The sequence below is a fragment of the Jatropha curcas genome, chromosome 11 (genome assembly GCF_041381405.1).
Source record: "Jatropha curcas cultivar XTBG-Jc1 chromosome 11, XTBG_Jcur_1.0, whole genome shotgun sequence".
Taxonomy (NCBI): domain Eukaryota; kingdom Viridiplantae; phylum Streptophyta; class Magnoliopsida; order Malpighiales; family Euphorbiaceae; genus Jatropha; species Jatropha curcas.
In genome coordinates this window covers 15,029,814-15,101,902 of record NC_143161.1, presented here as the reverse complement: position 1 = coordinate 15,101,902, position 72,089 = coordinate 15,029,814, and the positions used below count along the sequence as shown (strand labels likewise).

Below are 72,089 nucleotides of genomic sequence, written 5' to 3'. Positions count from 1 at the left end.
CTAAAATAAAATCGATTAGAAATTGTAGGTTAAAAGAGGCTAGTTTTCCGGGCGTCGGCTTCCAACGGGCCGACGTACCTAATTCCTTTACCTAGAACCGCACACGGTTCGCCTGACCAGTTTTTCAAATAATTGGCCTTAAATAAAAATTGGGTTAAATGGAGTTATTTTTGTAAACTAAAATCGGAAACGGTCCCATTGCTGAAATAATGGGTGGCGACTCAAATATTTTATAAGACCGATTTATCGGTACCGTGTTTCTCAAAAAGGTTTTAACACTGTTTTCCAATAATTCTAAACAAATAAAAAAAAAGAAGTTTTTCCGAGGTCCTTTTCCGGGGTTTTAAATGATCTCAACTCTCCATCATAAACTCAATCAATCATAAAATGGGAAGGGAGGGCGAAACAGAACCAAAAATATTAGCTTTTTTTTTAGGCATACTTTCCAATATTTATTGTCAAAATTTGGTTTAATAATTTTGCAAAAATTTAGGCTTAAAAAATTTTGAGTCTGAATTTTCAGGTATACCCTTCCTGATGGGTAAGTGACTAAGGCTTTCAACTACATGCATGGGCTTTGGTCCATTGGGCTTACAAAGTCTGGGTTCCGCAAACAGGATTCGGGCTTCCACATGGGCCTACTCCTTTTGACGCACCTTTAAAGGTACTAGGCTTGCGGTCGGTAAAATTGCTAATTCTTGGGTGGATGTGACTAAAACGCAAGGTTTAGGCTGGATCCACCTCCGAAGTTAACAATGATACCGAGGGATAATTTGGGTAGAAAGTGGTGAGAAAAAAGAAATGCAGTATGGATGCAATAACTTAAAAAAAATAAAGGAAAGCAAATAAACAAACAAGGACGATTAAAGAATTTTCCACGGCTTTCTAACCAATTTTATTTCCAACTTTAGAAAATGTAGGTTTAGAGTTAATTCCTAATTGCAACCGACTAGTTATTAAAAATAACCAGGGATTAGTGGATGCATTCCCAGCAAAGTCGACAATCTGTTTTCGCACCGCCCCCGAGCGACCCGAAAAACTGTCACTTCTTTTTTTTGAATGGAAATGGAAAAGTGATCCTACTTTGAACAGTGGTGACAAAACACTTTATTGGACACGATGCCGATAAATCGGTCTTATAAAATATTTTTGAGTCACCACCCATTATTTCGGCAATGGGACTGTTTCCAATTTTATTTTATAAAAATGACTCCATTTTAAACCCAACTTTATTAAAGGCCAAATTATTTAGAAAACTGGTCAGGCCCACCAATGCGATTCTGGGTAAGGGAATTGGGTACGTCGGCCCGTTGGAAGCCGACGCCCGAAAAAATCGGCCTCTTTTAACCTTACGATTTCTAATTTATTTTAGTTAGAAAAAGCCAAATTATTTATTTACTTAAACCCAACCCGAATGAATCGAACCGAGTTCTTACATGGAAAATTAATTAATCGTCTCAATCAAATTCAATCATTGCATCCATAATCATCCAAATCATCCAAACCAAAGCAGTTAAATCAAATAAATAAAAGACCCGCTCTTGCCTTATGGTTCAAGGCGGGCTACAAACCGAACCTAAGAATACATTCTACCTGATTTAAATTCAACCCATAAACCCAAAAACCCAAAATCATGCATAATTACATTTTAATATTAAATTACAATCTGTTCATAATTGGTCATTTTCGGATTTATTGGAAAAATTGAATTTTATTTTGTACAAAAAAAATTATTATTTTTTCGAAAGATTAAAATTGTTTCTGGGACCCTGGAACAGTCGCGTCACGCAGCTGTTCTTTGGAAGAACAGTTGTGTGACGGACCCGATAGCTGCGTGACGCAGCTGGTCTGGGTACAGAAACGAAATTTTGGACATGATCAGTTCCGTCACGCAACTGTCAGCTCCGTTACGAATCTACTGGCTGTGTGACGCAACTGCTCTGGTTCGAATTCTGTTTTAAATTATTTGTTTAGGTCGTTTTTTATTGAAATATATTTTAAGACAACCTCGAATGACTAAAAACGAACAGAATACAGCTTAATTAAGATTAAACTAATAAAACAATGCTAAAATAAATAATTGTGAATACTCAAATTTTGAGGCTCAAAAAGCCTGTTGGTTGACTTTGCTACAGTAAATTTGACTGTGCTACAATGAATTTGCTACAGCAAATTTAATTGTGCTACAGTGCATTTGCTACAGTAAATTTGACTTTTCTACAGTAACTTTGACTCACAAGGCTCAAAGAGCCAATTTTCCCGGACTGCAAACAGTCCGGCCGGACCGGAGGCCATTTCGGAAGTTCACCGGAAATATGCCAATATGGTACTTGAAACGTCCGGAATTTTACGAGGATCGCGGAACAGGTCCCGAAATATTTTTCGGAAGTCTGAAACTCCCAAAAAGGCTCCCGAAGCGAGGCACGGTGGCCACACCAGCCACGGCGGCGCCAGCCCACGCCAAGCGCGGGCGGGGCCTAGCGCCCAGCGCGGGCGGCGCCTGGCGCCCAGCGCGGGCAAGGCCTCTCGCCCCGCGCGGGCGAGGCCTCCCGCGCCGCGCGCGGGCGAGGCCTCTCGCCCCGCGCGGGCGAGGTCTCTCGCGCCGCGCGCGGGCGGGGCTTCTCGCCCCGCGCGGGCGAGGCCTCTCGCCCCGCGCGGGCGAGGCCCCTCGCGCCCCGCGCGGGCGAGGCCTCTCGCCCCGCGCGGGCGAGGCCCCTCGCGCCGCGCGCGGGCGAGGCCTCTCGCCCTGCGCGGGCGAGGCCTGTCGCCCCACCGACAGGGCGGTAGGTACCGCCTGGCCTGGCGGCAGCTACCGCCCAGATTTTTGAGCGGTGGCTACCGCCATGCCAGGCAGCAGCTACCGCCCGGGACCCGAAAATGGCCTATAAATAGGCCATTTTCAGGCTGTTTTTGGCATCTCTTGTCTGTATTGACGGACGAAACCTTCTCCCTCTCACGCTCCTTGCGTCTTCTTTACCGCTTTTTGCATTTAATTTAATTTTATTGCATTCATATTGTGTTATTTGACCACTAAAATAAAATAAAATTAAAAATTAATTAATATACCTAAACGAGGAGCTAAATCTGGAGTTAAGAAGTGGCCGACGATTAAATCAGGTACGTAATTAAAATTCTGCCTATTTAATTTTAGCACTTCATGCATGCTTCTTTTCTACTCTTAATCATTCTATAACTGCATAAAAATGCATACACGTCAACTAAAGTCTTGCTTAATCAAAAATCAAACCTTTTACGGCCAAAAGTCGTAAAATCGAACCATTTTGGCGAAACGCCTTAAAATCAACACTTTCGACTAAAAGTCATAAAATCAAACCATTTTGGCGAAAAGCCTTAAGACCAACACATTTCGGCCGAAGGCCTCAAAATCAACCATTTTGGCGACAATCGCCTAAATCACACATTTTGGCAAAATGCCTTAAAATCAACAATTTTGGCTTAAAGCCTTAAAATCGACATTTTTGGCAAAATGCCTCACAATCAATCATTTTCGGTTTAAAACCGTAAAATCAACCATTTTAGTGACAAATCGCTTAAAATCGACATTTTTGGCAAAATGCCTCACAATCAATCATTTTCGGTTTAAAACCGTAAAATCAACCATTTTAGCGACAAATCGCTTAAAATCGACATTTTTGGCAAAATGCCTCAAAATCAATCATGTTCGGTTTAAAACCGTAAAATCAACCATTTTAGCGACAAATCGCTTAAAATCGACATTTTTGGCAAAATGCCTCACAATCAATCATTTTCGGTTTAAAACCGTAAAATCAACCATTTTAGCGACAAATCGCTTAAAATCGACATTTTTGGCAAAATGCCTCAAAATCAATCATTTTCGGTTTAAAACCGTAAAATCAACCATTTTAGCGACAAATCGCTTAAAATCGACATTTTTGGCAAAATGCCTAAATCAATCAATTTTCGGCAAAATGCCTAAACAACATGCACAAAGCATACACACAAAATGCACAAAGCATACACACACTCATGCACAAAGCATACACACTCATGCACAAAGCATACACACTCATGCATTAAGCATACCCATTCAAAGCCCTTCAAAGAAGGCCTATCGAACTACGTTGACTTTGATCTTCCATTCAAACGGAAGTACGTAGGCACGTTCGGGATTTCACCCCGGGTGGCAAGTCGAAATCATCGAAATCATCGAAATCATCAAAATCATCAAAATCACTCAAACATTTCATTAATCCATCATTCACCTTGCAAAACATTCATTCATCGGTTAGTTTATCAGCATGACATAGTCTCGGGATCCATCTCGGGTTTGCATACCATGCCTTACACATTGGGATAATTAATCTAGTAACTAGGTTAATTAAAATTGAAGTCACTCAGGGTTTTTTCCTAGTTTACCCTAAAATAATTAAACAAGGTGGCGACTCACACACTCACGTGCATTTCTTTCTTTTGTCATATGCATCACATGCCTATGTGCTTTTGGGGAAGGGGTTCACAATAATCAATAAACAAAAACACACAAAAGTGTAAAGGAATTACCTAATCCTCAGATTGAGGGTTGTATTATGGCTTTAACGCCTTAACGAACGATGGTTAAGGCGATCCAGAAGCTTCGGCACCAAGGATTTAAATGTTCGTTCTTTGGTTTCTTAATTTTCTCTCTTGCTTTTTCTTCTTTTATGATTTTCGTTTTTTAATCTAATTGATGTCTAATGGCTATTTTTCTTCAGGGAACTCAGAAGAATCTCTGGAGAAAAACTTAGCCGCAAGCGTATGTTTTTTACGCCCTAAAAACCCAACCCCGAATAAGAGATAAAACGATGAATTTATAGAAGTAGGGCAACAGAGGATAGCTGCGTGACGGAACTAGTCAAACACGTGACACAACTCACTTGTTGTACCACAACTACGTGTCATTTAGCATAAGAATGGCATGTCGTCATTCTTGACGATGACATGCAAATCTGAGTTTCATTGGAGCTGTGTGCGCAGCTATAGTGCCGTCACGCACCTGCATAGCTGCATGACGCAGCTCTGACCCAGTCAGACACTTAAAATCAATTCAATTTAAATCCTTGGATTAAAGACTTCTAGATAACATTAACCCATTCATTCCACATCCTCGTATCGTCATTGGATTAGGTGGGGGCCTAAAGACACGCGTCAACAATCCTTAGCCTCTTTATCATCTTCAATTACCACTTTCTCTTTTCCCTTATCGGATCTGATGAATTTCTCAAGACTAACTGCCATTATTTTCTCAATTATCTTTTTCATTTCAGACAAAGGAACACTAGTTTCAACCATTTTATCAGTAGAAGTGGAAACTAAAACTGGCAAATCTGTTCGAAATGAAGAACACTCAATCTCAAAGCGAGAGCCCAACGAACTAGAAGAAATTGAACTAGGTAAATTAGAGTGGGTTGAAGGTTCTTCAACTCTAATCAACCGGCTGTCTATCCTTAACCAACTGACTGCTTTTAGTGCTTTCTCTCCTTGTGGTGCTATCTTGACTACACAAAATGACTGTTAGAAAACACGACATGATGCATGATTGCATGAAAATGAAATGACATACAACAATGCGATCATACAATCACAACATCGTGAAATGCACCTAATACGATATTCCCTCATGGCTTTATCATGAATGCCCAAATCCAAAATCGGAGAAAGGCTCTTGAGAACTATTAGGAGCAAAACGCGCCCTATTTCATAACCAAATACTTATAATAACCTTATTGCTTATTCTCTTCCTTACTTTTCATATCCCTTACTTTTTGCCTCAAGCATAATATTACTTAAGCAGAGTTCTTTATACATTTGAGACCTTTTTCTCTCTTTTTTTATTATTATTATTTTTATTAGCATAATAATATTTGGCTCAAAAATAGGCTCTTCCATTACTTCTCCAAAAGTGAACTTTTTACATTAATGATTCTTTTTGACGCCCTAACTAAATATTTACAATTTTTGAATCTTAAAGCCTAAGAGGTTTAATACAGCTTTGCATCCTCTAGTGTGAAGTGACCAATTTCCACAAGGCGATTGGCGATATTGCGCATAAGAGTGAATCGTGCCTCCCCACCTTGGAAGAGAGTCATGGCTTCGAGTTGCACTTTCTTTATTTTAAGCAAGAGTTGATGAGCCTCTTCTAATTGGTCCTCCTTCGTCGGAGTTTGAATCAGAGGAGTTTCCCTCTTAGGCATTTGGGCTTCGCCCTTACAGTCACTATTGGAAAGGGCTCTTTTAGCACATTTTGCCTCCAACACTTCTCTTAAGTCTTTCGCGCTTTGGTGCTTTGATCGTCGGGATCGAGCCATGATGGAATATACCTAGATGGCTACAAGAAAACAAGTTAAATGATGCATGAATGAGGCACGATACACAAACAAGGGGAAAAGGGAATAAGGAAATGCATGACCTCCACCCTTCTAACTCCCACACACAATTCAAGGTAGGTCTTTTTCTAAACCCTAGGACATTTAAGTTGGGTCCATAAACCATCATGGAGTTTTGGACCAACGCCTCTCGCATTTATTGAATGAATGTAACAACCATACTTTATTAAGGTGAACCTAGAGGAAGGAACTAGGGTTGATTACGTGAGCTTAGGTTGGGTTTATTAAGTTGATAGCCTCGCAAAGCAGGCAAATCTTGTTATGTTATTTTCATATAATTTGCATGATTGTATGTTGTTTTTATACATTTTACGTTTTCTCGTGTTGTTTTTATTTTAAAGTGATTGTAGGAATACAAATTGAGCAAAGGAATGAAAAGGGCTTGCTTTTATAGAAAAAGAGGACCACAAGTTGACTAAATATGGAAGAAATTGCCTAGCAGACTTCGCGACGCGAAGGAGGTCGCGTTGGAAAGAAGAACTGACAACGTCGCGAGCGCTACCTGCAGTCGCGAGCGCTACCTGCAGTCACGAGCGCAACCTATAAACCAGAAGACTCAGAAGGCTTTAAAACACTAATCGCGAGCGCGATATCAATCTACGCGAGCGCAAGAAGCACTCTTGAGAGTCAGAAAGTTTACAAGCAAAGATCGCGAGCGCGACATTCATCTGTGTGAGCGTGAGAAGCACTCAACAAAGGCAGAGAGTTCTTAAGCACAATTCGTGAGCGCGACCATGAACCTCGCGGGAGTGAGACGTGTTTTCAGGAGACGATTAATTGCCACCTTTTCACCAGAAAATCACGTCTTTCCATGCATAGGTTGGGACTCTTCCCAAGAGAAGTCACCTGAAGCACCTCTTAGCTAGCCAACCACCTTCATAACTGCCATCATCTTCCTCTTCTATAAATTGAAGTCCAAATCAAGAAGAAAATATGCAATATGCAGTATATAATATGCATCATTCAATAGGCAAAATGTAGAATTAGAATACAGTAAAAATAATAAAGTAGTACTTAGAAATAAGATGACGAGAGTCACTTATTATTGTTTGTGCAAAGAACATCCAAGAGTTCCTCGAGGTGTGACGCCCTCCGGAGGCTTGAGTTTGATTAATTCTATCTTTGTCTTGTTTTATTAAAGACTTTTTGCATGTTGTGCTTCATTACTTTTCTATGCAAAGCAACAATATTAATTGGTTTCATTCAATAAAAATTCTTTAAGTTATCTTTTGATCTTTGTTTAATCAAGTTTACCAAATTATATTCTCAGAAAGAAATAGTTTAGTAAAGATCAAAGAGATAAAGTTCATTTAGTTGGATTTGCATGTGAATCTTTAACTTGCTTTATCAAAGTTAAGTCTAACTTATTGAAATAATCAAAGAATAAGAACTAGGTTTAATATTTGATAAAGTAAGGCATTTGTTGTACATAGAGATACATACAATAAAAAGAGTAATTTTGTACCGAGAGGTTGAATTATACTTGACCACATGTGGTTAGAGAATCGTTTATTGCATGTTACACGCTTTGCTATAGAAAAAGAAAATCTAATTCATGATCAATCCTTCTAAGTATTCTACTATATCTTTATTTATAGAATTAAGTAATATATTTAGTTAAAAGTTAAATAGAATTATAGTTTAATCATTTCATATTTTATTGCTGTAAACATAAGTGTTAAGGATAAGTAGTAAAGTGGACATAATCCGTTTCTCATGGGATCGATCTTTTTATTACTACATTGCGATCCGTATACTTGCGGGAACTCAAAAGAGATGCAACATAAGTCTTGGGTTCCATAAATGACAATTGGTTGTTTCCTCCCATTTGCTTTGGGTCTAAGTCTAATGATGATAACGGATTGTGCCAATTCTTTTGATATATCAAATGGTACTTGACTGATGGGTGATGTATATTAGTGGCAGATCCAAACAGTCGAATAGAGTGAGAGGATCACAACCCCTAATACCACTTTAAGGGTTTAGGTAGAAAGGAGATTTGCAAGAGAATAAATGCATGAATGACATTTATAAATACAAAAAGTTAACTCAATTTGAAGTTAATAACATTATTAAAGATTGTGAATAAGTGGACAACTTTCGGAGTCAACTCTTTCATTCGAACCTAAAATCAAAAACCAGAGACTCTGGGTTCGATCCCTAGTGGAGTCGCCAGGCTGAGGACGTTAGATTTTTTCCAAAAGATTGGAAAGAATCGAATCAAATGGGCTTGATTTATTTTATTTAATAAAATGGTTTCTTTTTATTAAGCTCATTTAATCCTCGAAAAAAAGGTTCACTTACTTTGATAAGAGTTTTATTTTGGAGTCACCACCCTCATTAGGGAAGATTCTCGAATCAGCCAATTCTTTGAAATCGACTACTCCGGTTTTAATCCAGAGATAGGGTCCAGGAGTTAGGTATGAAATGGAAAGGTGTTAGGCAACCATTTCGCCTAGCTAAGTCGGCCTCCTAGTTGTCCATGAATTCTCAATAGTTTAACAATGCAATTAACTAAAAATTGAGATGTAAAACCTTTTATGCATTTTAGAAACATGTCAAAAATACATTCAATCTCATCCATACAGCATAAAATAAACCATCCAAAAAAGGGGAGGTGAGGAGAATAAAATACAAACCAATCCTAAAATACAATCTACCCTCAAGCCCTTCAAATTTCTCAAACCCAATCTATCTATTATAAGCAAGCAATAATGGGAATCCCATTAAGGATCCCTTACATTTTGCAATAAAACTTCAATCAAAAATCCAAACCACAAACAACAAACATAAAGAATAACAAATATTCACAGAAGTATATATTAATAATAAGATCACAACATAATCAATCATTCAACAAGCATAAATATGATGAATGTAAATGATACAAGATTAATAAATAATGGGTTAGCACAATAACAATGAACATTAAACTAATAACAAGAATTTAAAGGACAGAAATAATAATGTGCTATGTAAAGTAAAAGATAATAATTAAATGACAGGAATTTAAAAGTTTTAACAAGATTTGAGCTCATGATCTTGATGTTCATCCTAGAAGGATAAATAAATCCACCAATCATTGCTCTCAATCATGTTTTATTTTTTTATTTGATCCATATATGACCTAATATGCATTACGAACCTTTAAGGTCGGAGCTTAGCTATAGGATCATAGAATCGGAATGTTAATTGGATTTTTATTCATTCAGGGCCTCTAAATTGAAAGACCTTGTGCCACAAAAGACTATGTCATGCACCTCATGCTTGTGGCACACGCCACACGTAGTGGCGCATGGCCTTTCCCAGATCAGGAAGGCTTCTGGTGTTTCTTGGGTGAAAACAAGGGATCTGGGCACTAGTGGCATGAGGCATTAGGAAGTGGAGCATGCCACACATTGTGGCACACGCCACTCTTACAGGCCTCACACCACAGAGTTGTAGAACCCCCTATTTTGCTGATCCTAGGTTTTCCTCACAACTAGACCCAGAAAAGGTGTCTTAAACACCAAAAAAGATAGGAAAAAGACGAGAAGATTGATTAAAGGTTCTCAGAAACTACTTTTGGTGGTTTTACTTGAAGGTTGAATGAAAAATAAATGAAGACCCAACTCCTTGGTTTTCAATCCAATGACCCGAGTTTCAAGATTAAAGTTTGTGTTTTTAAGATTTTAGATTGATCACAAGGGGTTTTTGATTGATTAAAAGTTAAATCTCAACTTGAATCCAAGGTTAACACTAGTTGTCTTAGGATTTTTTGAGTTGAGTTTTAAAAATGCAAGAGTTTCCCCTTGTTCTCCAAAAATCCTTCTCTTAATGCCTACCCCCCAATGCGTATTTATAGACATTTGAGGGTGGGATTGCCCCATTTAGGGCTGACGTGGCAAAAATGCCACTGTCGGACTCCCCAACGGGACTGGGCCCACTTTTATAAAATTGAACAAGTGGCACGTAAAAGGAGACGGTGCACCAAGAAGTGTGTCGAGTGGGCCCGATGCACTTCCCAGGCCCGGTTTCACCTCGAAATGCCCAGTAACCTGAAAAAAGTAAAAATGGTTAAACACATTGATAATCTCAGCCACGGACCATCTGTCCAAAAACTAGGGCGATCAGGAACCCTAATCCAATTTTACGGGAAAAACAGTGTGTCATCACTGAACTTTTTTGGGGCAAAATTTGAGCGTCTACAGCGGTGCACCAGGATGCGTGCCGGATGAGACCGAGGTACTTCCCTAGGCCCGGTTTCACTACGAAACCCCTGGAAATTCGAAAAAGTAGAAATAGTCAAATGACTCAATTATCTTAGACTCAGAGCGATCGGGCATCCCAAGTCAATTTTATGCAAAAAGGTTATGATCACTGAGCCCTTTTGTGGCAAAAACTGAGCGTCTACAATGCCCTTGTTTTATCTCTCTAGATCCAACAAAGAAAAGAAAAAATCAATTATTTTAGAGAGAGAATGTTACATTATCTTTTTCATGACATGTCATTTTCATGCATTTTAGCATTTTTAGAGTCTAATTATGCATTAGTATTATTTAATATGGATGATGGATCATTTATGGTCACTTAGGTGAATTATAGTGTCTTAGGGGCATTTTGGTAATTTTCCATGTCATTAGGCTAGGTTTTGGTAACATATTGTATAATATGCTAGACATATATTATGTGGTGCACATGTTTAGTATTAAATTGTAGCCTTTGGATTGTAAAAGACCAATTAAATTTCAGCCATTCTGTAATAAAGACAAAAGAGGGAAAAAGTGAAGATGCGCCTTTTTAGAGATAAGGGAAATGAGCTTTGGATTTATTTTATTTTCAAAATTGATTTTGTTTTATCTAAACCCATTTAACATCTTCAGGTATGCAGCCTTTATTTTAAAAATGGGATTTTCAGAAAACAGCTCTTACATTGGTAAGGACCCTATTTTTTTGGAGTCGCCACCATCTTTAGAGAAAAATCTCGAATTGACCATTTCTTTGGAAATGACCAATCCGATTAACTAGAGTCTAGGTAAGGAAGTTAGATAAGATCACGAGAAGGTGTTAGTCACCTGGATCGCCTGGTTAGAAACTAGCCCCCATCATTTGTCCATTCATTCACACGAATAATATTATAATTAACTTTGATTAAGATGATAAAATGATTTTAATGCAATTTTATAAAACATGGCAATCACAAACATTATCAACCACTTAATGAAAACATAACAAAAAGCCAAAACCATTCAAAGAAGCGAGAGGAGAAAAGAATACAAACCATTGACCTATTTTACAATCTACCCTTAATCCAATAAAATTTCCCATAATGCTAACTATTGTAACAATGCAATTAATAGGACTCATTATGAACACTTTACATAATACTCATTTATAAAAAGCAATGAAAGAATGAAAAAGGCATAATAAAATAAACTGCTAGCATTCACAGAACAGAATTCACAGCACCATCCAATAATAACAAACGATATAAATTGAAATTAGAGGTTAGAATGTTTAAATGCTCAAATCAAAGGTTTGGTTAGAATGTTTAGAACAATAATAAACAAAAAGCGTTAAAGCAAAGTGCTTGAAATGTAAATGACTGGAATTTAAAGTGCATAAATGTAAATGACAGTAAACTAGAAGCACTAATTAAAAGTTATTGCAAGATTTGGATGATGTTCAACATTTATGAACATCACTATCCAATCCTTAATTATTGTAGTTTATTAGGGTCAAAATGAGTCTTAGACACTATAAACAGCATGATTGCTTAGTGCTGAACCCAAATGGACCATGGAATTAAGATTAGATTGCTCTCTTATTGATCTCAAGCTTCTGGATTGAAGTCCTTGGTGCCACACTTAGTGGCGTGCGCCATAAGTATAATGGCATGCGGGACTTTCCTAGACAAGAAGTCTAGAAAATCAAAAGAAAACTATTTGGTTGTTAAAGAAGTGGCATGCGCCACTACATGTGGCTTATGCCACTAAGTAGTGGTGTGTGCCACTGCTTTCACAGGCAGCAAATACTAGTTGATCACTGGTTTCCCTCACAACCAGCAAAGAAAAGGTGATTTTAATCACCAAATAAGTGAAAAAGAAGGAGAAAAGGTGTTGAGACTCTCAGGTATTACCTTGTTTTGAAGAAAATCCAAATACTTAGATGAAAATAGATCAAGATACCCAAGCACTTGATGCTTGTTGAATAATCCAAGATTAAGATTGATGTGAGTGTTTGCTAATGTTTGATCATGAAACTCAGTATAGTTTTATCAAAAACTAGTGATTAACACTCAAGATCTAAGCTAAAATCACAAGATGTAGCTTAAATCAAGAATGGGAAGAAAAAATGCAAAAGTTTCTTAGTAAGATTTTAATGAGGTGTATTCTTTATAATGGATATCCAAGAGGGAGTTATTTATTATTTAATGAGGCATATTATAATTATGTGGATAACCAGTTAGTTTCTCCATGAACTATTTAGCTTACGCACGAAGTTATTTATTATTCTATTCATTATTCTAATGTGACTTTTGAAAAGTATGGTTATGTCCTTTGGAATATATGGTTATGTTTTTTGGAATGTATGGTTACGATCTTCGGGATGAATCTTGTACCTATAAACAGATGCTGAATGCATAAATTGACTCCTGAACTTTGCAACTTTAACCTTGTGGCACCCTAAACTTTGCGAATGACTTATCATGCACTTAAACTTGTAAATTTTGATAATATTACGCACTTTTCAGTATCAGTATCAATAATTTTTAAGGTTTTTAGATTTTTTTCTATAAAATATCAACTTGATATGTAGTTAATATGACTTTTAGAATAATAATTTTCATAAATTTCAACTTTTTATAAGTGTTTAATTGATCTAATTTACAAGTTGAAGTGTTCGATAAAATAATTTTGAAAATTAAAGTATTTAATAGGTGTAGTTTTATTAGTTGAACTGTTTAATTGGTCAAAGTAAAAGTCAAGGGTGCCATAAGGTTAAATTAATAAAGTTCAGGAGGAAATTTATGTATTCAGCCTATAAATAGGTACCTTAACTCTATGTAGATACACTTTTCCTAAAGAATAAGAATTCCTCTCTCTATATTCTCTCTACTATGTTTCTTTATATTCTTTCTATATTTCTTATATTTTATAATAATATCTTAATTCTTAACCATTTATTTCATTTTTAACTTGTGCATACTTAGAAGAATTAGAAGCATAATATGATTTACAGATACAAAACCACAAGGGCTTAAATAACCCAAGCAGATACAGATGAGCGTGTCCACTCAAACAAAGAACACTCGCGTGCCAAACATATGATCATAGCTCAATCCAAATAAATCCAAATAGTGTAAACATGTTTTGCACATAAGAGTTCAAAATCATGTTAATTTATTCTTTCTAGTTTATCTTAATTCTTATAAACTTTACTTTCCATTTAGATACATAATTTCACATGATTTTACTTAACTCTCATTTAAGTAAAGTCACAAAGCACATGGAAGTTCTTATATGTTTTAAGACTAAATAATTAGACCAAAGTCTTCATAATCATGCATTTCCTTCTCTTATAAATAATAACATGTATCCATACCTATTAAATCATATGCCTTGAGTACATTTACAAAAAGATATGAAGAAGCTACAAATCCTATGAAAATTACTCATAGGCTTCATAACTTCAACAAAAAGTTAAAATACTTAGGAAATCTCGTAAAACTACTCATAAGAGTATAAGAGTTTACAAATGGCTATTAGACCTTATAACACTAATTACATAGAAAAGTCATTCTTAAGAACTCGTGGGAACTCACAATTCCCAAATGAGTCTTAAAATTTACATTAACTCCTACATAGACATAAAACTCATACTCATCATACATAATCCAAATAGCATCGTATAATCTCAAAATCATTCACTTATCATCCATGTACATCAAATATTCTTACATATTAAGTCATAGGAAAAGTACATAACCTATATGTTATTTTTACCATACCAATCTTTCTTTTGACATTTAACTCAACCAAAACATGAATTATATACTTAAAAGAATAACTAAAATCTATGCATGCAAAGTCTTACACAATTTCTCAAAGTTCCCAATTTTCAAGTCATAGGAAAATCTCATATAAATGATTTGTAGATGAATTATTTAGCTGCAGAGGAAGAATTGGCAAGTTGTGGTCAGAAAGGATAAGGACCGAATCTTGCTAGAGGAGAAGAAGGCAACTAGTATAACTTTGCAGGCTTTGTTTTCTTTAATTTTTTCCTAGTTGTACACCGGGTCCTGCCTCCTTTTGCAATTAACACTTGTTAATGAAAAATATTGCTTATTTTGCATGTTTATTCATTTATTATTGGAACAACATTGCATTAACCATTGAGAATATAAGGCCCGATTTTCTTTTAGATGCTTTCTTTCACCTGTATCATCACACTTTGTTTATTTTAGGCCGACCGATGACAATCATTTTCATAGATCAGTTGGATTTCCAGATTCTCTAATATGGAGGTTTGCCATTATGTTGCCCCAAAATATGGATTGGGATCAGCCATTTGTCATACTAAATTATTTTTTTAATAATTTGGCATCTTTGATAGTTCACGTCTAAGCATAGAGTAGGGCTACCATGGGAATGATTTCACCTAGATTGAGTTGTAACAATCATTCGACTACATGTTTGTTGTTTTTTAAAAAGAAACCATTTTTATACTACATCTGTTCCATAATGCTTTTCACTTTCGGAATTTCACGTTCCTTTAGAAAACCATTAAATTTGTTTAAGGTTCAATAAATTATTGAGTAAATTGGCTATATTACCCTTAATTTAATACTAATTCTCTAAGAAAATCATTAAATTGAAGTAATATTGGTCATTTACAAAGGGTAAACATGGAAAAAAAGATTTATTATTCCTTGAAACCAGAAATGTGATAATTATTTTGGAAAAAATTATTTTCTCAAATGTGACAAGTATTATAGAATGGAGGTAGTAGCTTAAATAACCTTCTGTGTTAGTTTTGGTTGGTCTACGATAATTCTTTTCTCCTTGTGGTAAGCAGGAGGCATCCATTAGGTAAATGTCTATGGACGGTCGAACTACTGAAGGTCTAATTATCCATAAGCCTTAAGTTCTTACCGTTGTATACAGTCCATGGTTATATTTGGCCGTTCACTTGATTTTGAGGTTAACTACACCCCTGAGTGTATACTAGATCCTCAGATTGATCGCGTACACAATGATTATGGATAGTGATTTCTGATGGGAGCGGGTATAAAGCGGAAACAACCCTTATCGAAACCATATGAGGCAAACTAAAAACATTATCGAACAAATCAATAAACTGACCTCTTGAAACGCAGAATCGCTCATCGGTCTTCTTTCCAGAGATCTTAGAGTCACCCACGATCTTCTGCAGTAATCCCTAACTATCTCTCTTTTGGAACTCTCTGAGTGGCAGAGAATAGAATAACGTGCGTCTCTTTATTCTTAGGGTTTTGCAATTTTATATTAAAAAAAACTCTCTTCGACAGGAAGATATTTTTTAATATAAAATAAATTAAATAAAAAATTATTTAATTAAAATAATTATCAATTATTTTAAAACTAAATAATTTATCTATTATTTAATACACCCTTAACTTTCCAAATAATTAGGGCACTACAGGGACCGCAGGAATAAAATAAATCAGGCTACTAGTTATAATAAGAACCTATGTAGACCAACATATTCTTATTATAATTAATCATGAATTATTCCACTAAAAACTCATGACTGAACTCCTTATTTATTTTACAATTCCACAACATAATAAAATAATGTTCCCCACGTTAAGATTACAGATGCTGTCATTTAAATAACTTACTGACAATTTATTTAAATCACAATATAACTTTAAGATTGTCGCTCAACTTATTTCATGTGTCGGATTCAATATCCACCTGCAGGGTTTACACTATGAAACCTTATAAGCTAACTTAAAGTGCATCATCAATCTCTAAACCGAGACATGGATTCTATCATTAATTAATATTTCACAAACACAAAATATCTTTGCCCAATTCACCGAGAATATTATTCCAATAATGAAACTCACCCTTTAATGAATCAAAGCACAAGACAATCAATGTTTGCTCATATTAAAATAAATCAAGATTAAGAACAATAAACATTATTTCTAATGTTCTAGAGAATATGTTTAACAGTCAGTACTAATCACAATTATTGTTCATATGCTAATAACATTTATTTAATGCAAATTTCCAATTAAATACAAAGAAATAATTGTCAATAGAAAATCATTCTTTAGCTATACTATTACATATGCATGGTTAATAGTATATCTCTATCAATCTCCCACTTAGACTCATAACCATGCATCTATAACTTTAACTCCCATTCCTTCTACATGACTGTCAAAAGTCTTTGCTGGTAAGCTTTTTGTAAAAGGATCTGCCAGGTTGTTTTTCGATGCAATCTTTGTCACTACCACATCTCCCCTTTGAACTATGTCTCGTATCAAATGATACTTCCTCTCAATGTGTTTTGCCCTTTTATGGCTCCGTGGCTCCTTCGAGTTTGCAACTGCCCCACTATTATCACAATAAAGTGTAATAGGCAATTGCACTGAAGAAACTACGCCTAGATCCATAAGGAAGTTCCTAAGCCATACAGCTTCCTTTGCAGCTTCAGAAGCTGCCACATATTCAGCTTCCATGGTGGAGTCAGCAACACAAGTTTGCTTAATACTCCTCCAACTTATGGCTCCACCTCCCAAGACAAAAACATTACCAGAGGTTGACTTCCGAGAGTCCTTATCAGTCTGAAAATCCGAATCTGTATACCCAATGGGTACAAGATCGTCAGATTGATAAACTAACATATAATCCCTAGTCCTTTTCAAGTACTTGATTATATGCTTGACTGCAGTCCAGTGTTCTCGCCCAGGATTAGATTGAAATCTGCTAACCATGCCAACAGCAAAATAGATATCAGGTCTGGTACACAACATTGCATACATAAGGCTTCCAACTGCAGAAGCATATGGAACTGCCTTCATGTTCTCTATCTCCTCAGGTGTCTTAGGACATTGGTCCTTAGATAGAGTGATTCCATGTCTGAAGGGAAGAAAACCCTTCTTGGAATCCTGCATGCTGAAACGAGTAAGAATGGTATCAATATAAAGTGCTTGAGATAAGCCAATCATCCTTTTCTTGCGATCTCGCATAAGCTTAATCCCAAGAATATGAGCAGCCTCTCCCAAATCCTTCATATCAAAACGTTGGGATAGCCAATCTTTGACAGAATTCAACATACCTACACAATTCCCTATAAGCAGAATATCATCCACATATAGTACCAGAAAAACAACCTTACTACCATTCCATTTCATATACACACAAGACTCATCATGACACTGATCAAAGCCAAAACTTTTCATCGCTTGGTCAAAACAAGTATTCCATGACCTAGATGCTTGTTTAAGCCCATAAATGGACCTATTCAATTTGTAAAGCAAATTTTCTTGTCCATTGTTTATGAAACCTTCTGGTTGCTTCATATAGATGCATTCATCAAGACTTCCATTTAGGAAAGCTGTCTTGACATCCATTTGCCAAATCTCATAATCATAATGAGCTGCAATGGATAGAAGAGTTCTAATAGACTTTAGCATGGCTACCAGCGAAAAAGTTTCCTCATAATCGATCCCTTCTTTCTGAGTAAACCCTTTTGCAATAAGCCTTGCCTTATAAGTTTGCACTTTACCTTCTATACCCCTCTTTTTCTTATAGATCCACTTGCATCCGATGGGTTTAACCCCTTCAGGTGGTTCTACAAGTTCCCAGACTTGATTAGAGTACATGGACTCCATCTCAGATTTCATAGCTACAAGCCACTTATCAGCATCTTTATCTTATAGTGCTTCATCGTAACAGATAGGTTCAATATTCACTTCTTCAGGGATTCTATCAAAAGCTTCTCCCAAAAGTGTATATCGAACCGGTGGTCGTCTAATTCTCCCACTACGACGAAGTACTACAGGTTTTGCAATCACACCTTCATCTTGCTGTGGCTGTAAAGCCGGCAAGTCCATGACTGGTGGGACTACATCTAGATCATGTTCTGGAACTTCAACATGTCTGTCATCACCAGGAGGCAATGAAATGTTAGAAGCCCCAACATTGTGCTCCTGTATATTTGGATCAACAGCTGCCACTTCAGTTTCTACATAACTCCCACTACTTTCAGGTGGTAGTGAAATGTTAGGTACTGAATATTCAAGCTGATGTTGATTTACTGGTCGACTAACATTTCTTCCACTACGACTAGTCAATGGAATGTCAGCTCCAACCATTGATGGTTTAGGTTGTTGTTCTAATGGAAAGGTTCTAGTTGGTATATTTTCTCCTCTCAATTCATACAAGGCTAATTGACTTTTGGGAATATGGTTTTTAATATAGTCTTCCTCAAGATAATGTGCATTGGTGCTAACAATGACCGTTTTATTTTGAGAACTATAAAATAAACCACCTTTCGTTCCTTTAGGATATCCAATAAAGAAGCATAAGTCTGTTTTTGATTCCAACTTATCTGCTTTCCCTTTCAGCACATGGGCTGGACAACCCCACATCCGAACATGTCTCAAACTTGGCTTTCGCCCAGTCCACAGTTCTGTAGGAGTTTTAGGTACTGACTTAGATGGAACCAAATTCAGAATATATGCTGTTGTTTCTATGGCATACCCCCAAAACGAAATGGGCAAATCTGAATAACTCATCATTGATCTAACCATTTCCATAAGCGTCCTATTTCTTCTTTCTGCTACACCATTCTGTTGTGGCATACCAGGTGCAGACAACTGTGAAGTAATTCCTTGTTCTGATAAATAAGTAATGAATTCCCTAGAGAGGTATTTGCCACCACGGTCAGACCGTAACGACTTGATATATTTTCCATGTCGTTTCTCCGTTTCTGCCTTGAACTCTTTGAATTTCTCAAAGCATTCAGACTTACGGCGCAACAGGTAAATGTATCCATATCTTGAGTAATCATCTGTGAAAGTCACAAAATACTCAAAACCATCCCTAGCTTGGACACTCATTGGACCACACAAATCAGAATGAATTAATTCAAGTACATCATTAGTTCTATTACCCTTTATAGGAAAAGGCCTCTTAGTCATTTTACCTTCTAAACAAGATTCACAGGTTGGTAGTGCCTCCACTTTCAATGAACTCAATGGTCCATCCTTGACCAACCTAGAAATCCTATCTAAATTAATATGACCAAGCCTTAAATGCCACAAATAGGTATGACTAAATTCAATAGGACGTTTTCTTTTCAATGGAACAATGACATCAAAGTTATTAACTTCAGAATTAGGAATTTGCAGTTCAGGTGAAACTTTGAGAATAAAAAGATCATCAATCATTGAGCCAGAACATATCATTTGTTTTCTAAATTTAATAACGACAGAATCATCATAAAATTCATTAAAACAAACCGAATATCCATTCTTGCTCAAACTAGAAACTGAAATTAAATTCCTTCTAATTGAAGGTACATATAAAACATCCTTCAAAAATAATGTTCTATTATTCTCAAAATTCAAAGAAACATTTCCTATAGCTAGAACTGCAACTTCTGTGCCATCTCCCAGAAAAATGCTTACATCTCCTTTATTTAGCTGATGAGTTACCTAAAACTGCTGCAATGAATTGCAGACATGATTAGTGGCTCCAGAATCTACACACCATTGGAGTGTAGTCAACACCGCTAAACAAGTTTCAACTATCAGCATATAAAACAGAGACATACCTTGCTTCTTCTTGGCTAACCATGTTGGACATTGTGACTTCTAGTGCCCAGGTTGCTTGCAGTGAAAACACTTACCCTTAGGCTTTTTCACAGCAACACTTGCACTAGTAGATGCACCATTTGTTTTAGGCTTAGCCTTGTGAGCATTTTTCTTCTTCTTACCCTTGTTCTGGGCAGAAGAAGAACCTCGCTCAACATTAAGCACAACAGGTGCAGCTCCTTGCTTAATGATAGTCTCAGCAGCCACCAGCTCATTCAGCAACTTAGACAGAGTGAAATCCATCTTATTCATGTTATAGTTCAAACGAAACTGCTGAAAACTGGCTGGCAAAGTGTTCAAGATCATTTATATCTGTGTAGCATTGTCAACCTCAGCACCAAGAACCTCCATGTCATTCAGAAGACTCATCATCTTCAAGACATGAGTTCTAACTGGAGTTCCCTCCTCCATTTTGGAAGTAAGAATCTCCCTCAGTGCATTTTGCCTTGCTGCACTAGTTTGATCTCCAAACATCTCCTTGAGATTTTCGAGCATGTCAAAAGCTGTGTCCATCTTCTGATGCTGATGTTGCAAAACATTTGACACAGAAGCCAAAATGTAACATCGCGCCATCTCATCAGCTTTAACCCATTTCTGGTAAGCTCTGGTTACCTCCTCAGAGGCACACTCACCGGGTTTTTCAGGACAAACTTCAGTGAGCACAAACTTATACTCCTCAGCAGTAAGCAAAATGTCCAAATTCCTCTTCCAGTCAACATAGTTTGGACCCTCAAGTTTGTTTTGGGTTAAGATGTTTGCAAGGAGACTGAATGATGCCATTTCTATATCATGCATTAAACAAAAATAGCATATCAATAATAAACATTGAATAAATCAAAATTGCAAATATACAACATTGATATCACAATTCAAAAAAAAATACACGTTCACAACATTCATGAATAGCAACCTCGATGGGAGAATTCAACCAATCACATGTTTTGCATATTCTAATTAGATAAGACCGGCACATACTACTCCATGGGAGATAACATGCCTCTTAAATTAACATTAATGTGTGAGAAAATATTACATCTGATTCATGTCACTAATTAATTTACTCAGATGGAGAGTTAAATCAATACAGACAAATTAGACTAGTTCAGTAATTATATTAAAACATGACATCTTCCGATGGGGAAGAAATGCAAATAATTACAACTAGAAAGTAATAAAAAACCACTCACAAATTAATTCATATAATTAAAATAAATTAATTATAATCAAAATTGCAAAATAATATATTTTTAAGACAATTTTGCAAATAAAATTAACAGTTTTGGTTGAAAATGTTAAAAATTTAGTGTTCTGGTCTATTTATGCAAAAAAAATTAAAACATTCTGGGTTTATCTTGCAAAAGCAGAAAAATTCTGGGCCATTTCGCAAATTTCAGAACTTGTTTGGACTATTTTGCATAAAACAGAAACTATTGGGCCAACATTGCAAAAACCGGAAATAGTCTAGGCAATTTTAATAAAACCAGAAACAATCAGAGTCACTTTATAATTTAAATAACTCCAGGGGGCCAAAACGGAATAACTGATACTCTCTGGGTCAAAATATAAAAAATTAAAATCCAGGGGTTAAAATATAATAAACAGAAAGATTCAGGGTCAAAAAAAATAAAAACTTAAAGATCAGGGGTCAAAAATATAAAATTTAAAAACTTGAGGGACCAGATGGAAATTTTGGCAAGCAGCAGCTTCTTCTTCACGAAGAAGCCCTAGCCGCCGCTGCCCCTTTTCCCTTCAACCTCCATTTACTGATCTTTTCTTCTTTTTTTTTTCCGTCTTTTCTTGCCCCTCTCCTGTTCATCGAAACAAAACCCAAAATATATATATATATATATATATATATATAAAGGTTGTATCAGGTACTGCACTTTTGTGCTGCTGTCCTTCAAAAACTCTTGAAGCTCTTGTAACTATGTACCAATCAAACAATCAAAACAGATTATAGATACACGATTGAAACATGACAAAATAGCCACCATCATACAGTTTCGTATGGCTCTGATACCAATTGATGGAAGCGGGTATAAAGCGGAAACAACCCTTATCGAAACCATATGAGGCAAACTAAAAACATTATCGAACAAATCAATAAACTGACCTCTTGAAGCGCAGAATCGCTCACCGGTCTTCTTTCCAGAGATCTTGGAGTCACCCACGATCTTCTGCAGTAATCCCTAACTATCTCTCTTTTGGAACTCTCTGAGTGGCAGAGAATAGAATAACGTGCGTCTCTTTATTCTTAGGGTTTTGCAATTTTATATTAAAAAAAACTCTCTTCGACAGGAAGATATTTTTTAATATAAAATAAATTAAATAAAAAATTATTTAATTAAAATAATTATCAATTATTTTAAAACTAAATAATTTATCTATTATTTAATACACCCTTAACTTTCCAAATAATTAGGGCACTACAGGGACCGCAGGAATAAAATAAATCAGGCTACTAGTTATAATAAGAACCTATGTAGACCAACATATTCTTATTATAATTAATCATGAATTATTCCACTAAAAACTCATGACTGAACTCCTTATTTATTTTACAATTCCACAACATAATAAAATAACGTTCCCCGCGTTAAGATTACAGATGCTGTCATTTAAATAACTTACTGACAATTTATTTAAATCACAATATAACTTTAAGATTGTCGCTCAACTTATTTCATGTGTCGGATTTAATATCCACCTGCAGGGTTTATACTATGAAACCTTATAAGCTAACTTAAAGTGCATCATCAATCTCTAAACCGAGACATGGATTCTATCATTAATTAATATTTCACAAACACAAAATATCTTTGCCCAATTCACCGAGAATATTATTCCAATAATGAAACTCACCCTTTAATGAATCAACGCACAAGACAATCAATGTTTGCTCATATTAAAATAAATCAAGATTAAGAACAATAAATATTATTTCTAATGTCCTAGAGAATATGTTTAACAGTCAGTACTAAATATCCATTCTCTACTTGGTCCAATTAAATACATACAAAATGTACTAATCACAATTATTGTTCATATGCTAATAACATTTATTTAATGCAAATTTCCAATTAAATACAAAGAAATAATTGTCAATAGAAAATCATTAATAGCTATACTATTACATATGCATGGTTAATAGTATATCTCTATCAATTTCTAGGTCAATTTTGCAAGTCGTCATAGCCTGTCCATTATGCTACGACAGTTCCTAAGCGTCCGATACTATTATGTAGGTTCATATAGCATCTCGCATGTCCATGCAGGTCAACTGTGTTTCTTCCATAACTGGCCAAAATGCTCTTTCAAATATCTTAGTACAAATTATCCAATAAACTAATTTGTCTATTCCAAAGATGGAGCTTTTGATTGGTTGCATGAAATTGTCTGATCTTGGATATACCAAATGATCGGTTGATTTCATTAGCATCTCAATATCTTAACAAAACTCTAGCGTGTCCCATCGAACCAGAAAAAGTTGTTGAGTCCGAAATGGTTATGGGTCCATTTGGGTCCATTTGCCTACATATATTAGAAGTACCTTGGGATAGGTGGACAAATAAGTGGGGGCCTGTCTAGTCCAAAAAGAAGGGGGCGAGAATAAAAAAAAGTTTATAAGAGGAAAAAATAAAGACAAGAGGGACATAAGAGAAATATAATGTAATTAGGGATTAGAAAAGAAATGAGATACAAGATGATTTGAATGCACGAGACAATTCGGTTTATTTATATAGATTTGAGTGTAATTTACAACATTGGTTTTCTCTATTTATAGGAATCCTAAGGGCCCCCTCCAAATAAGATGCGCCTTCCATAAAATTTTTACAAATATTTAAAAATATAATCTATATATGCAATATTTATAACTTACGAATTTAAGGCTCAAGTCGGCCTCTTAACACCATTCTAACCGTATAACATCCTTTTCTTGTTTTACCAATTTGTGCCTTAATTTGGGTCTGGTTTTTGGCCAAGGTAAAAAAAACTAAAGATGTCTAAAAGATTGTGAAGGAGCACTAGGCCAAGTGGCACAATTGTCGCATTTAGCTCACAGATATACACTATCTTAATGCATATCAAACTCATATGAATTCGATTGTAAGAAAAAAACAAAAAAGAAATTTAAGATTTAAATCAAATCCAATTTATAGTATATAAAACCAAATTGGCTTAACTTCAATTAGTTTTGGAAACATGTAGGCTTTTTTTTTTGTCAGTTTAATAAACATCCAACCAAACTAAATAAAATTTAATCTTTTCCATTAAAAACTGAAACTAAACTGATTACATACAAAATTGAATCGAATTGATACAAATTAATTTGGTTTTCCTACTTTTGCTTAATCGCACCCAAATCCAAAAAGTATCGGATACTAACTTGGTCCGATGGCCACACGAGCAACCATTAAAACAGTGTCAGGCCCACAGACAGAGTTTGCACCCTTGGCCAAATATTTATAAGCTGCATGCGCTCCTTTTGTCACCATTTCCTCTCTCCGCAGACCAGACATCTATTTTCCTTTCTCTAGCTTGTAAGTCTCTTCCTGCAGTCTTTGTTTGATCTTCGTATTCATATAATCTTCTTTTTCTATATATTATATCTATATATCTTATCGCTTCAAGATTGTTGATCCTTCTCTTTCTTTCTCTTGTTTGCGAAGAACATACATGGGTTGCACTTTTAGAGAAAAGCATATCCGTACAAATCGGAGAGCGCGATCAACGAAGCCTGAATTCGATCCTTGTTGCTATGCGTCATCAATCTCCAAATCCATACTCGAATCGGGTCTCAAACCCTTGGCTTATCATTTGGGTCTGCACGATCCAAACCACACCAATCTAAGCCCTAATTCTAATGGCAATCTTGATGATAACGGGTGGGGTTACTGTACTGAAGAACAATTAGAAGAAATTTTGTTAAAAAACCTTGAATTTTTATATAAGGAAGCCATTTCTAAGCTTATTGCTTTAGGTTATGATGAAGACACTGCTTTAAAAGCAATATTGCGCAATGGGCATTGTTATGGTGGTATGGATGTTTTAACCAATATATTGCATAACTCTTTGGCTTATTTGAATAGCAATTCTGGTGGTGGTGGTAGCAGTAGTAGTAATGGAAATTTAGATGAATCTGAACCTATTTTTAATGATTTAAGGCAGTTGGAGGAGTATTCTCTTGCTGGTTTGGTTTGTTTGTTGCAGCAAGTTAGGCCACATCTGAGTAAAGGCGATGCCATGTGGTGTTTATTAATGAGTGATCTCCATGTGGGTAGAGCAAGTACTATTGAAATTCCCATGGCTAATTCAACTGGTAATGGTAATACTACAGTGCAGAGCAGTGTAGAGAGTGTTAGTAACAATTGTGTTGATAATGGGGTTGGTGTAGTGGCACCAGCACTATGTAGGTTTCATGGAGGGTGGGGGTTCGGGAATGGGGGAGGATCTGAGTTTGCAGTTAATCGGTTTTTCTCATGTAGTGCTGAGATGTCCTTGCAAAGGGATATTGAGTGTCCTAAGAGGTTTAACCTTTCACCTTCAATGAAATCTTTGTTGAAGAGGAACGTTGCCATGTTTGCTGCTGGTTTTAGGGCTAATTCAAAACAGATGCATACACAATCTCAGGCTCAATCTGCATCCGAGTCTTGTTCAGTTGTTACATCAGGTGGGGACGTAGCACCTGTTGCAACAGGGGCTGAGGTTTTGGTTGAGAAGATTGAGGAGTCTCAAACTTCGAAGAATGGGGATGGGGTTAGTGCAGAGTGGAAAAAGTTCCAAGATGGAATTTGTTCAGAATTTAGTAAGTTGAATCTTGATGAGAATTTGGAGTTTGCCGGGGAAGACCAGAAGGATGAGATGATAGTAACTCTGCTTCATCAGATTAAGGATTTGGAGAGACAAGTAAAGGAACGGAAGGAGTGGGCACATCAGAAGGCAATGCAAGCTGCAAGAAAGCTTAGTAGTGACTTAACTGAGCTTAAAATGTTAAGAATGGAGAGGGAGGAAACACAACGATTGAAGAAGGGGAAACAGACTCTTGAGAGTTCAACAATCAAGAGGCTGGAAGGTATGGAGGATGCTTTGAAGAAGGCAGGTGGCCAAGTTGACAGGGCAAATGCAGCCGTGAGACGGCTTGAGAATGAGAATGCAGAAATCAGAGCGGAGATGGAGGCTTCAAAGTTAAGTGCATCAGAATCAGTGACCACTTGTTTGGAGGTAGCAAAGAGAGAGAAGAAATACCTGAAGAAGCTTTTGGCTTGGGAGAAGCAGAAAATGAAGTTGCAAGATGAGATTGCGGATGAGAAAGAGAAGATCAAGGAGTTGCAAAGATGTTTGGTTATGGTGGAGCAAGCTCAGAAGGATGCTGAGGTACATTGAATTTGTGGCCTTGCTTATTCATGTCTACGTATGTTGTATCTATCTATTTGCCTGCCAACCTTAGTCATCTATCACCATACATGCTTAACACCAGACACCAACAAGATCCAATACTTGTGTGTGTTTTCACTTTCACATGTTATGGAAATTTCAAGTGAAGATAAGTTATGCGAAATTTGGTTATGAATTATGAAGGATTATAAGTTGATGATTTAGAGATAATATTACTAACTTTTATTTACTACTATCTTTAAAAAATAAAGTATAAAATTAGTGCTAAGAGAACGTATTTTCCTTTTGCATCACAAAACAAGTTTTAAGAGCAATAGACTATCATCAGCATACTAACTCCAAGTGAACATCAAGTAGGTGCCAGATGTGGCTAGTTTATGAGGTTTGATGAAATTAATATGGAAATGCTTAGTTAGCTTTATAGGGTGGTGTTGATTGCAGGTCTGAGGTTCTGAAGGAAATGTGTGTTAGAATTATGTTTGATGTAGGTGTACCCATTTTGCATTTGATGTTCTGCTCCTGTATATTTTGCAGTTTAACTTTTCGGGAGGGGGGGGAGCATATTTGAGTTGTTATGCCATTTCAATAATTGTAGAGACCTAATTCTTTTAATCTTGAAAAATGAGGCAGTCTAAATTCTTGTTTTGGAGGGATGAAACATTAAGTGCATCTCAAAGTGCTCCTTTTGGTGTAGGTTTCGTTTGTCATAGCTAAAGGTGATGGTCAGCCTTGTGATAATTAACTCTTCTTTATCTTCATAGCAGGAAAAGCTGAATATGGTACATGTAGAAAGTAGAAAGATAATCGCTCATTCTAGATCATAATGTAAGATGTTTTGATTTTGTTTGCCACATCAATCTCCAACTCAGCATTGCCATTTGCCTATACTGAGCTAGTTGCAAAATTAATTATGCAATGGCTTTTTTTTCTGAAGTTTGAAAGTTGTTTCTATCTTGGACTGATACAAGTGGTGCCAATGATAAATTGCTTGTTTCTTAGTTCATTGTCCATAAAGGTAAATTTTGAGGCATCGATCTCCCATGTCAATCTTCGCCACTTATCTCTTTTCTGATGTTCTGATGTTAGATGATTAACCATAAATTACTACCCATGTTACTTGGTTACACAAGTTGAGAAGACATAGTATAGACATGATAACGCAGTGGAAGAATATAAGGGCAATTAATTCTTAACAATTAGGCTAGAATAGGATAATTTTGGTTGGAACAAAATAACATATCAGTTTCAAAGAAATCCTTAGAATTAAAATTCTGAATTCATAGAGAAAAAAAAAACAATACATAACTACTTGCTGCTTTCCGATTTATATTAGTTAGGATATGGACATCCATCCTCCACCATCTCACGTGCCCACGAAGTTTGGAGTGGATGAGGCCCACCATCCTAATTCTATACTGAAGAGCATTCCTAATTAGCTAGTACTCCTAGACTAAATGGTATTCCTCTTTAGCTAAATCCTAAAACAAATAAGGAAAACTGAAAATTATTCTTGATTAATTAACATTCTTTAATTTAATTAAGAATCCTAAATAAAGAAGGAAACTAAAAGAAAATTTCTTAAATGGTCTTGGATGCTCATGTATCATTCTGAAAAGTATTCCTAATTAGCTAATACTCCTACACTGAATAGTATTCCTATTTCGCTAAATCCTAAATAAATAAGGAAAACTGAAAATTATTCATGATTAATTAATATTCTTTCATTTAATTAAGAATCCTAAATAAAGAAAGGAACTAAAAGAAAACTTCTTAATTAGTCTTGGATGCTCCCTACAATTCTCCTCGGGTTTTGAAAAGAACTCAGCTTGGACGAGAAAAGTTTAGATACTTCAGCCATGAGGATAAGATCAATTTGTGTAAACTTCTCTTTAGAATACCACGTGCTTAAGGCTTTTGCAGGAGCAACCAACATCAGCCATTCAAATAATCCTTTCTTTCTTCGAGCAAATAAAGTTGGTTCAACACAAAGATTTTTACTTATTTGCATTAGCCTTCTTGCTTGAAGATATACTTCAACTTCATGGATACTTGCATCAAATAGTCTTTTTTTAGCAATTTAATACTATCAATATCCACAAGCAAATAGTTTTCTAAAGAACAAAGATCTTCCTTTGTTTTTTCACCTTTGACATTCCAATCTTCTTGTTCTTCTATTTAGAGGTAGTAATAACATGTTGAATAACAATACTTTCTCCTAGGATAAGTACTATGTCAATTTCTTGTTCTTTCTCATCATAATACTCATTATAGATTGGTTCTATAGGAACTTTGTTGCTGCAGTCACTGTTTTGAGCATTAAAACATGAAACTTCTCCCCTTTTCACTCTCCTTAGGGTCATCAACATCCGTCAACGTTGTTATTCCCCAATCTAAATAATCCGATGCATGCAACTTTCACCAATCTTCATCCCTTTACCATTCAAATCAGGGGCGTGTAGTATGATACAAACCCGCCTCTGAAAACTTATTCAAGAAAGAAATTTAACTCCTCAAGTGCTTTGCACATGGGTTTAGAGCGTTCGGAAGAAGTCAAAACTGTTGGAGAAGATGGAATTAATCAGTTGCTGGAATTTCTCAGAGTATAGAAACTGCTTTACATGCCTGATTTTTCTGCTGCAGTTATCACTTATCCACTTCCCCACTTTCCCAATTATTTAGGCCACTTCCCCACTTTTCCAATTATTTAGGATTTGATTTGCTTTCCTGTCAGTATTTATATTTCGTTTTCTTGTTCTTTATTCATATTATTATTGAAGTATTAATCAGAGTTGTGAGGAGTCTGGTCCTCTCCATATGGACTAAGCAAATAAAGCTTTCCCTTCCATAAAATTTCTTTCTTTTCTTTTCATTTTCTGCTGCTGCTATCATAGTAACAACTCTTCCAACCCACTTCGTGCCGCTCGATTTGTGAGTCCAGCTTCATGGAAAGGGTTTATGTCCTTGACTTCATCAATCCCAAGATCCCGTTGAACCTTGAGTTGGTTGTGATTGCTTTCCAGAATCTCAATTGGGGCTTCCACGGGTTCTTGACGTTGCAAGGCTTGTAAAGCCTGAGTCAAATTCTCAATCATTCGTCACATCTCAGCCGTCTCTGTTTGTTGGGGCTGATTGCTTCTTCTTTGATCTCAACCAAACATGGTTTAGAACAGGAAAATAAAAAAAAAAAAAATCCTGCAATTTAGGATTTTTTGCACTCTGATACCACTTGGTGCAGGAGAAGAATATAGGGCAATTAATTCTCAACAGTTAGGCTAGAATAGAATGATTTTTGTTGGAACAAAATAATATATCGGTCAAAGAAAACCTTAGAATTAAAATATTTTGTTTTTGTTTGTTTTGAAATTTTGGTGCATCACCCTCTTTAATAATTTATTAATCTATCACAATATAAGTATTTTCATTTTGATTAAAGTTTTACATGTAAATACATGTTTAAATAGATGTATAAAGAAGAAACATTCAAATTTCATCTTCTTTTATGCTTAAAAGTAAGCTAGATGAGGTGTTATTGGAGTTGTATCCAATTGGTATTTTCATGGGACTTTTATTCAACTTTGAAGGAATTGTACAATGGTTTACTTCTTTTTTTATTTATAGAAAAACTTTTAGGACTTACTAATTGTTGCTGTTCTATTTAAATTAGTCAGGACAAATTCTAATTCTATACTGAAAAGTATTTCTAATTAGCTAATAGTCCTGAACTGAATAGTATTCCTATTTAGCTAAATCCTAAATAAATAAAGGGAGGGAAAATTATAAACGTGTCCCTATATTATGCTAAAATTAACTAGTTTGTCCCTACATTTTTTAAAATACACTATTTTGTCCCTATATATTGATTCCAGCCAACTATCTCGTCCTTTTGTCAATATTTTCAGTTTTTGCCGTTAAATTTAGAAGAAAGGACCAGAATATCCTTGTCTCTTCCTTCCCATTCATTTTCTTTGATTAGATTTTAGGAAGAAGGGTGACCTCTGAATTTGCAGCCCCTGAATGTGAGAGTAGGTTTACCTAGAAATGGTAAATTTTCTAGATTTTTGTCATTCAATACTTTACTCATTGGTTCCCAACTTTCTCAACAGATTCTTCATCAGATTTAGACAGATCAGTATACATGACAGAAAAAAGAATTTATCTAAAGATTTTTTCTTTTGGGTATCATGGGTTCAGTTTAGATCTGTATGTTGTTTTTGTTTCTTTTGGTTTGTTTTCTTCGTGCCTGAACATGCTCAAATGTGGTTTCTTCTTGATTTGCTTTTCTTTTTAATTAATGTGTTGGGCTTAAAGGAACTAATAATGTATATGGACACTCGTTCGTCTTGATTTTGTTTAATCATGGACATGTTTCCATTAGTTGGTTCAAGAGATATAGATGGTAGAAATTGCAAATTTAAGAGGAATTAAGGGGTATTATGTCCTTTCACAGGTCATTGAACGGATAAAGTTGAATTTTTTAACTGAAGTAGAATAGTGTATGGTAGTAAAAAAATATAGAGACAAGATAGTGTATTTTAAAAAACATGGGGATAGAGTAGTTAATTTTAGCATAATATAGGTGTATGTTTATAATATTTTCCCATAAAGAAAACAGAAAATTATTCCTGATTAATTAGCATTCTTTAATTTAATTAAGAATCCTAAATAAAGAAGGAAACTGAAAGAAAACTTCTTAATAGGTCTTGGATGATCCTGCATCACATGAGCATGAATATGTGTTTGATATATCAATTCAAAGTTCGGAACTTGGAGTCATGAACTTGAATACAAGTACAAATCAAAAAAGGAACAAAATTTTTGTTAAAATATTGATTTACCATGTGAGATTGAACTCTTTGGGCAGGTAATGCAAGCGCTAGTCCCTCTGGTGGTCTACTTGTATGGTTATGTGTTAACTGAAAAGTGAAATGAAGTGGAATATGGTCTACCATATGGCAACAAAATGGTTGAAATTCATGCTCTATATAAAGCCACATGGAAAAGTTTATTTCCTAGTGTGACTTGTATCTTCACTTTTAGAGATTCATTTATGTTCTATGAGCTACTGTGTTTTTGGTCTTTACATGGTATATTATCTCCAAATAGCAAATTTCTTGTGCATATCATCTTTGAAATCCCTAGGAAACCAAAATAAGATAGAATCAAACTATTGATAAGGACCATAAGGTCCATCTTTAATCATTGTAGTTTCAATGATCTATTTGTTTGGGCAAACAATATTAGGAACAAAGAGAGAAAATAGGGAGATAGATAGAAAAATGAAAATTTTGAGATCAAGAGATGTGAAATAGCAATTAAAATAGTGTGGAAATACTGTAAATAAAAAAGTGGAAATTGTTAGAATCATTGTTGCAATACAAGGCATGTGACTTGGCTTGGATCCCATATTAGTAAGTATGTAATTTCAATGTGGGATTTATACAAATTTGGGCTCTCCAACATCAATGGCTAGCTTTTGAGGTATGGTTCTCCTAAAGTCATAATAATAAGTATCAGAATCAACCACTGCTTCTCCTAGTTATAATCGAGCAGAGCTGGTGGACACTGTAATTTTGCTGTTCGCCTAGGGCTAAGTGGTGATGCTGTTATTGCAATGTTTGCCCGGTGCTATGGGGAAAAATAAACTAGCACACACCACCCTAGCACAAAGCCGATCCATCATAGACACCAGGACTGCCGAGCATGGTGGGATGTTAGAATTCTAGTTGCAAGACGAGGTATGGACTTGTCTTGGATCCCACATTGGAATTATGAAATTTCAGTGGCGGCTTATATGAACTTGGGCTCTCTAGGCTCAATAGCTAGCTTTTGAGGTATGGTTTTCCCAAAGTCATGACAGAAATTGTTTCTACCTATTTTAGTTTTCAAACCAAGGATTACAATATTGAATAAAGTTGTAAGATTTGCACCGCAAATTGTAGATTTACATATGTTTTTAACTTTTAACCTGTCAATAAAAATGGTTTATTATTGAGGTATGGTTGAGCTGAATAAAGCTGAATATGTCAATAGCTAGCTTTTGAGGTATGGTTTTCCCAAAGTCATGACAAAAATGATTTATCTTCATTTCAATTATCAACCCTGTCAATAATCTTTTTTCAGAAGCACCTATGTTTTTTGTTTATTATATAATGTATCAGCAATGGATGCTTCCATTTTTATTCAGTTTTTGAGCAACTTTCTAGTTTTTGGGATTCTTTCATCTATTTATCAGTGTATGATATTCTATCCTAATCTACTTTGTGAACCATTCTACAATCCAACCTGTTATTGCAGGCAAAGTGGAGACAGGAAGTGAAGGCAAAAGAGCAAGCTTTGGCCCAAGTAGACGAGGAACGACGCTCCAAAGAAGCAGCTGAGGCCAGTAGTAAAAGGAAGCTCGAGTCTTTGCGTCTTAAGATAGAAATAGACTTCCAACGGCACAAGGATGATCTCCAAAGGCTTGAGCAGGAGCTTTCGCGTCTAAAATCATCTGCAGAGCACACTGACTTGAACAATCAATTAAATGCTTTACCCTTAGGAAAGCCTGAGAAGACAAAGCCCCAAGGAGAAACAATTGCTAGGCTGCTTCATGAATTGGATAGACTGGAGGATTCGTCCGACAAAGGAGCCAACTGTGATAGAGAATGCATGATTTGTAGGAAAGATGAGGTCTCTGTTGTTTTTCTTCCGTGTGCTCATCAAGTTATGTGTGCCAGTTGCAGTGACAATTATGGGAAGAAGAGTAAAGCTACATGTCCATGCTGTCGGGCAGCAATTGAACACAGAATTCGTGTTTTTGGTGCAAGCTCGTAGTGATGGTTTGGCATAAGAATAAAAATTTGTCTCCCAGAGAGTTAATCGTTTTTCGCCTGGTATGATTGATATTATGCATTTTGCTGCCGTCAATGGGGCTGCTTGCCATCTTTTTAGTATATAATTTCCTTTTGAAACACTGCTGCTACTTAACAGCACAATGAGGTGGATTGTAAATAAGAACCAAGCTTCTCTTAGGCTCATGCTTTTAAATATATACTTGCCTTAAAGGTGCTGCTGCTAAGCACGAGGAGGGTGTACTTGAATAGAAGCTGAGTTTCGTTAAAGAATCTTATTGTTGCCATCAACTTGAAATTTTGAGCATTATTATATACCGGAATATATGTTGAGCTTTGATTGGTTCACTTTAAAAATATTTATGTAACTGAAACAATAGCTCTATAAAATTAAAAGCTAAAAAAAAAAAGAAAAAAAAATCCAAATTTAAACAGTTCGGCTTAATTTGGTTTATTCGATTATTTTTTACTACTTTACTTTATACAGGATGAAATGCAATTTGGAAAAGAAAAAAGAGAAAAAGGAAGAAAGAATAAGATGACGTCTAGGCTTTTGCAAAATCAGAATATAAGAAGCTATGCATGGCAATTGGTTTGGTTCAAACCAGAATCGAATTAGATTTTAGTGCATTGAAACTAGTCCACAATTGAGGATAATTTAAAGTTCATTTTGCTATGAAAAGAATAATTAGCAAGTAACCGAAACGATGGTTCATTATGTATCGTTTCAGTATATATATACATATATATAATAGAATTTTGAAAGTTCATTTCTCTAATCTTTTTTCTCCAGGGTTTATTTCTTATATAGGTAGTGATATCTTCTTTAATTATTTTCACCAAGTTCTTACTTTTTTATTATTTATTCTGTAATTTTTTAAATAATATGATTAAAATCTTTAAAAATATTTTGTCATCTCTAAATTTAATAAGAATATCTTGGTTAATCTCAAGGTTTCTCTTTCCTATTTTAGTATCACTATTATTATAAATTAAAATTTCTAATTTAAATACAAATAGAAACTCTTTAATTAACATAATAAGTATATATATCTTAGTGAAAAATTATTAAAATATATACTTAAATTTCTAATACAATCTTTATTCACTAATATTTTGAATTTCTAATACAATTAAAATTAGTAAAATAAAAATTATATTATGAATTCAATATATAAAAATAAATATATATTAAATTTTAAAATTTCAATTGAATATTTCTGAATATGAATCATAATAGGATCCAATATATACTTTATAATATTTAATATATATATATATATATATATATATATATATATATATATATATATATATATATATATAATTTCCTATTCATTTGTATTAATTTTTTATATTAATAAAATCCTAAGAATATAATAACAATAATACGTGATTGAAAAAATTTTCCTACGCATATTCATGTTCACATGATTATATATACAATTGAAATTTATATATATAAAAACCTAAGGATATATAACAATGCAACGTTGATTAAAAAAATTTTCCTACATATATTTATATTTACATGAAAACATATAATTCAACATATAATAATTTGTTGGTGGTAGTCGGAAATGAATAACAATAATTAATAAATTAATAGATCTGTGTATATAATAAATTTATATTATAATAAATTTATCAAAAACTTTTCTCTTTATTAAAAAAAAAAAATGCATTAATTGATTTTCCATGTCCACCGGATATGTTGACTGGTTATGGTTTATTGGTTTATACTCATAGGATTATGGTGTAATGCTTTGATTTTATATTTTCAAATATTAACATTTCAATTAAATTAAAATATTTGGATTCTTCTAATAGTCCAACTTTGCTCTTCTTCCTTAGTTGAGCTGAAGTCCGATTTAGATCTCAAAAGTTGATTATTTCAACTTTCATTAACACTTTAGTCTTCCTTAGACTAAAACTGTTAGTTAACTAATTCATTAACTAACACTAGTATCTAAGACTATAAAGGTCCTCGTGCTCTACCTTAGTTTAATTTGGAGGAAGACTCGACCTCTTTGGTCGTTTTTCATCGTGAAACTCTGAAGCCGCACGCTTATGCCACCTGACCTCTCGACCCCTCATCCTAGGGTATAACCACACAAACTCAATCTTTGTCAATTAAGCAATGTCCGTTTGGAATCTTATCAGCTGTAAAGCCCAGTCCATTTGGCACATTGCATGCTTTAAGCCTGGCCCATTCGGCAAACTAAGTCCGGTCCGTCCAGCAAAGCCGATAGAACCAATTTTTAACTAAGCCTAGTCCGCCCGGCAACCCTTAAGCCTACTCTAAGAGGGGCAACCTCAAAACCCTATCACCTTAATTGGTGATAGAACTTCATGCGCCTTGATCCTTATACAAACGAGGTATGAAGGCAAACCTACGGATTTTAGCCTAGGTAGCGGGCTTTCGACCAAACTGGCCGGTCGGAACTTAGGGAAATGTGTCACATGAGCTAGAATCCTTGATAGACGAGGCTAGAGTCGAGCTCTCCTCCAAATTACAAACCATTTGATTATTTACGGTTTTAATGGTTTGTCTATATTTCTGATATTGCAATGCATTATAAGTATGCCTATGCATCAATAATCTGACATTCACAAAACACCGATTTTGATTTCTTAATTAAACCCAAAACTGTTGATTCATTTTGATTAGAAGCCAAAAACCTAGTCCTCGAACCCAATGATTTGAGGCTAGTGCTTTTATCCTAAAAGGCAACTGAAAATGGAGTCAAACATGAGGTTTTCCCTTAATCTTTTCCCCGAAAATAAAAAAAAATTAAGGTGGCGACTCTAACACACCACATATAGTCATAGCGCTCCAAAGAGCCAATCTGATATCACTTATGCACTAAACCGAGCCATAATATGATAATTTGATCAATAAAAAGGAACTATAGGGGAGTTTCGACTCAGTTTCCCTGACAATCAACCAATGGGCCCGTCTGGTTAGATTCTATCCTTCGGATCTTTCCCATAGCGCTCGAGAGGGGGCTCATAGTAGTACCTGGGATTAAGTCTATGGTGAATTTGGTTTCTCTATCGGGTGGTAATTTAAGCAAGTCATTAGGAAATACATCTGAAAACTCATTTACAACAGGAATATCCATTGTCCTGTTTGTAAGTTGAGTATCAACAACATGAGATAAATATGCCTCACAACCCCTCTTAATCATCTTAATTGCACTAACTGCAGAAATCAAACATGATGTGGCTACTTGTTTATCTCCATGAAATATCACTCTAGGTTGGTCTGACAATTCAAATATAACCTCTTTGTTATAACAATTAACAACAACTCTATACCTTGCTAACCAATCCATTCCTATAATCATATCAAATTCTCAAAGGAACAATAGTATCAAATCTGCCTTTAGCATCACATGTCCTATACAAATATAATAGTCTCAGTATACTTGGTTAACTTCGACATTATCTCCTAATGGTGTGCTCACTTTTAAATCATAGCCCAATGGTGTATGTTCATGGTGTAATTATGATGCCAGATTCAATGCTATAAATGAGTGTGTAGAACCTGGATCTATTAATGCATATGCCTCAGGGTCATAAACAGATAACTTACTAGTAATAACTTTTGTTTCATCCCTTGCCTCCTGTCTAGTCATAGCAAAGACTCTGGCTTAAGCCTGCTAACTAGAACTTTGTCCCTTAGATCGTACACCACTATAACTAGTTGCTCTAGTTCTACCCCTACCTCCACCTCTATGGGGTACTGATCTAACACCACTAGCTCTGGTGTTCTGCACAGACATTTCAGAACTAACCCTACCTCTTCCCATTTCAGAAAATCCAAGTGCCTCAGGGCACTCTCTAATCATATGATCAAATGACCCACATCTATAACATGCACTAGTAAAATCTACGACACTCACCAATATGTTGCCTACCACAATGCGAACAATTGATCCTTTGTTCTGTAGCCCGTACAGGCGCTTAGCCTCTTCTTGGATAAATTGGTGCCATTAGGGCTCTACCTTTAAAACCTGAATACCACCCTCTAACATTAGACTGATTTGCAGGTGGGTTTCCTCTATACTTACTAAACTTCGGCTAGGCTCAGTTACAAATATGACTAGCCTCTTATTTCTTTGCTCCTGATCTTCCTTCCTTAGTTTCTCAGCACTAATGGCGGAGGATCTCAGCTCAAAATAACTTCTCAAATCAGCTGTGGTCAACTTCTTTCTTATAGTCAGGTTCAGTCCTTTCTCAAACTGTTGACATTTGTCTCTTTGAGTAGAGACTAGGAATGGTGCATATCGAGACAGTTGATTAAACTTTACTTCATATTTTGCCACTATCATATTCCCCTGTTTTAAATTCTGAAACTCCCTTCTCCTTTCATCAATGCAAACCTCCGACATATAACTGTCCTTAAATTCCCACAGGAAATCATCCATGTAAGTATTAGAGGCCACACATGTAGTACCACAAGTTTGACAGTCTTGAATATTCTGATTACTATGGTAATTATTGTTATTCGGAAGGATAGAATAATTGGAATTACTTTAGTTTGTTAATGAGGAACTATTAAGTATAAGACATGATGTTTAATGGAAACCTATTTTGTTATGAAAATTAAATTGGAAGAATGTTAAATGAGCTTAAGCTTTGATGATAAGGAGCTAGCATGAATCACCTAAAAAATTTGATTAAGGTTTAATTGTTTATATATATCCTCAATTTGGTAATTCTTGGTAATCTAGCTTGTTTAGTAATTTCGGCTATCTAAGTAATCTAGAGATTGGGAATGACGAGAAACATTATAGTTAGAGGCTATTAATATTAATTAAATGGAAATCAAAGTATTTATAAAGCAATTTGAAAGATTAAAGGGAATTGAAAATAAGTTAAAGAAGAATGATATCCTGGTAAAACACAATTTTACCCGGTAAGTCTTGAAAATCGATAATTTTGGTATGCTATTGCTTAAACAAGGGTGAGATTATTAAATAGACTTGGTTTAGACCTAATTGGACCTAAACTAAAGCAATCAAAAAGATTTAGGTGCAATTGTAAGAAAAGAGAAACAAAAGAAGGATTAATGTGCAAAAAGACAACTAAAGGACATGGAGTGAATTTCCATGAAAGGGTTTTGATTGCCACCTATTTTTGATGAGTCATAAGGCACCTCTTACTCATTTTTTACTAACAATGGTCGAAGCTCCATGAAAAGAGAGAGAGAAAACCTTAAGGCAAGCTCAAAGTGCATGAAAACTTAGAAATTTTCAAGTGATCCTTAAGGAAAGGTTGGTTATCTTCTCTTTCTCTTTCTTTTCCATGGTTTTATTTTTGATTTCCATGAACTATGATATGAGGTTCTTACTTATTTTTGTTGACTTGGTGAGAATGTAGTGATTAAAAGTACTTTTAAGGTGATTTAAAGTGGTTGAGGATTGTTAAGCATGAATTTGATGTTCAGTTTGCATAATTGATCAACTTGGATAATTTTAGTCATTTGATTGATAATCATGGATTAAATATTTTGAAATATGAAAGGTAATTATGTTATTTAAGTATTACAAGAGTTTTTATGCATGAATTAGTGGTGGAGGTAAGTTAAGAATGCTTAAGAAGGTAAAGTATTGCTTAAGTCTATTACAATTGAGCATCCTGAAATTCAGTCACTAAGATGGACTTGGTTAAATAGGTACAGGAGCTCTAAAAATTATAAAATTTTACAGATAATCTATTATGGAATGTTGGGAAGGCAATGGTAAAAGGGCTAGTGCAATGGGTGAAGAGAAATGAAGTTATAGGTTAATGAATGCAGCCTGCTCAGTGGAAAGACTGACTGAAAATCAGGTACTGTGTTTAGGTTATTTAACTATGTAAATGAGCTCCAAAATTAATGAAATTTTATATGGGAGTAGCTTGGGATGTGAAGAAGATTCTGTTAAAATTATAGGGAAAATCAATTTAAGTAACTAAAGATGTACCCACAAGAATGCAGGCTACTCATGTGATGAAAACCTTGTATTCCACTAGTTTATAAAGAGTTTAGCATACTTTTAATATGTTATTTGTGAACCCCTTCCCCAAATGTCATATGGCATGTGATGCATATGACAAAAGAAAGAAATGCACGTGATGTGTGTGAGTCGCCACCTTGTTTAATTATTTTAGGGTAAACTAGGAAAAACCCTAAGTGACTCCATTTTTAATTAACCTAGTTACTAGATTAATTATCCCAATGATTAAGGCACAATCTACGAACCCGAGATGGATCCTGAGACTATGTCATGCCGATAAACTAACCGATGAATGAATGCTTTGCAAGGTAAATGATGGATTAATGAAATGTTTGAATGATTTTGACTTGCCAACCGGGGTGAAATCCCGAACGTGCCTACGTACTTCCGTTTGAATGGAAGATCAAAGTCAACGTAGTTCGATAGGCCTCTTTTAGAGGGCTTTGAATGATATGCTTAATGCATGAGTGTGTGTATGCTTAGTGCATGATTTTGTGTATGCTTAGTGCATGATTTTGTGTATGCTTTGTGCATTTTTGTGTGTATGCTTTATGCATGATTTTGTTTATGCTTTGTGCATGAGTGTGTATGCTTTGTGCATGAGTTTGTGTATGCTTTGTGCATTTTTGTGTGTATGCTTTATGCATGATTTTGTGTATGCTTTGTGCATTTTGTGTGTATGCTTTATGCATGATTGTGTGTATGCTTCGTGCATGAGTGTGTATGCTTTGTGCATGAGTTTAGGCGTTTTGCCAAAAATTGATTGATTTTTAGGCATGTTGCCAAAAATGTTGATTTTAATGGCTTTTAGCCAAAATGATTTGATTTAGGCAATTGTTGCCAAAAATGTTGATTTTAGGCGATTTTCGCCAAAATGGTTGATTTTAAGGCCTTTGGCCAAAATGAGTTGATTTAGGCAATTAATTTACCAAAATGTTCGATTTAAGCGATTTGTCGCTAAAATGGTTGATTTTAGGCCTTTGGCTGAAAATTGGTTCATTTTAAGGCATTTTGCCAAAAATGTCGATTTTACGGCTTTGAGCCGAAAATGGTTGATTTTAAAGGCATTTTGCCAAAAATGTCGATTTTAAGCGATTTGTCGCTAAAATGATTGATTTTAGGCCTTTGGCCAAAAGGTGTTGTTTTAGGCAATTAGTTTGCCAAAATGTGTGATTTAGGCGATTGTCGCCAAAATGGTTGATTTTGAGGCCTTTGGCCAAAATGGTTCAATTCTACGACTTTTAGTCGAAAAAGATTGATTTTAAGGCGTTTCGTCAAAATGGTTCGGTTTTACGACTTTTAGCCGAAAAAGGTTGATTTGTAGGCATTTTGCCAAAAAAAATGTTGATTTAGGCTTTTAGTCACAATTATTGATTAATTGGACTTAAGCCGGATTTGTTCGAAATAAGGCAGTTGAACCGTAGTTATTAATTAACTAGGCTCTTTTAGCCAATATTGTCGGATTTAAACTTTAATACCACGATTATTGATTAACCGGGCATTTAAGCTTAATCAAATTAATTTAAGACGGTTTATTTGTCTAAATGATGATGTGAATGCGTTTATGCAATTATAGAATTATTAAGAGTAGAAAAGAAGTATGCATGAAGTGCTAAAATTAAATAGGCAGAGTTTCGTTTACGTACCTGATTTAATCGTCGACCACTTCTTAACTCCAGGTTAAGCTCCTCATTTAGGTATATTAATTAATTTTTAATTTTATTTAATTTTAGTGGTCAAATATCACAATAAAAATGCAATAAAAATTAAATTAAAATGCAAAAAGCGGTAAAGAAAATGCAAGGAGCGTGAGAGGGAGAAGGATTCGTCCGTCAAAACAGACAAGGCGCACCAGAAAATGGCTGAAAATGGCCTATTTATAGGCCATTTTCGGGTCCCGGGCGGCAGGTGCCGCCGGGAGGGCGGCAGCTGCCGCCCAGGGGGGCTGGGCGGCAGGTGCCGCCTGGCTCGGCGGCAGATGCCGCCTAGGAGGGCGGCAGCTGCCGCCCTGTCGGTGGGGCGGCAGGCCCCGCCCACGCTGGGCGGGGGGTGCCGCCTGGGAGGGCGGCAGCTGCTGCCCAGTCGGTGGGGCGGCAGGCCCCGCCTGGTCTGGGCGGCAGGTGTCACCCAAGCTGGGCGGCAGGTGCCGCCCAGGGGCGTGGGGGGGCCAGGCCCCGCCTGCGCGGGGCGACAGGCCCCGCGCGTGCTGGGCGGCAGGCCCCGCCCGCGCAGGGCGACAGGCCTCGCCCGCGCGCGCTGGGCGGCAGGCCTCGCCCGCGCGGGGCGACAGGCCTCGCCCGCGCTAGGCGGCAGGCCTTGCCTAGGAAGTGGGGCGGCTGCTGCCGCCCAGGCTGGGCGGCTGCTGCCGCCGTGGCCGGCGGTAGGCGCCGCCGTGCCCGGCGGCCGGCGCCGCAGTGGCCGGTGTGGACACCGTGCCTCGTTCCGAGGGCCTTTTTGGGAGTTCCGGACCTCCGAAAAATATTCCGGGACCTGTTCCGCGATCCTCACGATATTCCGGACGTTTTAAGTACCATATTGACATATTTTCGGTGAACTTCCGAAATAGCCTCCGGTCCGGCCGGACTGTTTGCAGTCCGGGAAAACAGGCTTTCTGAGCCTCAAAATTTGGGTATTCACATTATTAAATCCCATTATTTTAGTTGTTATTTTAATGTTTCTAGAATGTGATTAAGTGTGAGAAATGAAGTAATTCATGCCTAAATCAAGGCAGATCGTAGTTGGCTAAGCATAGTGAAATTGAAGGAAAAACATGAATACTACATTTCAATACTTAACTTACATTCCTGTGATAGTGTGTGTGTTTATTGAGTAGTATGAAGTTAACATGAATATTAATTTCATGCTACAGTATTTGAGAAGAAAGGATTGGAAGACAAGTCAACAAGTAGAGGAGTAAGGCTGGGAGAGCCTTCCAATTCAAGTCAGTGCACTATAGTTATAACTTATGTTGTTTAAGTGATGAGTAAAATAGTTTTAAAGAAATGTTTTATGAAAAGTTACAAGGTAAAAGCAATATGCTAAGCTTACTATTTTATAAGCTTTTGCAAGAGAAAAAGTTGATTTATTTATCAAATATTTATATCAAATGAAATTGAATTCAAATGTGATTATTGCAATTGTGAATTGATTAGAAAGAAAGCAAATGCTAAAGTTACAGTTAAATGTGTTTTATATAAAATAATAAAGAACTAATGTTAAATGTTTTATAATAGTTGGAAATGAATTTCAAAGTACTCATTTGATTTGAAAATGAAGGATGATCTTGAAAGAATGGATATAGAAATGTTAGAGCAAAATGGCATGCTGCTCATTATGGCTAATGATTGATTTATAATGGAGATGTTTTAAAGTCTCACAGCTAAATGCATGACATGGTTATTACCTGATATGACTTCATTTGTTGAAGTTGATATTATGATATGGTTATTACCCTACTGATATCATTTTATTTGTTGAAGTTGATATTATGATTGATAAGGATATGCAATAAATGATATTGCAAATGATATTGTTCCCTCCGAAATGAGGTTGAGATTGTCTCTCTTCTGTTGATATTCATATCACAGATTGAGGTTACGATAGCTTTGTCTTGATGAGCTCATAAGGCACTAATGACCTTTTGGATTGAGTCTGCATAAGCTGTGGAGACAAAACTATTGATTGATGATTGTATATCTATGCCATAATATCTCCATATAAGTTGATTATTTTTGATATACTGATGTAGCCATTGCCTTATGAATAATTTTATTGGAATTTGTATGATGTATAAAATAGAGACTGGTCACTAATATATATATTGAGCAGATGAATGCGACTGAAATTTATATGAGTTTAAAATTATTAATATACGTTATGAAGCACTTTAACGGTTTAGTTACCATTAAAACTAATTTGTTGTCTTAATAAGGACTCTAAAGGAACAATCCAGTATGTAATCCTCTTTCTAATGGGCTTATGGGAAATGGTTTCACCAATGTATTTGAGTATGTAAATGTGTAATTTATAATGGACTTTTAGTGAAAACATTTTAAATAGTGGAATGTTTATATCTTTTATAAAAATAAAATTTATTGAGTTCGAGATTTTTATAAATGTGGGTCTTATGATATCTAAAATATTTTAAATAGTGTTTGAAATTATTACCATACATGCATTTTGAATATGAAATGTTAAGTCCCTTATAGTATGTTTATTGAGTTCTTATATAGACTAAGTGCTTGATAAACATATTACGGGCGACATGCCACGTCTTGCAATGGGATAAGGTGTGACATGTTTATTTTGGTATCAGAGCATGGTTTGGTTGCATACTGGATTAAATTTTTGATATTTAAAAAGTTTATTTATAAGTCTTCTCAAATATTGAGTGACAGTTAATCATTACATATCTACATCATATAGTTTTCTAATAAATATTTGAGGGAAGTGGCCCTATAGATAAGAGTTTGGGGAAAATATCCCCATAGAACCTGGAGATAATGCTCCTCAGGATTATAAATGGCAATATTGATTCTCCCAATTTGGGCTGTTGATGTGATAGTTTAGCAGGTGGCTGCCTTATTGAGATAGAAGATGGGTAATCTTTAGTAATAACCATAAGTAAACAATTTGATAATTGATTAAGTATGGTGCTATATAGTTCACTTGAACCACTAACCCTATGGAGGCAGAGTAGTGGTTAGAGAAGATGGGGAAAGTTTTCAGAAAGCTCTAGTGTGATTCTGCTTAGAGGTATGATTATGCAATATGCTTATTTAAGGATGATATGTAGGGTGACGGAAGACTTTCTCAAGAGTACAATTGAGCCACCTGTTCTGAGTTAGGTAGCTTTTCTTAGAATGTTTAAAAAGAAATATGTCCGCTCTGCCTATTTAGATGCTAAGATGAAGGGGTTTCTGTAGCCTAATCGATGATAGAATACGAGAAGGAGTTTACTAGGCTGAGCTGTTATGTTGGTGTTTTCGTACTGCCCACGAGCGATCCGAAAAACGTCACTTTTCGTTTTTGATGGAAAAGTGATTTTTATTTTGAACAATGGTGACAAAACATTTTGGATACGATGCTGATGAATCGGTCTTATAAAACATTTTTGAGTCGCCACTCATTTTTTCGGCAATGGGACCGTTTCTAATTTTATTTTATAAAAATGACTCCATTTTAAACCCAATTTTATTTAAGGCCAAATTATTAAAAGACTAGTCAGGCGCATCAATGAGATTCTGGGTAAGGGAATTGGGTACGTCAGCCCGTTGGAAGCCGACGCCGGGAAAAATCGGCCTCTTTTAACCTACGATTTCTAATTTATTTTAGTTAGAAAAGCCAATTATTTATTTACTTGAACCCAACCCGAATGAATCGAATCGAGTTCTTATGTGAAAAATTAATTAATCGTCCCAATCAAAATCAGTTATTGCATCCATAATCGTCCAAATCATCCAAACCAAAGTAATTAAATCAAATAAATAAAAGACCCGTTCTTGCCTTATGGTTAAAGGCGGGCCACAAACCGAACCTAAAATACATTCTACTCGATTTGAAATAAAACATATAAACCCAAAAAAATCCAAAGCCATGCATATTTATTATTTAACAATAAAAATCACATTTTTATTATTATTTTCTATTTAATCCTAAACATTCAAATTATTAAAAAACAACAAATTTAATTTCATTTTTAATTTAAACAGAAATTGTAAAATTCATACAAATAAACATATAAAATCACATTTTAGTATTCTAAGCTTAATTAAACTGTGATCTGTTCATAGTTGGGCATTTTCAGATTTATTGAAGAAATTAACTCTAGAAGCTTAGAACAGTTGGGTCACACAGCTAACAGTTGCGTCACCTAGCTGTTCTTGGATGAACAGATGCGTGACGCAGCTGTTCCTGATGAACAGTTGCGTGACGCAGCTGTTCCTGGATGAACAGTTGCGTCACCCGACTGTTCTTGGATGAATAGTTGCGCACCCAGCTATTCTTGGATGAACAGTTGCGTGACGCAGCTGTTCTTGCATAAGCTCGTTTTCAAATGGTTTATTTACATCATTTCATATTTAAATGTGATTTAAGGATATATAAAATGGCCAAATATGAACAAAATACAATTTAAAGAAGCTTAAATTACTAAAACCACGAAAAATATGTACAAAATACAAAGAAGGTTAAAGAAATTACCTAATCCTCAGATTGAGGATTGTAAATGGATTGAATGTCTTAACAAATGGTAGTTAAGATTTCCCAGAAGCTTTGTTTCCAAGGATTTAACTGTGTTTTCTTTATCTTTTGCTATTTTCTCTCTTTTTATGGTTTAATTCACCTAAAATTGATCTCTAATGGCAATTCTCCTTCAAATCAACTCATAAGAGTTTCTGGAGGAGAATGTGGCCGCAGAGTGTATTTTTTAGAGTTTCCAAATCGTCCTCCCCGTTGTCTCAAACATGAGAAAAAGATCTATTTATAGAGGTAGGTCAGGACATAGCTGCGTGACGCAGCTCATTTTCATAGTCGCGTGACGCGACTGGCAGTTGGGTGACGCGACTGGCAGTTAGGTGACGCGACTGGCAGTTGGGTGATGCGACTGACAGTTGGGTGATGTGACTGACCCAACCAAAAACTTAAAATTGGTTTGATTTAAATCCTTGGATTAAAAGACTTCTAGATAACATTAACCTTTCATTCCACATCCTCGTATCATCATTGGATTAGGCGGGGGCATAAAGACACGCGTCAACACCATCACAAGGAACCCCCTTGCCGTGGCCATCCACTTTGCTGATTATGAAATCCCAAAGTGGGTTGCAATGCATAACCATGCTCTCTACATCCCAGTCCAAGCTAGGGGTAAAACAATACCTATGATCTTGGTAGATAATGGTTCAACCCTAAATGTCTGTCCTCTGAAGTTTGCCAATTGTTTGGGGTTAACAGTTGAAGATTTTATGCCATCCAATCAGATTATAAGGGCATATTTGTTGACGCGTGTTTTTATGCCCCCACCTAACCCGATGAGGATACAAGGATACAGAATAAGGAATCAGGGTCAACCAGAAGTCTTTAAACCAAGAATCGATTTAAACCAGTTCAAGGAAGTCTGACCTGCGCTAGGGTTGCGTCACGCAGCTATAAGGTGCGTGACGGTACTAAGAGTTGCGTCACGCAACTCTAACTAGGATGATGTCACCTTGAAAAGCCCACATAACGGTTTTACTTTTTGTGTGGATACGTGGCAATGGTCCAAAAAGTGAGCTGCGTCACGCAGCTCTCGGGTCCGTCATGCAACTGTTAGTTGCGTGACGCAGCTATGTTATGTTGCCCTACCCATATAAATACTGCATTTTTATTCTTCAAACGGGACTTTTTTGAGATTTTGGAGAGAAAAGCTTTTTGAGAACTAAGAAATATATAGCTGCGGCTAGGGTTTTCTGCAAGAACTCCATTGAGTTATCTTCAAGAAGATCAGCCTTAGAGATTAACTAGATTGAAAAATAAAAAAATCACAAAAAAGAGTAAAAGAGAGAAAAGAAAAGAAAAAGAGGTTTTTTTTTGGTTAAAACTTGGTAAAGAACATTTCTGGGATCTTGAAGCATTATTCCTAAGGCATTCAAATCGTGTGCAATCCTCAAATCTGAGGGTTAGGTAATCATCTAAACTCTTCTTATTATTTTTTAGTTGTTAATTTATTAAATATCTATTTTGTTGGTGTTTGGGTAGTTTGGTATTGGTTAAATAGTATTCTGCCTATTATTGGACATTTCTGAGGTATATTAAACAAGTTTTGATAAAAAGAAAACGTAAAAAAGGGTAGTTTGAAAGGTAGTTGCGGACCAGAGCAGTTGCGTCGCGCAGCTACAAGCTGCGTGACGGAAATGTTCACGTCCAAAAGAGGTTGACATTACCCTGACTAGTCGCGTGATGGAACTGTTCGTGTTTATAATTTTTATCTCGTTTTTTGTTTTTATTTAATATTATGATTTAAATAAATGATTGATGAATCTGAGAATTTTGCCAAACTCACGAACAACTGGAGTTCCGTCACGCAACTGGAGTTCCGTCACGCAACTGTTCTTCCATGGAACAGCTGCGTGACGTGACTGTTCTAGGGTTCCAGAATAACTTCATTTTATTTATTTATTATTATTATTTTGTGTTATTAAATAAAGGTTCCATGTCTTTTTTATAATTCAAGAAATAATCAATAATGGGCAGATTATGGTTTAATCAAATCAAATAGGTTAATTTGTTATTATGTATGATTTTGGGGTTTTTAGGGTTTATTGGATTTATATTGAGTAAATGTATTTTAAATCCGGTTTGTGGCCCGCCTTTAACCATAAGGCAAGAGTGGGTCTTTTAATTATTTTAATTGCTATGGGTTGAATGATTGATGTGGTTTGAATGATTATGAATGCAATGAATGGATTTATTTGGGACGATTAAATAGTTTTCCACATAGGAACTCGGTTCGATTTACTTAGGTTGGGTTTAAATAAATTGGCTTTTCTAAGTTAAAATAAATTAGAAGAGTCAAGGGTTTGGCAACTATCGAACCTCCTACAATGATAGAAATGCTGGAAATAGTACCCCGAACCAGTCAGGGAATAGTAACACGGTCAGAGCTGTCAACGAGAAAGTAAGAAGGGAGTTCACTGACTTGGGCAGACCCTTGAGCACGGTCATGAGATCCTGCATTAAGAACGGAGTACTTTACAAGCTGCCAGTTAATCCAGCTAAACCTGTTCGGGGTAGGTTTATGGATCGGAACTGCGATTACCACCAGTGTAAGGGGCATTCTACTGACGATTGTTTTAAGTTAAGGCACGACATTCAAGATTTGATAGACAGTGGAAAGATTACCAAACCCTCGAAGAGGAACAAGCCGAGCACCAAGAATAATCCATTGCCACAATACCAGTACAACTATCCACCCCACAAAGCTCAATCGGGTGGATCGGTTAACGCAATCGGAAGTGGTCTATCGGAAGAGCTAGTATTGGCAGAAGCTGAATGGGAGGAAAGAATATGTGCCATGCTGAACATCTGGGATGATTGCAGCAGTGAGGAGGAAGAAGAGAAGATGCCGGTGAAGATTGAAATTGAAAAGAACATCACGGTTAAGGTGGGTGAAGTACCAGAAAGTGAAGACGAGCAGATTCAGCTCGCGATCTAGAAACGTTTGGCTGATCAGGAAGATCAGTGGTACTATAGCAGTGAGGAGGATGTGAATGAAGTGGGCATCCAGAGCTTAACCCAAAATGGTCGTGTGTATAATCCCGATAGTAGTGCTCAGTCTAAAGGGAAAGGAGTTGCCACTGATGGAATGAAAAAGAAGACAACAGACAAGGGCGAAGAACAGCCCAAAGAAAAGAAGAAAGAAGATGAAGTGGGAAAAGTGCAAAGGAAGACTACTGAAGTAGGTGAGAGTAGTCAAAACAGAACGCTTAGCGGTGTAACAGCAAATTCCGTATTGAGCCAGCTGTAGAGGACAAAGGCTGATATTTCATTGTGGGATTTACTAATAGCCTCCAAGGAGCACAGAGAATCTTTATTAGAGGCTATGACATTTGTTAGAGTGCTTGCCAGAATCCAGAGTGTAGACATGATCAATGTATTACAGCGCAGGATTGGTGAGATCACCTTCTTTGACTCTGACCTACCTCCGGAAGGAAGGAATCACTTCAAACCTCTGTTCATTCAGATTGCTGTTAACGGGCATGAAACCCGCAATGTGATGGTGGACAACGGGTCGGCCTTGTGTGTATGCCCATTGAAGATGCTATCCAAATTCAAGATTGAGGAGTCAAAACTTGAACCGTCTAATATGGTGGTCAAAGCTCATGACAATACCGTGCGCAATGCGAAAGGAACTTTCAGGGCAAAGATCTCGATAGGGACTATAGAGAGTTGGGTGGATGTAGTCGTCCTAGATATTCTGGCCAATTATGCTCTACTGTTGGGAAGGCCATGGCTCCATCCTCTAGGTGCAATCCCTTCCACATTGCATAGGATACTCAAGGTTCCTTGGGGGACTGATGTTGTAACCATTAATGCTTAAGAAGATTTGAATGTGGCAGCTGTAGAAGGTCTGGAGATGGCTGTCCCTTTATCTGGTTTTCAGGTGGCTATGATTAATGTGCCAATCAATGAGAACAAAAAGTGCAGTCAACAGGATGAGTCCTTTTTCTCGAAAAAGGATGAAAAAGATGCAATGGCAATATGGCAAGGGACTAGGTCGTGAGTTACAAGGAAGATTTGAACCTCTGTCATCAGCACATGGACAACAAGATTGACGTGGGCTGGGGTATTCAAAAAGGAGAAAGAAGGAGAAATATGAGATCCAGTCTTCGGTTAGAGAGCTAGGTTTGAATCAGATTTTCTTTGTCCCAGAGGCTTCAGGGGAGTTTCAGAGTAGAGGAAAGACATATCCTGGCCTTGAAATCTTCATGACAGACTTTGATGAGTAGTTGATCAAGTCTCTTGAACCTTCCTTCGAACAGTTGGTTGAAGGCACACAGTTCATGGTCGGTATGGTCCAGACAGGCAGTGGCACTGAATGGTCACAGAAGATGTCTGAGTTTGAAGATTTCCTGGGGATTGGGGATGAAGCTTCCAGAATGGTGCAAGAGAAGAAAGCTAAGGCAAGGATCCTCCAGTCAGTACTAGCAGCTGAAGATGCTGAAGAAGCAGAGAGTAAGGTGATGAAGATGTTAGAGCATGGAGAGGCAAAAGGAGAAGTTACCCCAGAAACAAAGGAAGCACCAGATGCTGATGAAGTGATTCAAGCAATAAAAGACAGTTGTGATGAATGTATCGAACAGGCTATTAATCCTGTCTTTTGTTTTTCTGATTATTGTTTTGAGAACAATTTGGATGGTATCCCTTTATTATTTCAATCAATGGAAGTGAATTTTGACTATTTGTTTTCTTGTTTTCCTGATTGTCACGTTCATGGCATTGATTATGCCACGCGCATATTTGACATAAATGCATTGCATCATTTTGCATTTAACTTAAGCACCACTGAAGATCCTAAAATAATCGAAATCGGATCGGACTTCAAACCTGAACTTAGACAGGATCTCCAAGAATGCATCAAGAGGAATTCAGAGGTATTTGCCTGGAGCTATGCCGACATGCCAGGAATCGACAGATCAATCGCAGAACACTTCATTCCTACCGACCCGAGTATTAAGCCGGTACAGCAAAAGAGGAGGCGAGTCAGACCAGAGTGGCAGGATAAGATCAAGGCTGAGGTCCAGAAGCAGTTGGATGCAGGATTCTTAGAAGTAGTACACTATCCAGAATGGCTGGCCAATATAGTCCCTGTGCTGAAGAAGGATGGGAGGATACGAGTCTGTGTTGACTATAGAGACCTAAACAAAGCCTCGCCTAAAGATGACTTTCCACTTCCGCACATAGATGTTTTGATTGACAGTGCTGCCGGAATGGGATGTTATTCTATCATGGATGGATTCTCCGGATACAACCAAATATTGATGGCCTTAGTTGACAAGTACAAAACTGCCTTCACCACGGACTTTGGGACTTTCTGCTATAGAGTGATGCCATTTGGACTGAAGAACTCCGGGGCGACATATCAGAGAATGGCTACAACGTTATTTCATGATATGATCCATAAAGGATTGGAAGTATATGTGGATGATATGGTGATCATGACAAGAACACAGGAAGAGCACACAGAGATGCTAGAAAAGTTCTTTGCACGGGTTAAACAGTACAACTTAAGACTCAATCCCAAAAGTGCGTGTTCGGAGTAACCAAAGGGAAGTTGTTAGGTTTTGTTGTAGGACCTAACAGGATTGGGGTTGACCCCGACAAAATAAAAGGCATTCAGGATATGGAACCGCCAAGAACAGAACGTCAGGTGAGAAGCTTCTTGGGAAAAATTTAGTATATCAGTAGGTTTATTTCTAGGCTATCCATCACTTGCGCTCTGATTTTCAAGTTACTTAAGAAGAGCCAACCAGTTAAATGGAATGAGGACTGCCAAAAAGCCTTTGATCACATAAAGAAGTATTTGATGAATCCACCGGTACTGAGTTCGCCTAGACCAGGAGAACCTCTAATCCTGTATTTGTCTATAGAGGATGCAGGAGTGGGGGCAATGTTGGCACAGCCAGACGCTGCTGGAGTAGAAAAGGCCATCTATTACATCAGCAAGAAACTACTGCCTATCGAGGAGAAGTACAATTTGGTGGAGAAAATGTGCATGGCAGTAGTATGGTCGATAAAGAAACTGAGGCCTTATTTTCATTCTTTCAAGGTCACTTTTGTCTCCAAAATTGATCCTATGAAGTATCTGCAGAGAACGCCTACTCTAGAAGGACGGCTGTCCAAATGGCTAATTCAGATGTCTAGTGTGGATGCAGAGTTTGTCACGAAGAAAACGGTCAAAGGGCGAGTTGTGGCAGAGTTCCTGGCAGAGAATCCCATTGTAGATGACGAATCATGGGAATTGGAGTTTCCAGATGAACACTTGCTGTGTGTTGAAATAGGGGCTTGGAAATTGTACTTTGATGGATCAGCCAATAGAAATGGAGCCGGAGCCGGTATTGTAATAGAAGCACCTAATGGCGAGGTCACAACGATGTGCAAAAGATTATTGTTTCCGGTCACCAACAATATGGCTGAGTATGAAGCGTGCATCATGGGAATGGAGGCTCTTCTTGCATCCGGTGCTAAGGAAGTCGAGGTGATAGGAGATTCACTATTAGTTATTGAACATGCTAACGAGAGATGGAAAGTGGAAGAAGAAAGATTGAAGCCTTATGTTGAGTACTTGTTGAAGAAGGCAGCACTCTTTGATAAGATCACCTTCACTCACATAGGAAGAATCCATAACAGAATTCTGGATGCCTTGGCAAACTTAGCATTAGCTTGGCAGGATTTAAGTAAAGTCCCAAAGAAGCCATTTATCATTACCACGGCAAATATCCCGTGCTATGAAGAACATTTTGTGAATCAGGTAGAGTCAGAGGAAGAACCCTGGTTTACGGACATTGTGCGGTATATGAAAGACGAAACTTTTTCTGATGATGCGACAAAAGAAGACCGTTCAGTCTTAAGAAAAATGGCTTTAAATTATGTCCTGGCTGACGGTGAACTTTATAGGAGGGCTTGGGACGGGATGCTGCTAAGATGCGTAAGTAAGAAGGAGGAAGAAGAAATAATGAAGAAAATCCATGAGGGAGTCTATGGTACTCATTTGAGCGGCATGAGCTTAGCCAGAAAAATCATGAGGCAAGGTTATTTTTCGATGCAGATGGAAGGTGATTGTGTTAACTATGTACGTCATTGTAAAGCCTGCCAATATCATGATAATAAAAGCCATTTGCCTGCTGTTGAACTCCATCCGACAGCTCCCACTTGGCCTTTTTCCGTATGGGGTATTGACATCATTGGCAAGATCACGCCAGCAGCATCGAATGGTCATCAGTATATCTTGGTTGCAGTAGACTACTTTTCTAGATGGATCGAGGCTCAATCCTATAAAACTTTGACTGTTAGGCATGTGGCTAGATTCATTGAACAGAACATTTTCTGTCGCTATGGTGTACCCCATCACATAATTACAGACAATGGTTCTCATTTTCAAGCAGATGTTGGTCAGTTGCTATATAGATATAAGGTTGAGCATCACCATTCTTCTCCTTATCGCCCTCAGGCTAATGGTGCAGTGGAAGCCGCGAATAAGGAGATTAAAAGAATTCTGTCCAAGATGTGCGAAAAGTATAGAAACTAGGCCGAGAAACTTCCTTTCGCGCTCTGGGGGCATCGCACTACCTTCAAATCAGTGAATGGAGCTTCTCCCTTCAAACTTGTATATGGGATGGAGGCAGTGTTACCAATAGAGCTCGAAAAGAAGTCTCTCAGGGTTCTTGTGGAAGTTGGTCTGACCGAAGAAGAATGGGTCAAGAAAAGGTATAAAGATCTAGCGCTTTTGGATGGAAGAAGATTGAATGCTCGATTCCAGGATCAGATGAGAAAGAGAAGGATTGCTCGTTTCTACAATAAACGGGTACATCCAAGGGCTTTAAAGAATGGAGATTTGGCATTGATCAGATTGTTGGATCATGAAGCCTAGAATCATCCCGGTGGGAAATTCAAACCCAACTGGCATGGACCATTCAGAGTTCAAAAGCTATTAGCTAAAGGTGCCGCTGAATTAATTACCATGGAAGGGAAGCTTGTCAATCAAGACCAAATGAAAAGATTCTATGTCTGAAATGATGATTTCAATTAAAAAAAAAAGAGCTAAGTTGAAAACCTGAAAGGGCGGCCTAGGCAAAAGTTAGAGCATATAAAAAATAAAAAATAATAAAATAATAAAAAATAATAAAAAAAATAAAAATACAATTGGTGGGATTAACGCGTGGTGCTTAGTTTAAATGTAAAATCTATGCCATGCGTTCGTGACAAATTTGTGATTGGTTGCTCAATGTCATCAACTTGACTAGAAGGAGAATAGGTAAACGAGTAGTTGGAATGAATGACCATTATATTAAAATAAGTTTTCTTTACTTCTGTATAATGTTGAAAGAAGTAAGACTAATGAAGGGTTTGAATTTTAAAATTTTCCTTCCTTTTGTTTCAGGGATATGATTAAAGAACGCAAGACCTTCCTCTCTGCTTATATGATCAAGATTGACTCATCTATTTTGAAAATGTTCTGGCTACTGGTCTTGCCTAAGTAATGAATCCTTTTAAAACATCGATAAGGAGAATAAACACCATTTTCTCAGTGATTTCCTTGGAAAGATCAATAAAAAACCATGGATAAAACCTTAGTACTCAGTAGGTTCATGCATACATAAAGAAGTTACATATGCTGTTTTTGTTTGATCTATGCAGGTAATAAAATAGTCGCCCCATCTTTTTATTTCCAAATGTAAGCTTCTGTCTTTAAATCAAATAATTCATTTTTATGAGCTTTTATTTATTGACCTAGGGCAGGAGACCCAAATAACTAACACAACAAATAATTTTGAAGGAAAAAATTTGTTGCCTTTTGTTGTCCATGTGTGAAGAAAGCAGAAATTAATAAAGACAAAACCATCGGAGTCGTTTACTAAAAAAGAGAAGGACACGTTAACTAGGAGCTTATGGCCCGGGAATACAAGGAACTAAAAAGAAAAAAAAAAGAAGAAGAAGCAACAACAGCATTTATTCCAATAGGGGCTATCATCAGACGCCAATCTTTGCAGAACCTAATATCATCATGGGGCGTAAAACCAGTTCATGTACTCGGGAGTCACAGTGTCCTGCATCACTCTTGACCCGGGTACCTGGTGTTTCGATTTCGCCAGCGGTAAGCCAAATTGGTCAAAAGACTCGGCGTCATGAGACCACTTTCAAAGTCATGAATTCTGGGAACGCGCTGTATCATTCCGTATTGACGGCTTATCTTGTCTGGGAAATAGGCCATGGAACGGTCTAGACTGGCGTATAACACGTAATTGAGATTCACGCTTCCAGCAGTGACTAGTCTGATCCTCCACCAAGGACAAGTCCACCGAATTGTCGTTATCCCCAAAATCGAAGTGTCCTCGAGACCGAGACCGAAAGTTGGCAGGACCATAGGTTGGAATCAAACGAGCTGGGACCGGAGGAATCGGGCTTAATTTGTCTAGAGCCCAGGCTTGCAACAACATCGGACAACCTCGATGGTGAACATTGAAGTTGGTGATATGAAGGGCAATATCCTTAACCCAGCACATCGTCTCCCCCATAATCATCATGAAGACAGTACGATGATACATTTGCATGTCGCGAATAACTGTCAGAAGTCGGAAATCTCCAATTCCAGGTTGGCGGTTCTTCATGGCATACATATTCAGTAACAGGAAACAACAAGCTCGAATCCAAGAAGGATCTATATCAATGGACAGAACCCTACTCAGAAAAGGCTCTAAAGGAAGACCTTGATCTGTGTTTATGCCGTCAGGAAGGTAAACCAGACACAGGGCCGCAATCTCGGCTAGATCATACCTAGGGCCTGGGGGCAAGGCCGGAGTTTCATCTTGTTCAGGGTGATGACCCATCACGGCACACATTTCCTCATAGGTCGGAGTTACTTCAGAGTCTTCAAACCGAAAAACCATGGTGTTGGGGTTGAAGTACGTGATGAGCCAAGACAAGAAACTATGATCAGGCTTCAAGTCTTTGAAATATTTCAACAAGGCGAGTTGGTTTATGGGGGGAATCTGCCATAGGTCGTCAGGAATGGACTGGACGAAGGACGAAACTTGGTTTCTGAAAGCCATGGAAAAGGATTATCTAAGAAACGAATTTGTTTTGAGTGCTGGAAGTGAAGAAGATGTAAAGGGAAGCCTCCATTTATAGAAGTGTAAAGGGTTTAGTGAACGAAGCACCATCATTATTTGACCTGGTATTTACTGTCAATAGTGGTTGGATGAGCATTTATACATAGATCGCTCAGGTAGTTGGACATTTAAACCTGCGTTAATAAGAAGGACAACTTGTACAATAAGGAGGTTGAGCCTTTATGATCGCATTAACCGAGAAAGGGTGGTTGAGCCATTACGCCCGCATTAATCAAGTGGACCGCCCTATCAGGTAAGTACTACGATCTATTTCTGTTTCAGATTGACTTTTAACATTATTTTATTTTAAGTTCCTAATTTTGTTTGTTTCATTTCATTTCATTTACTTTTTTACAATAAATTGGTTCATTGATCACTAACGAGGTGGACCACTCTTGTGAGTAAGTGGGACGCTGCTATTTTGCATTTTTGTGTTTGTATTTTGTTTATGCAAGGATCAGATTTCACAAGTTGTAAGAAATAAACATGTAAATGACACTGTAATAAAAGCAAAATACTGTAAAAAGTGTAAATAATGTTGTAAAATTAATAAAATTGTACATGTAATCCTACAAACTACAAAAATGTTCCAAAAAGTGGTCAAAACACAGAAGGCTGGCTAGCGTCGCCTCTGGCTGAGACCAGCTACTGCCTGAGGGGGTGGAGACGGCAGTGCATCATCAGATGAGGAACCATCATCATCCTCCTCGTCCTCGGAGAAGTCCAACGGAATCCCCTCCACCTCTAGCCTCGTCTGAAGTCGATCCACCTCCAGCTGGAGTTGGGTAACAGCGTTGGACTGGCGGGACTAGTGCCTCCGTAACCTCCCAATCTCCAGATCCGGTAAAAGCAAAAAGATGTAAGAAGGGTATACAAAGAAAAAGAAGAAGAAGGTAAAGAGATTCATACCTTCTCATGACGCTCAGAGTAGAGTCGGGCAATGTAAGACCGGGCGAACCCAAACCTCCGGCACAGCTCCTGGTATCTCTGAGCTGGCACCTGCAAGCACAGAAAAACATTCATTAAAGAATTATCTAGGTAAAGTATTTCTTTACTTAGTAAATTCAGTTTATTACTCACGTATGTGGCATGCTCAGGATCCAACTGCAGTGGTGGAGGAGCCTGCCTGAGGTCAGCCGGGATGATGATGGCCGACTCGAGACCCAGAGCAGGATCCAGCGCCACCTCCATACCCGGAGGGAATGGGACATCGCCCAGTGCAGCTCCAGCTGGTCCAGCCGGAGCAGCCGCCTCCGCCTCTGCCTCCGCCTTAGCCTCCGCCTCTGCTCTATAGTAGGCCGGCGTCCGATGCTTCTTCCTCTCCTGCAACAAGCCGAAGACAAATACACTTAGTCGCTTGGCCAAACAGTTAAAGAAAAAGGGTCATAATTGAAAACAAGAGAATCACCTGGGTGTACTCCCGAACCTCTAACAGCCGGGCCTACAGTCGAGTGGAGAAGTATGTGGCATAATCGCCAGCTGACAAAGGGATATCAGTAGGAGAGCCATCATACTCCTCCTCTAGGTCCTCCCAGGTCATACCCTCTAGCAAGCACATGTGCCGAGGAGGAGCATGGGGCACACGCCTCTGTGCCGTGGCCACCTGGATCTCATAGACTCTCTCCCCCAGGAAGTACCGGTCAAGCTAGTACCCCCGCAGCAGGAGTCTCGACCGAGTATAGAACTCTGCGACCTCATGAGCAGATAGGTCCTCCAGGCCTCTCCCTCCCAGGGAGTCAGAAGAAGCTGCAAAACAGGAGAGCCGGTGAGCGCAAAGTGAAAAAGAAAAGAAAGATATGTTGTTCAGAAGATTCTTGTACTTACATCGGATAAAGCCCTATATTCAGGAAGCACCTCCAGTAGTGGGGATCCTCAAAACTGGAGAAGGTATGATGGCAGTGCGCCAAATACTGAGGAATCCGCCGGGAGTCAGCCGGGGTATCACCACTCGGACCACCTGGATAAATGCAGTACTCGTAGGCCCACACCTGCAGTAAAGATCACAATAAGTTTAGTATATAGTTGAGCAGTAAAAAATAATAAGATGATAAAAAGAAGAGGGTGAAGAGAATATGAGTCTTACCTCAAGCGGGCGAATGAACTGCCAGTTCGACTCACCACTACCCCTGGTCCATACGTCTAGACCGTGATAGAGGTGAGCCAAGGCGGAAGTGGCCCAGTCATAGGAACCAACCTGGCTCAAATCCCGCAGACATGCCAGCACAGCAGGATCTCCCTTATTCTGGGAGGTGCATAGCAGCTGCGAAGAAATGATATAGAAGAGGAAAGACCGGGCGGCCTGATCCCTCTCCTCCCGAGTGTAAGCTGGGGCAACATGCCAAGCATCTACCGGTAGCTCTCTCCATGCGGCCAGCCTCGTCCGGATCTACTCGGCCCAGAAGCGGTATATCACCTCGTAGGATACACACCCCTGCGCGGTGTACCTGGTCTGAGTGGTCACACCGAGCAGGGTGCAGACCAGCTGAGCTCCCAGAGTAGCGGTCTGGTACCGAGTGTCCAGATGAGCGACCGGACCATCAAACCTGAGCCCAGTAATGGCGGTGTAGTCGGCTGGTGTCAAGGTCATCTCCCCGAAGCTGAAGATGAAGGTGTGGGTGCAGTCGTTCCACCGCTCTATCAGCGCATAGCGCATGGCGGGTGGAAATCGAGGCTGAGTGCGGCGGAGCCCCGCAGCGTAGTCGCCGAAATCGGCAGCAACGACTCGAGCGCGGATGGGAGGGTCCAGCAAATCCCAGAATGCAGATGCGTCAGTAGAAGATCTGCCAGCGCGGGCCTTGCCCAGATCAACCTGTGTAAGAAACATTTCAATTTAAATAAGAATTAAGCTAACAATTATTTATTTTTCTTTCATGGCAGGAAAATAAAATATTCAAGCCTCGGGCCAAACACAGCTGCGTCACGCAACTATAGCTACGTCGCGCGTCTAAGAAGCTGCGTCATGCAGCTTGCCCAAGTCACGCCTCCTGAAGAACAGCTGCGCCACGCATCTCAACAGCTGCGCCACGCAACTGTCCAAGGCCTTGCCTCGTTGATGAACAGTCGCGTCACGAAACTGTTCTTCCATAGAACAGTCGCGTGACGCAACTGTCGAAGGTATGCAGAAACTAACTTATGATCAAATTTCTTTGTGTTTATGTTATTTCTATGCATTTTCAGGGCAAAATTATGTCGCATGGGAGGTAACATCAATTCGCAATCAATAAATAAAGCGTTAAACAAATGCAAAGGGGCGAATTTGTGAACCCCTCCCCCGAAAACAGGCATATGAATGCATGTGACTAAGGGCAGAAATGCACGTGAATATATGAGTCGCCACCTTGTTTAATTATTTTAGGGTAAACTAGGAAAAAACCTTAAGTTGACTCCAATTTTAATTAACCTAATTACTAGATTAATTATCCCAATGTTTAAGGCACGATCTACGAACCCGAGATGGATCCCGAGACCATGTCATGCTGATGAACTAACCGATGAATGAAATGCTTTGCAGGGTGAATGAAGTAATTGGACCAATTGAAATGTTTATGTGATTTCGACTTGCCGCTCGGGGTTAAATCCCAAACGTGCTTCCGTTCGAATGGAAGATCAAAGTCAACGTAGTTCGATAGGCCTTTTTAAAAGGGCTTTGAATGGGTATGCTTAATGCATGAGTGTGTGTATGCTTTGTGCATTTTGTTTAGGCATTTTGCCAAAGAATTGATTGATTTGATTTAGGCATTTGATGCCAAAAGTGCTGATTTAAGGCTTTTAGCCAAACAGAATGATTTAGGCAATTTGTTGCCGAGAATTGATTGATTAGGCGTTTGTCGCCAAAATGATTGATTTTAAGGCTTTTAAGCCAAAAGATTGGATTAATTTTAAGGCATCTTGCCAAAGCTTTTGATTTAAGCGATTTGTCGCTAAAATGGTTAGTCTAATTTATAGGCAATTTGTTTGCCAAAAAAAAAAAAAAATTGATTAACTGAATTGCAATGTAGGCAATTGATTGCCAAGAAAAACGTGTTTAATGAAGGCTATTTAGCCACAATTATTGATTAATTGGACTTAAGCCAGGTTGTTCGAAATAAAGACGATTAAACCGTAGTTATTAATTAACTAGGTTCTTTAGCCAATATTGTCGGATTTAAGCTTAACACCACGATTATCGATTAACCGGGCATTAAAGCTTAATTATATTTAATTGAGGCAATTTATTTGCCAAATTGATGACGTGAATGCATTTATGTAGTTGTAGAGTTTAGGAGTAGAAGAGAAATATGCATGAAGTGCTAAAATTAAATAGACAAGGTTTCGTTATTACCTGAGTCAGTCGTCGGCCACTTCTTAGCTCCAGATTAAGCTCCTCGTTAGGGGAATATTAATTAATTCAATTTTAGTGACCAAGTAACAAAGCAAGAAAGCAATAAAGCTAACTAAAAAAATGCAGAAAAGCAGTAAAGAATCGCAAGGAGCGTAAGGGAGAAGGAGCGTCCGTCAACACAGACTAGGTAAGTTGGAATGAAGACCCGGGGCTGTATTTATAGGCCAAAAAATGGACTGAGGGCGGCCGCTGCCGCCGGCGCCGGACCGGGTGGCAGAAGCAGCCGTGTCCAGCGGCCGCTGCAGCCGTGGCTGACAGGTGCGCGGGTCTTTCGTTCCGGAGGCTTTTCCGGGAGTTTCGGACCTCCAAAAAATATTCCGAGACCAGTTCTGCGATCCTCGTAATTTTCCAGACGTTTCAAGTACCATATTGGCATACTTCTGGTAAACTTCCAAAATGGCCTTCGGTCCGACCGGACTGTTTGCAGTCCGGGAAAACTGGCTCTTTGAGCCTCAAAATTTGGGTATTGACAGTTGCCCCCCACCGGCAACCATAAAAATGATTTATAGGAGTCGGTGGTTGTCTGAAACACAAATTTTAAAGGCGAAAATCGGACGCGTCCGGAAGACTTGCCTTTTGGCTATTTGCTTATAAATAGCTTGAAATTCATCATTTCACTCATTCTAAACTCTCCACATCAAAGAGTTCTCTCTCAAATTCTCTGAATTTCTAAAGCTTCCAAGCTTCTTTCCTCCATGGCTTCCACAAATCTTAGCGACGAGGATTTTCTGGAGTCTATGGGGATTTCTCTTGACGATGTCGATCTTACGGCAGACGCTGATACTCACGCCTCCGTAACCGGCATCTTCGCCCAGGTAAGCTCCCTTTCACCTTTTTTTTTTATGTTTATTTATCTTTTGGGCCTTAGGCCAAATTGTGGAATTTTTGGGCCTTAGGCCAAATTGTGAATTTTTTGGGCCTTAGGCCAAGTTGTGAATTCTGGGCCTTAGGCCAAATTGTGAAATTTGGGCCTCTGTGGCCAAATTGTGAATTTTGGGCCTGTGGCCAAATTGTGAATTTTGGGTCTCTGTGGCCAAATTGTGAATTTTGGGCCTTAGGCCAAATTTTGTGAATTTTGGGCCTCTGTGGCCAAATTGTGAATTTTTGGGCCTCTGTGGCCAAATTGTGAATTCTTTGTTATTTTTCTGCACTTACTGTCTTATTAGCATGCATGCTAGGATAGAACTAAGATATTGTCCTTAGTAAGGAACCAAGGAGTAACTCTTAGATTGCTTTACCTTTTAGGATCCTCACATTAAATTGGATGTGGGCGAGAGTTCTATTACCGAAATTCCGATTGAGATATTCGATCACAACAACCCAGTTGGAGCGATTATCAGGCCGTTTTATCTGGGCTACTTGAGGCATTTTGACATGGGTCAGAATAGCCACAAGGAGTTACTGGGCGCTTTGGCCGAGAGATGGTGGGACACCACCAATACTTTCCACTTTTCTTGGGGCGAGTTGACAATGACCCCTGCGGACTTTTCTGTGATCTCTGGGATCCCTTTTGGCATTAGGCCGATTGAGTTATATGATGACTGGAGGACAGAGATCTCCCCCGACCGGATAGTGGAGTTGATCGGGATAGACCTACCTCGGATTGTCGAGCCAGGCTCTGTTACTCCGGCTTTGAGCGTTTCCAGACGCTGGTTAGCCCTCCAGGCCCCCGACATTTATGCTAGATACAGGCGGGGAGAGCTGACGGCTACTCAGGTGGCCAGATTTACTTTGTTGCTGCTGTTTGCTTCGACCTTCTGGTCCAACAGGAAGGAGAGGTTTAATCCTTCTATCTTGAAGAGTTTGGAAAACCTGGCCCATCTTGAGGAGTACAACTGGGCCGGCGTTATTCTGAGCCGCATGTATGATGATATGTGTGATCTGAGTCGGGGTCACTGTAAACTCAGCGGGACCTACTACTTCTGGGAGGTAATGTAAAGAACATTCTCCCTTTCTATGTTTTTTCTGTTTATTATTCTTGAATTCTTTTCACTGATTCTTGTTTCTGTTTTGCAGACTTGGGCATTTGAGTACTTTTCTTACACTCGCCTAGAGCTGATTCACACTGATCTCAGATTAGGGCTGGTGCCTTCGGCTTGGAGATGGTACCGATCAAACCTTCATACCGTCCGGCGCAAAAAATCGCTGAAGGATCTGAGAGCCTTTTTTGATACTTGCACTCTGGAGTAGGTATGTGCTTAGTGATTGTTTTTCCCCGGAAACGCGAAATCTGTATTTTTGGTGTTATTATTTTGTTTTGGAAAAAGAGGTGATAAAACCTTTTTGGATACGCGATGCCGATAAATCGGTCTTATAAATCATTTTAGTCGCCACCCATTATTTCGACAATGGGACCGTTTCCAATTTTTATTTTAAAAGTGACTCCTTTTAACCCATTTTATTTAAGGCCGAATTATTTAAAAAGAAAACTGGTCAGGCATACCAAGTATGATTCTAGGTAAGGGAATTAGGTACATCGGCCCGTTGGAAGCCGACGCCCGGAAAACTGGCCTCTTTTAACCTACGATTTCTAATTGATTTTATTTAGAAAAGCCAATTATTTAAACCCAACCCGAACAAATCGAACCGAGTTCCTATATAGAAAATTATTTAATCGTCCCAAATAAGTTCATCTATTGCATCCATTCATAAATTAAGCATCACATCCATCATACATATCAAATAAAATTAAAAGACCCGCTCTTGCCTTATGGTTAAAGGCGGGCCACAAACCGAGTTTAATAATAACACCAATAATGAACAATAAGAAATAAATCCTAAAAAAGAAAATCTCATAATCATCAATAATTAATTGATTTGGTTTGATTAAGACTCAATTTGCCCATTATTGATCATTTTCTGGATTGGGATTAAAAATCTACTTAATGGAATAAAATTAAGACAAAATAACAAAAATAAACTGAGACTGGGAGACAGTCGCATCACGCAGCTATTCTGTGGAAGAACAGTCGCGTGGCGCAGCTCTTGTCTTTTATTCTGGAACTTGTAACAATTGCGTCACGTAGCTGTTCTATGAAGAACAGTCGCGTGACGGAACTCTATCATTCGTGTTGGAACTTAGAACAGCCGCGTCACGCGGGTGTTCTATGAAGAACAGTCGCGTGACGGAACTCCTACCTACGTGACGGAACTGTTTGTGACTTATTCCAAATCCTCAGGTTTATTGATTATTTATTCAAGATATCACGTTAAATACAAATATGAGAATAAAAATACATACTGAGTATATAAACAGCTGCGTCACGCAGGTGGTCCAGTCCAAATCAAGGGCTTTTGGACATGAACAGCCGCGTCACGCAGGTAGTAGCTGCCTACATTACAATAAAATTGCCTACATTGTGACTAAAAGACCTTAATTCAAACACGTTTTTTTCTTGGCAATAAAATTGCCTACATTACAATCCAGTTAATCAATTTTTTGGCAAACACATTGCCTATAAACTAGATTAACTACTTTCAGCGACAAATCGCTTGAATCAATTCTTTGGCAAAATGCCTTAAATTAGTCAACTTATTTTGGCTAAAAGCCTTAAATCAATCATTTTGGCGATAATCCCCTAAATAATCATCTTTTGGCAAACAGATTGCCTAAATAATTCCTTTTGGCTAAAAGCCATTAAAATCAACATTTTTGGCAACAAATGCCTAAAATATCAAATCAATCAATTCTTTGGCAAAATGCCTAAACAAAATGCACGAAGCATACACACACTCATGCATTAAGGATACCCATTCAAAGCCCTTCAAAGAAGGCCTATCGAACTACGTTGACTTTGAAATTCCATTCAAACGGAAGTACGTAGGCACGTTCGGGATTTAACCTCGGGTGGCAAGTCGAAATCATCGAAATCACGTAAACACTTCTCATTGGTCCAATTACTTCATCTTCCTTGCAAAACATTCATTCTTTTTGGTTAGTTTCATCAGCATGAAATAGTCTCGGGATCCACCTTGGGTTCGTAGACCATGCCTTAAACATTGGGTTAATTAATCTAGTAATTAGGTTAATTAAAATTGGAGTCACTTAGGGTTTTTTCCTAGTTTACCCTTAAATAATTAAACAAGGTGGTGACTCATACATTTCACGTGCATTTCTTCTCTTAGTCATATGCATCACATAGCCTCGTGCATTCTTATGCTTTGATATTTTGGGGAGGGGTTCACAGTTTGGCGACTTCACTGGGGATTTTATGTAATCATTTTGCATAAAGTGGACTACAATTGCTGGATCAACTAACTTGCCCTTCTTCAGGGTATTATTTTGTTGCGCTTGTTTTGCAGGGTACTCTAAAACAAATCAAGTATTCTTTCTTTAAGAATACTGGATAAAGAAATTTGGACTCATTTGTACAATTTAATTAAAACATGTTAAATTTGTTGATTTATTTGCATGATCGAGAATCTTTTTCTCCATTTCATAAAAAATGAATTTCAAATGAATTTCTTCTCTCTCTGTTCAAACTTCTGAGTCTGGATAGCAAGTAGCGCTGATCGGTAGGTCTCTTTGATTATGTCGACGGACAGCCAAAGCGTCCTCCCTGTTACCGCAAACCATCCCTAATCCTTTTGGGGATGGCCCATGGGTATGCGTACTGTTGGACCCACGCGAAACTCTTTGTTTCACATGTGGTTAGGTATATCCATACTCAAGGTTCAAGGGTCCCTTATAAGCCAATTCTCTATTTGTGTCATAGCCTATAGAACCTATCCTTTAGGACTGTATGCACCCAATGATACGAATCATATCATTAAACGAAGTATGACGTGATGTTGTGCGCATTCATGACATATCATCTCATTAAAAAGAACATTCCATTTCAAAAGCTGGAAAATCACATTTTGGTCCCTGAGACCTGAAAAATTTCCAATTTGGCCCCAAAGGCCCAAAAGTTCACATCTTGGCCCCAAAGGCCCAAAAATTTCCAATTTTGGCCCCAAAGGCCCAAAAACTCCCAATTTCGCCACAAAGGCCCAAGAATTCCCAATTTGGCCCCAAAGGCCCAAAAGTTCACATCTTGGTCACAGAGGCCCAAAAATTCCCAATTTGGCCACAGAGGCCCAAAAATTCCCAATTTGGCCCCTAAGGCCCAAAAATTTCCAATTTGGCCACAGAGGCCCAAAAATTCTCAATTTGGCCCCAAAGGCCAAAAAATGCCCAATTTGGCCACAAAGGCCCAAAAATTCACATTTTGGCCCCTAAGGCCAAAAAAAAAAAATCTTCTTTGAGAACTTAGGTCCTTTCGAAAAGTCGAGGTGTCCAGCCCTAAGCACTCTACCTTACATATCACATCCCATTGGGTCCTATCCTAGGTGTCCTAGCATACCAACATTACCCTACCACACAGGGTCAAACCGTCCCATCTCACAGGGTCAAGTCATTCTTCCCTATACCAACACTACCCTACCTCACATTATCTCACATACCCTATGAAAACACCTTATATAGGATGGTCTAATCGTTTTGACTATGTCCTTTTACAGGTACCCCTCCAAAGACCACCTGTACCCGAAACACCAACTGAGCTCTCACCCACAAGTCCAACAACCCCGATTGCACCAATGGCATCACTGTCTGACATCCAAAACCTCATAGAACAAATGGAAGCCAGAATGGAGACTAGAATGAATGAGGCATTGGCTGCCCAAAGAACTGCCCTATTAGCTGAACTAGGTGGTGGTAATGGAAATGGGGCTTCCACTGGGGGAAGTGGACCTGCTACCTCCAATCAAGGACCTGGTGCTAAACCGACAAACCCTACCCTTAACCTCGATGACATGCCCTCCAGAACTGCTTCTGAGCTGGAAGCTCAGAAAATGAGAGAAAAACTGGAACTGTTGGAAAGGTCTATTACTGCCCTCAAGACACACAAGGAAGTGGTGGACATGGACTCCTTGTCCTTGTTCCCCGAAGCAAGATTACCTACAAAATTCAAGATGCCTAACATGGACAAGTTTGACGGAACCACTTGTCCCAAAATGCACCTGAAAATGTATGAGGGTGCCCTCAACCCGTTTGGCCTGAACAGCGAGCTCCTTGCTCAGTTGTTTCAGCAATCTTTGACTGGTGTTGCATTAAGATGGTTTGTAAGCTTGGATCGTTCCAAAATGAAGAATTGGGAGGACATATGCAATGCTTTCAACACGCAGTACCATTATAATATCGAAGTGGATGTTACCCGGAGGGAGCTGGAAACCACGAAACAAAAGAACAATGAGCCTTTCTCCTCATTCCTTTCGAGGTGGAGAGCCAAAGCTGCTCAAATGATCAACCGACCTTCTGAACAGGAACAAGTTGACATAATAATCAAGAATTTACTGCCTGTCTACCAGTCACAGCTTCAAACACAGTACTTGCCTACGTTCCAATCGCTCATTGCGACTGCAACTAAGGTGGAAGACTTAATCCAGTTGGGTCAACTCAAAGAAGACTCATACAAGAAGCAGAATCATGCTGGACTTTGAAAAACCGTCTACAAGACCTGGTTGACAATGGGTCCATCATCCCCAAGAGCAAGCTGAACATCAACCAATCCCTTGCCTAACCATGGGATTAATGCAAAAAAAAAATTACTGAACAAGAATCGTTCGATCCTTTCGAACTTTTCTTAGGAATGAATGAAGTTTGTGTCTGAGAAGGTTGAGATCAAACCTCCAAAAGAACAAAGGAATTGTTCAAGACCAATAACAACCTGTCTGATCGGTTTAAGCATCGAGAAGAACAAAGTCACTATAGTCAATCCAATCCTAGTCCATCACAGTCCACCTAGAGTCTATCTTTTAGGGTCTAGTTTTTTTTTCTTTTCATTTTCATTCCCATTCAAGTTTTCATTCAATTCAAATTTGTAAATCTAAGTGTCTTTTGTACACAAATTTTATCTTATCAATAAAAAGGGATTTGTTTACGTTCCAATCATGTTTATACTCTTTCCCTATCCTTTCCTGTGGAAGCACAAAAAAAAAAATGAAAAAAATAATAATAAAAAATTTAAAAAAAAGTGATGATAAAAAAAAAAGATAATAAAAATTGGCAAAGAAAAATGCATTCATTTGCTCTGCATCAATCAAAGCTGGGGGCATCCTAAGAAGCACCATCAAAGGGGAAGTTTTGAAGGGTAATCATGGAAAGGATCCAGCAAAGGGTACGCAAGACTTCAAACAGTACCGAGGCAAAGCCGATTGAAGGGGTTAGGGCCAGAATGGTTTCTTCGAAAACCCAGGAATGGAAGATGCTCTGACAGAGAGGTGTCTGAATTTTGAGCTCAAAAGCGACAGAATAAAGAAGTTATGTTTGGAATTGGGTTGGGTCTGCACGAAGTCGCAATGCTATCCATGCACTACTCAAGTCATCTTAGAATCAACTTGCCTCGAAATTCTTTATGGAGAGGCCGCTTCTAAACAAGCAAAAGAAAAAAATGGGTCAAAAGGAACTTCTGCACAAAAGAAAGAAATCAAGGACAAAGCTACAGGAAATCAAGTTGTCAAAAATGGGTCAACTGCAAGCTCTCCGTTAAATTCAAGCCCATCAAGGGTAGATGACAAATCATTTCAGCCATAAGGACAAAGATCAAGCGGCTGCTCATATTTTAAAAAAAAAAAAGCAAGTTAAAAGAAGCAGTCATTTCCACAAATTGGATGACAACAAACACCTTGAAAATCAAGCGCCAGGCATGGCACAAGTACAAGTGTCCTTATAAACAAGGATCATTTCTCAGAACAAGGAAAAGGAAGAGTCTCCTCAAAATTTCTTATGGAGAGGAGAACCATTGAGGAAATAAGTTTCAAATTCAGAGGAAGATAAAGTTCAAGAAAAGGAATCAAATTAACCTCAAGAATTCAAACATGGCGAAGCCACAAACTCAAAGCATAAAAGCTTCTTCAACACTCAATCCACTCAAGTTACCATCACAATGTGGGTATTCAAAACTCTTTGTGATGAATACAAGTCATATTTCAGGCAACCAGTGGTAAAACCACTACAACAACAAAGTCAGATTCGCCTAGGGTCATCACTATCATACGAGCTCGAGTCAATAAGTTGATTCAACATCATCAAAGTTGGGAATGAATCCCGTAAAGACATCCAGTCGGGAAGGAATCCCGCAAAGACATCAAGCCGGGAAGAAATCCCGCGAAGAAATCAAGTCAGAAATGAATTCTGCATCAACATCAAGTCGGGAAGGAATCCCGTAAAGACATCCAGTCGGGAATGAATCCCGTAAAGACAGCAAGCCAGGAAGAAATCCTGCGAAGAAATCAAGGCAGCAATGAATTCTGCATCAACATCAAGTCGGGAAGGAATCCCGTAAAGACATCCAGTCGGGAATGAATCCCGTAAAGACAGCAAGCCAGGAAGAATCCTGCGAAGAAATCAAGGCAGCAATGAATTCTGCATCAACATCAAGTCGGGAAGGAATCCCGCAGAGACATCCAGTCGGGAAGGAATCCCGCAAGGACATCAAGCCGGGAAGAAATCCCGCGAAGAAATCAAGTCAGAAATGAACTCTGTATTAATATCAAGTCGGGAAGGAATCCCGAAGAAATCAAATCGGAAATGAATTCCACAATCAATATTAAGGCGAAATTGAATTTTGCCCCAACAGTAAGTCGAAAATAAATTCCGCACCAAGACGGAAAGGAATTCCGCACTAACATCAAGACAGAGATGAATTCCGCACCAGCCGAGCACGAAGTTCGCATCCCGGAAGGAACTACGAAAGACCTGATTCTCCCCATCCCCCGAAGAGTTCTTGGAGATACGTAGGCAGCCGCAAAGGCACGGTCACAAACATAAGTTTGCATCATAAAAAGCATTTTCTCTTTGCCAATATAAAAAATAAAAAAAATAAAAAAAGAGAAGAAAAGAAAAATAAAAAGCTGGAGTTGAAAACCCGAAAGGGCGGCTTCAGGCAAGAATTGAGCCCGCTAGGCTGAAAACCCGAAAGGGCGATCTAGGCAAAAGTTAGGGCAAAGAGCCTGCTAGAGTCGAAAACCCGAAAGGGCGGCTACTAGGCAAAAGTTAAGGAAAAAAAAAAAAAGAGTGCTTTCATGAATTCTTTTAGAGAGTCCATTTTTGTAGGATAAACAGCAAAGTATGTCCTTAAAAAAAAAAAAAAAATCCCTTTCAAAGGTCTCCTTGGGAGTATATAAATCATTTTTCCAGGAATCACTGAATTCCTTCGAGTCAAAGTTCACTACAAGAAAAATTTGAGTCTCTAAATCGAGTCTCCAATGAGTCTCTAAAATCAAGTCTCCATCACCAGTGGTCATTCCACAACGAGTCACAAAAATCAAGTCATTCTCAAAAGTTCGTTTTGAAAGCGTCACTCTTTGAGTCATTCCTCGAAAAAAAAAAGAGAGAGAGGAAAATGTCAATTCAATCCCCGGGGTTTCCAAAGTAACCCTAAAAAATGTCAAACATAATCGTTGAGAGGAAATTCTTTAATACCTCGTCTCCACTTGGACCATCATGTCTTCGATCCTTTCAGACGAGCGATGTCATCCACATTGTCCGTTTCCTCGAGTCATATAAGTGGCTTTGTTCTCTTTGATTCCTCAATCGATTGGACAAGTACAACACCAATGTTGTGAAGTATTCCATGGTCAGCACCATTCTGGGGGCAAGAAGTGATAAGAACCTTCACCATTCTCCCATCACAGAAGTAATCACGGAATTTTTTAGTCTTTCATTAAGAAGAAATTCTATTTCAGCTAATAAGGGCACCAATTCTCTCAAGCAGGGGGCAAAATCCTCCAAGTCGGATTCAGGCGCAAGTGTTAAAAAAAAAAAACATACACAACCCAGGGTGAAACCCAACCATCGTCAATCTCTTTTACACAAACCCAGGGTAGAACCCGGTTAATGGTTAACCTTTTTCTACATAAAACCTAGGGTGAAACTCTAACCAATAACCAACCGTTTTTCATCCAAAACCAAGCCATTTGATCATTTCGACTTTAGGTGGACCCTTGGTTCTCAAAGAAAAAAACAAAAATAAAACAAATCTCTTTTTAAGCCCTCATTAAGAGGCAAAACATCTTTTCAAGTCCTCATTAAGAGGCAAAACATCTTTTCAAATCCTCTAAGAGGCAAAATCTCTTTTCAAGCCCTCATCAAGAGGCAAAATTTCTTTTCAAGTCCTCATCAAGAGGCAAAATCTCTTTTCAAGTCCTCTAAGAGGCAAAATCTCTTTTCAAGCCCTCATTAAGAGGCAAAACATCTTTTCAAGCCCTCATTAAGAGGCAAAACATCTTTTCAAGCCCTCTAAGAGGCGAAATCTCTTTTCAAGCCCTCATTAAGAGGCAAAATCTCTTTCAAGTCCTCATTAAGAGGCAAAATCTCTTTCCAAGCCCTCATTAAGAGGCAAAAAGCATCTTTAAGTTGCAAACATAAATCCATGCATTTGATCATTTCATTTCAAAGAAAAAAACCAATGGCGGGGTTTCCTCCTCTGCCCATCCTCAAAATTTGCGTTTCAGACAACCACCGACTCCCATAAATCATTTTTTATGGTTGCCGGTGGGGGGCAACTGTGAATACTCAAATTTTGAGGCTCAAAAAGCCAGTTTTCCAGGACTGCAAACAGTTCGGCCGGACCAGAGGCCATTTTGGAAATTTACCGGAAGTATGCCAATATGGTACTTAAAACGTCCGCGACGTCGTGAGGATTGCGAAATTGGTCCCAGAATATTTTTTGGAGGTCCGGAGCTCCCGAAAAAGCCTCCGGAGCGTAAAACTAGAAAGTGCGCCGCTGCTGCGGCAGCGGCGGCCCCCCCTTCACGGCAGCGGTAGCCGCTATCGCCGGCGGCTGTAGCCACCGACGACCGCGGCTGCGGTCGCCCTCACCGGCGGCGGCAGCCGCCGAGATCCGGCGGCCCAGGCCTCCGAAACAGTCCGTTTTGGCCTATAAATACAGCCCCGGTGTGACCTTTCAACACACTCAGTCTGTGTTGACGGACGCTGCTTCTCCCCTACGCTCTTTGCGATTCTTTACTGCTTTTCTGTATTTTAGTTTAGCTTTAATTGCTTTCTTGCTTTGTTAAGTGGTCATTAAAATCAAATTAATTAATTTTCCCTTAACGAGGAGCTTAACCTGGAGTTAAGAAGCGGTCGACGATTAAATCAGGTACATGAACTAAACTCTGCCTATTTAATTTTAGCACTTCATGCATGCTTCTCTTCTACTCCTAATAATTCTACAACTGCATAAAATGCATTCATGTCAATCATTAGGCAAATAAACTGCCTCAATTAAATAAATTTAGGCTAAACGCCCGGTTAATCAATAATCGTAGTGTTAAGTTTAAATCCGACAATATTGGCTAAAAAATGCCTAGTTAATCAATAACTATGGTGAAATTGCCTTTATTTCGAACAAATTCGGCTTAAGTCCAATTAATCAATAATTGTGACTAAAAGACCTTAATTCAAACACGTTTTTTTCTTGGCAATAAAATTGCCTACATTACAATCCAATTAATCAATTTTTTGGCAAACACATTGCCTATAAACTAAATTAACTACTTTCAGCGACAAATCGCTTGAATCAATTCTTTGGCAAAATGCCTTAAATTAGTCAACTTATTTTGGCTAAAAGCCTTAAATCAATCATTTTGGCGATAATCGCCTAAATAATCATCTTTTGGCAAACAGATTGCCTAAATCAATCCTTTTGGCTAAAAGCCATTAAAATCAACATTTTTGGCAACAAACGCCTAAAATATCAAATCAATCAATTCTTTGGCAAAAAGCCTAAACAAAATGCACGAAGCATACACACACTCATGCATTAAGCATACCCATTCAAAGCCCTTCAAAGAAGGCCTATCGAAC

At 37.9% G+C, this 72,089-nt stretch overlaps 1 protein-coding gene and 1 pseudogene across 1 annotated transcript; one reads left to right on the top strand and one right to left on the bottom strand.

Moving 5' to 3' along the window:
- Positions 1-24,643: 24,643 nt before the first annotated feature.
- LOC105645026 (RING/U-box superfamily protein) lies at positions 24,644-33,776 on the top strand. Its single transcript, XM_012230527.4, has 3 exons — positions 24,644-24,800; positions 24,930-26,634; positions 32,950-33,776. The coding sequence occupies exons 2-3, from the start codon at positions 24,937-24,939 to the stop codon at positions 33,466-33,468; spliced, it is 2,217 nt and encodes a 738-aa protein (XP_012085917.1). The 5' UTR covers positions 24,644-24,800; positions 24,930-24,936; the 3' UTR covers positions 33,469-33,776.
- Positions 33,777-36,412: 2,636 nt separating this feature from the next.
- LOC149492622 (uncharacterized) lies at positions 36,413-37,918 on the bottom strand (annotated as a pseudogene).
- Between the last annotated feature and the right edge of the window lie 34,171 nt (positions 37,919-72,089).

What these genes read in the sequence shown, in the direction of transcription:
- LOC105645026 (XM_012230527.4), top strand. Translation starts at nt 24,937, where the DNA reads ATGGGTTGCACTTTTAGAGAAAAGCATATCCGTACAAATCGGAGAGCG. An exon ending in AAGCTCAGAAGGATGCTGAG is followed by an intron (nt 26,635 to 32,949) that starts GTACATTGAATT and finishes CTGTTATTGCAG; the next exon opens with GCAAAGTGGAGACAGGAAGT.